General features: G+C 45.7%; 1 protein-coding gene and 1 pseudogene across 1 annotated transcript; one reads left to right on the top strand and one right to left on the bottom strand.

Annotated features, from left to right (window-relative positions):
- Window positions 1-28,369: 28,369 nt before the first annotated feature.
- On the bottom strand, window positions 28,370-68,039 carry LOC126282476 (spidroin-2-like). The gene is made up of 3 exons (XM_049982133.1): window positions 67,860-68,039; window positions 52,634-53,043; window positions 28,370-28,553 (listed from the first exon to the last, which is right to left on the bottom strand). Exons 1-3 carry the CDS (start codon window positions 68,037-68,039, stop codon window positions 28,370-28,372), a joined length of 774 nt encoding a protein of 257 aa, XP_049838090.1.
- Window positions 47,890-48,007, top strand: LOC126282695 (5S ribosomal RNA; annotated as a pseudogene).
- Window positions 68,040-72,089: the final 4,050 nt, after the last annotated feature.

Here is a 72,089-nt window from a genome sequence, read left to right as displayed (position 1 = left end):
AATAATATTATAATGTTACAACGGTGAAAAGTTTTGGAAAATTGGTGCTTATTTCTGTACCATTAAAACAACGTTTACTTTAAATCGATCAGATGACCCACATGTGGATCGTCAGATAGACTAAACTTGGAAATTAACGTAAAAAAACTTTAATAAACTCATCAACTTGTTACATGCCGAGACCCCGTACTTCACAAATTCAGATAGTCAGAATTTTAAAATTGCTTGCAAATTCATAGTATATTTATTTCTACATCTGCAGTTACACGCCGTAGACTAGCTACGGAGGGATGCATGTGCCGTAGGGTACTTTCGGTAACTGCTGCTTTCTGAAAGTCGCGCCGGAAGAAAGACTTATGATAAGCCTCCCTGATCATTTGAGTTGCCTTGGTTTTGCCTTTGTGGTAAACATACGCCGAGATATGGAAATATGAACCGGAATTGTTTTTTGTAACGTAAACTGACTCACTTGGCGAAATACAAGATACACAATTACAAAATACATTTATTGACGACCGGTTTCAATCGTGGACCATGTTTACAGTGGAAGAACGTATATTCTGACAACTTAACACGGCATACATGCTATTTAACCAGGAAAGCATACACCATTGCTGACTTGGAAACCTTAGGAAACTGATACTTAATGCCGTAATACAGGATTAACCAAGCAGAAAACGACATTGAAAACATGGAATCCTGTAAGAGCAGTACGTACATAGGACCACAAGTCACCAGTGGCGTGTACTTGGCAACAAGTCACCAGTGGCGTGTACTTGGCTGGTTAAATAGCATGTATGCCGTGTTGTTACAATAGATCTTTTTCCACTGCGAGGACGGTCCACGATGGAAACAGATAGTGAATAAACGTATTGTAAGACAGCACAGTGTGTATCATGAATTTTTCTAAGTGTATCGGTGCTGTTGACAGTCTCCTGAAAAAATGTTTTGTTGTATTTGATTGGCCAAGACAAAAAACCCATTTTTCTTCATAATATCCTGACTTTTCTATACATTTTTCCCATCAAAATAACTTTTTGATGCTGTCCCCGAAGAAAAAAGAGGTACGTGTGAACAACGGCTTGCGCACCAGTTGTTGTACAGTTGCGTCATCACGAGGCCGGTGTCCTCAAAGTCCAAAGGTGACGAATCTGGGCGGTAAGGAGGATGTTCCAAGAGTTCTCCAAAGACTTTATTTCGGGTTTTGCATCGTCAAAGCGCCAGAGTGCGGCCTTGCATAGTCCAGCATAAGACCCATCATCAGTGATGATCGCTTGAGCAGTTCCATAACTCATTCGTACCGGCAAAGCAATTTCGGAGAGGTTTATGCGCAGATCTTACGCAGTGAGGTCCGGTGCGGCACGAATGTTGCGTGGCGCGATGCTTGTCCGCGGTCGTCTTTCGTGGGCCACTGTTTCCACAGCTACCCGTCCTGACACGAATGCCTTAAGCCATTCATGCATTCGAGTCTTTGGATGGGTTTCTTCACCAAACTGCGCACGGGGCCGCCTCAAAATTTCTGCTGGTTTGGTGCCTTCTTTCGTGGGCAACTCGATTATATGCTGCTCAGCAGACTTCCATACATTTTGCTCGCACGTGGTCACCTGATTCGAGCGGCCGGGACACGCTAACTGCGGCGTCACAAGGCTGTCCCAGACATCCCCACTAAATTTCTACCAAGGTAACGCCCATTTGCGTCGACTACCACACACAACCGCCAGTTTAGATTCCGGTTCATATTCTCTCTCTCTCTCTCTCTCTCTCTCTCTCTCTCTCTCTCTCTCTCTCTCTCTCTCTCTCTCTCTCGTGCGGTCCTACAGCTGTCGCCACAACCCACAGATATCTTATGAACAGTTTCTATCTTTGTACGCTTGCTCGTCCTCTGGTATATTTTCCTGATTGCCTCCTTTATCCCATTTAACAAGGAAACATTCGGTGTTCCTCTTCTCCTTCTTCGTTCATGATGGTACATCAAGATCTGCTTTGGTCATCTGTCATGCCCATACCAGACGAGCTGCCGCTCTTCTAATATCTACATGGTGGTTTCTTGATTCTGAGTAATTTCCATAATACTGTATTTCTTATGTGGCTCCGCCGAGATATTCTATACGATTTCCTGGGACCGCCGATTTCTACATCTGTCGAATTGTTGCCATTTTTTCCAGTAAGCTCACAACGCTAGCATCCGTAGGTCAGTATAGGATCTGCAATACTTCTCTAGAAGTACTTTCCAACTTAGAAGACCACAACAGAAGGGTTGGCTTGTGGATTGCAGCTGCCTCATCGGCTACTCGTTACTGTATTTCCCAATTACTTGTTCCGTTTTCCGATTGGATCCTACCCGAATATTTAAATTTTTCGTATGCTTTGACGTCTTGACCCTCTACTATTAAGTTTCTAAAGTTTTCTCCGCCGCATAGATATTAAGTCCTCTGAAAATTTACTTTCAGTTCGCATTTACCATACATCTGATATGCCTTCGTATTACAGGATGCTGTACTTACAGGCGTTGGTTCTTATTAAGGGTGCCACCTCCCACATAGTTCTCAGGTATCACTTCTGGGCCTAATGAAATCCGATGACGTTACTGGAACCATTCACGACTTTACAATGTAAATAATAGTTGGCTGAAATCTTTCAACGTCGCAACGCAAAACAGGCGTACAATAACGAGAAGAGTAATTACAGACGATGATTTGCGAGGTAGACAGGTGCCTAAGTTGGAACAAGCGGCGGTGTGCTGACTGGAGGTGCACGTCGTGGTTCCCTCTTGTATTTCCTTGAGACGCAGGTCATAGGATTCAAGTGTGGACAGGTAGATGTGGGATCGCAGTTGCTTTTCCTGTCGCAGGTGGTCATGATTATTGAATGTGGCTGTGTTGTGATTATACGGGGTGAATGTTATTAGCAGTAGCTTTGTGCGGGATAAATAGCTAGTGGGAGAAAGGTGAAGGTCAAAAGGTACGGGACAGAAAAATTGTTGTCTGTACGGAAAGTTTCTTGTCACCGTTTCCACTCCTTTACTTTTGAACAGTTATCCCACAACTGCACGTTTCTAATATTCTTATGACGTTGGAAGGAACCTGTGGAAAACCTACGACGCGATTCTTGGGTACTCCATTTTCGGTCCAGTGGTCATAACCTGGGGTTTCTTAGACGGAAATAAGGTGACTACTCAGCATGTATCATTGGTGTTACAGTTACGTCTCTTGAAATTTAACTCGCTGCTTAAAGCGTTGATGGCGACCCATACGTCGTACAAAATTGTACGGATGTAGGAGGTCGATTCGATTCCGCCTGCAAGATAGTTCGTTTACCCGTCGTGACGTAGTTAAGTGCGGAAGTCGGGAATCATTTGGTCCACGTGCCGCGACTTGGCGACGCCACAGATGGCCTGAAACGGTAAGTCTGCTCGCCCCTCTCCCTATTGCAACTCGCAGACGAAGTGGAGAGGGTCGGAAGTCACGAATGTGCCTCCACAGTTCCTTATCGGAGTCCGGCGGCATTGTGTTATCTCGCTGGGTGGCGACGGGGTTGGAGGTCTAAACGAGTTAAGTCGCACCGGCGCCGCGACGCCGCCTCCCGTAGCGCGTAATTCGGGGTCGCCGGCGCGCTTCAATGGCAGAGCAATTAAAACGAACTGCTCGCGGGTCCGGCCGGCGCGCGGCGCGGTGGTGGGGGGTGTGTGGGGGGGGGGGGGGGGGCGCTATCGATTCGCTCTCCTCCCCAGTTCCACCCCACCCGAACCCTCTCCGCGGTCCTCTGCCGGCGTCGGATGCTGTACGACCCTCGATCCTTGTGCTTTCGCTGTATGGAACATTCCACCAGGCCACAGAAGACCGTCTGCTGTTCTGAAACAAAAATAAAATAACTATGATAGCGGGTGCTCCCATACGTGTGGGAAAAATTTAAGTCTGTAGGGAAACCACAGAGGACTGGAAAATGGAGGGGGTGTACTTGTCGCAGTAGACAAGAAACTGAAATCCACCGAGATAGAAGTTAAAGCTGCTTGTGGGAGTGTTCGGGCAAGACTCACTATCAGGGGTCGCCAAAAAAATGGCAATTGGAACGGACTGACCTCCTGATGTAACCGAAAACTTCAGACAAAAGCTCAGTTCGCTTGTACGTAAATTCCCTAAACATACTGTAACTCCTGCAACCCTTGTAGCTGTAGGTGTAGGGAACATGCAACAGCAGTTAGGAGGCGTAGGTCAGCTGCAAAGTCTGACAGATAGGAGTAGGTTCTGCAGGAAGTGTTGGGGAGTGAGTACCAGGTCACCACCATTGTGAAGCCTAGTGCAGGGTTGGCTCAAGTGACTGACAGCATAGGGGAGTTACGTACGAATTGACGAAAGAGGCTCAGGTAGTGATAGTGGGTGGAGCAGGGAACAGTCTTGATAGGGACGGGGAATATGATGTGAGTGGTGACCTTGTAAAGATAGCTACTCAAACTGGTGGCACTAATGTGCATTTCGTGCAGCTGTCTCAGCGTCATGATCGGCCTCACCTTAATGCGGCTGTTAGGCGCGTTAACGTGGGGCTGGGAAGGGCGCAGACCTCAATAGGTATGGGAAGGGGAGGCTGGCAAAGCTTAAAGATGACAGTGTAGTGGGTGGTGGTGGATCGCTCATGGAAAAATTTCTGTAGATCTTTCCAAGTAGTGAAGGAATTAGCATATTTCATCAAAATGTAAGAGGTATAAATAAAGTTAGTGAACTGATTACAGATGTTTACTCTGAAATTATTGGTATTTCACAGCACCACTTAAATAATTTGACATTTCAAAGGCTTCCTTCATCAGGATACAGATGAGCTGGCTGTTTTTCAAGGAGTTCCTTGTGGGGTGTCGGAGTGGCTATATACGTAAAAAAAAAAAAAAAAAAAAACACAGTATTCCATTTAAGTCCATAGACGTATCACGGCACTGCACTGAACAGATTTTGGAAATTCGTGCAGGGGCAGTTGAATTTAGTGAAACTAAACTTCTAATTGTTGTTCTTTATAGGTCCCCTAACTCTGACTTCAGAGCATTTCTGCTCAAGCTAGAGAGGGTTCTTGATTCACTTTGTAGGAAGTACCAAAAATCAGTTATATGAGGCGACTTCAATATAAATTTTGTATATGATGGAGTAAGAAAAAATTAATATGATCTGACGCAGACTGTATTTTTTTTTTTTTCAACTAGGGTGCAGGGGGGCAGTAGCACAGCCGTAGACAATATTTTTTTTTTCATTCTTCGGTTACTTGGTGGGCATTCTGTTATTAAAAGGGAGAAAGGCCTTTCAGACCATGATGCACAAATTTTAACACTAAAAGGCTTTTGTACTCAAGCCAATGTCATATTTAATTGCAAACTATGTAGGAAAGTTAATCCAACACCAATAGAGAGTTTTTTAAACCTTGACAAGGAACAAGAACGGCAGGACGTTTATAGTGCCTATAACGTAGACGATAAATATCATGCTTTCCGTAACACATTTCTCATGCTCGTTCAGAGTTCCTTTCCATTAGAACATTCTAAATGGGGTACTAGCAGTAATGGCCAGCCCGGCTGTCTGACTAGTGGGATAAGGATATGATGTAGAACAAAGCGCGAATTATATAAAAATGTTAGAAGCAGTCACAATCAAGCTTCAGTAGCCCATTACAAACAGCACGAACAGGTGCTTAAAAATGTTATTCAAATGTTCAAATATGTGTTAATTCCTAAGGGACCAAACTGATCAGGTCATCGGTGCCTAGACTTACACACTACTTAAACTAACTTATGCTAAGAACAACACACGCACCCATGCCCGAGGGAGGACTCGAACCTCCGGAAGGAGGGGCCGCGCAGTTCGTGACACGACGCCCCCGACCGCGCGGCCACAAATCTTATTAGGAACGCAAAGAGTTTGTGGTATACAAATAGAACAGCTAATTCACAGGATAAAATTAAAACCATGTGGTCAGTTGTGAAGGAAGTGTCTGGTCAGCAGCACAGGGCCGACGACGTAAAGTCAGTTCGTAGTAATAATTTTTCTGTTACTAATAAATCAAATATATATATATATATATATATATATATATATATATATATATATATATATATATACTATTTAACAATCATTTTCTGAGCATTGCTGCTGAACTAAAAAAAATTTAGTTTCTACAGAAAATCATAGAACTTTCTTGGTAAATGCCTTTCCGAGATTGATATCTGAAATACTATTCTCTCATACAAAGAGGGAAGAGATTGAGTCAATAATTAAATCACTGAAGACTAAAGACTCTCATGGTAATGATGGTGTGCCTAGGAGAATACTAGACCTATTTCTATGCCATCACTGTTTGCTGAAGTTATTGAAAAGGCTGTGTATGTAAGGTAATTGATCAATTCTCTTTTCTCTGTGAAGTACTGGGTGGGTTAAACAAAGGGTTTCGAACGCTAGGTATATTTTTTTTATTTCTGTTGATCAGAAACTACTTCTCCAGAATTTGGACCACGACGGAATACGGGAGTAGCTCACAACTGGTTCACTTCTTACTTTAACAACAGACAGAAAAACGTCATTATTCAGAGTGTCGAGAATGGCTGTGATGAGGGGTTTATTCAGAGTGTCGAGAATGGCTGTGATGAGGGGTCTAAGTGGGGTATGGTCAAGTGGGTGGTGCCCCACGGATTAGTGTTGGGGCCACTCCTGTTCCTGATTTACATAAATGATACGCCCTCTAGTATCACGAGTAACTCAAAAATATTTGTTCGCTGATGACATTAGCTTGGTAGTAAAGGATGTTGTGTGCAACAATGGCTCGGTTTCAAATACTGCAGTTCGTGTCATATGTCCATGGCTTGTAGAAAATAAACTGTCTTCAGTTTCTAACACACGATTCGACAGAACCTGACGTTTTAATTTCACAGAATGGGCATGTGATTAGTGAAACTGAACAGTTCATATATTTAGGTGTTCAGATAGATAGTAAAATGTCGTGGAAAGCTCACGTTCAGGATCTTGTTCAAACACTTAATGCTGCCATTTTTACTATTCGAACGGTATCTGAAGTGAATGATTGTTCGACAATCACTCTACTTTGATTATTTTCATTCGCATATGTCGTATGGTATTATGTTTTGGGGAAACTCTTCCTGTTCTAAAAGGATAATTTTGGTTCAGAAACGAGTCCGTAACTGTTGCGCAGGAAGGTGTGCAGTATACTGCTGCATCCATTTTCAATGAGCTACCACTCGAATTAAAAAATCTTAGCAGTAATCCACGCGCTTTCAAATCGAAACTGAAGAATTTCCTCATTGGTCACTCCTCCTATTCTGCCGAGGAGTTCCTTGAAAAATTAAGCTGATTCTTGTGTTCTTCATTGCGTTTACTTATACTAACGGATTGAGTTTTTTCTGCTTCATAAACATTTTGTTTTTGTCTGTTATTATTTCTAAGTTGTAATTTCATGTGTTGACACGTTCGTGACGTTGGAGATTCGCTCTTCAATTCATCTTACGGAACTTGACGTTTAAATAAAAATAAAATCACTAGCAGAGACGTTTATCATCTAACAATTAGTTGAGATCATCATACCCCTGCTACTGCTGGGCGTGACGAGACATCACCTGAAGCCGGCGGATGTGGCCGAGCGGTTCTAGGCGCTACAGTCTGGAACCACGCGACAGCTACTGTCGCAGGTTCGAATCCTGCCTCCGGCATGGATGTGTGTGATGTCCTTAGGTTAGTTAGGTTTAAATAGTTCCAAGTTGTAGGCGACTGATGACCTCAGAAGTTGTCCCATAGTGCACAGAGCCATTTGAATTTGAAGATCATCTGAAACGTTGATACATGCTTTGTCTGACAACTACGAAGGACTGATGGTTCGGAACCCCACACTTGATAGGAATATATTAGACCTATTGGCAACAAATAGACCTGTCTTCTTTGACGACGTCAATATCACAGCTAGTGTCATTGACCATGGCACGGTAGCAGTAACGATTATCTATAAAGTACAAAGGGGAAATAAAAGAAATAGAAAGATTTTATAGACAAAAAAAGTAGTGAAGAGAATACTTGACCATGCCCTGGATAGATATGAAACCAGTGGAACAATTGATAGTGGGAGGGATTCCTCATTGTATACAGTCACTGTAAACTTTTGATGAAACAGAGGCTACTGCATAACAGATGTAGAACAAAGAGTAGGGCACAGATAGAGCGGTGTTGAGCGAAACGCGTCTGGCTGTCAAGAGAGCAATGCGTGCAGCCTTCAGTAACTACCTAGGAGAACATTGTCGAAAGGTCTTTCACAAAACCCAAAGAAATTCTGGTCGTATGTGAAAGCTGCTGCTGGCACCAAAGTTGGTGTCCAGCTACTCACAGACGAGACAGGGTCTGAAATTAGTGTAGCAAAACTACAGAACTCAGTTTGGAAATGTTCCTTCGCAAAATAAAAACAAAAGTTACACGAATTAAACGAACGCGTGTTGCCCAACTTAATCATCGTAGTATTGAAAAGACTAGTGAAATATACTGAAGGAAAAAAATTGTAACACTACAAAACAATAAATATGGAGTAATGAAGTTTGTCTAGGTAACATGTTTAAGCAATTAACGTTGCAAGGTCACAGGTTAATTTAAGCGCGAGATAAGCCATTGCAAATATGAAATGCTGCTACACAAATAAGCGGTGTAACTGCCAGAATGTTGAAAGCAAGCATGAAAACATGCATAGCATGCATTGTGTTGTACTGACGCCAGATGTGAATTTGTTGGATGAAGTTTCATGTCTGTTGCGCTTGATCCCTCAGTACAGGAGAGTTAATGCGGGTTGTGGATGGCGCCGGAGTGGTCCGATGATGGTCGGACATACCTGGTGATGCAGCAGGCAAGGGAGGTATGTCGACGCTGTAGGGCATGTCGGTACGTGGTCCAGCGTTATCTTGTTGAGAGATCCCCCTGGAAACCTGTTAATGAATGGCTGCACAACAGGTCGAGTCACAATTTTGACGTCGAAATTTGCAGTCAGGGTGCATGGGATGACCACAGTGTGTTCCTGCTGTTACACGAAATCGTACCCCGGACCATAACTGCAGGTGTAGGTGCAGTGTATCTAGCACGCAGACAGGTGTGTTGCACGCCCTCAACTGTCTTCCTTCTGACCAACACACAGCTATCACTGGCACCGAGGCAGAACTAGTTTTCATCAGAAAACACTACAGACCTCCACCGTGCCCCGCAACAAGCTCTCGCATGAAACCACCGAAGTCGCAAGTGGCTGCAGTGTGGTGTCAGTGGTACGCACGATACAGGCGTCTGGCTCGGAGCTATCTTTGTAATAAGTAACAATTTGCTGTGTCACTGTCGTGCAGATGCAGTACGATGCGCCAGAGTCATACCCCGACCACGGTCATCTTCTCTGCTAGGAGTGCCACTTGGCCGTCTCGAGCCCGGTCTTCTTGCAACTGCACATGCCTGCGGCCACCGCTGGCAGCAGTCACGTACAGTGACTGCATTCCTGCCAGGTCTTACTGCAATGTCGCAGAAGGAACATCCAGCTTCTTGTAAGCGTATTACGTGACCTTGTTCGAACTCGGTGAAGTGTTGGTAATGGCTTGCTTCTTCGTGCTCTTAAAGGAATTCTTGACTAATATCAATTGATCACGTCCAGTCTCAACGGTAACTCACCTTCACGACTGTTACAGAATGTATTTAAAGCAAACCTGATTTGCATCCGCTTAGTGCCCGATTAGCTGAACGGTCAGCGGGTTGGAATGCCACACAAGAGGGCCCGGGTTCGATTCCCGGCTGGGGTGGGAGATTTTCCCCCCTCAGGGACTGGGTATTGTGCTGTCCTCATCATCATTTCATTCCCATTGTCGACGCGCAAGTCCCCGAATGTGGCGTCGCACTCAATGAGACTTGCACTCGGCGGCCGAGCTTCCCGCCCGGGAACTCCCGGCCACTGACACCACACGGTCATTTCCATGTCCGTCCGCTAGAAGCGCCACTCGAAAAAAAAAAACTTAGAACTACTTAAACCTAACTAACCTATTGACATCACACACATCCATGCCCGAGGGAGGATTCGAACCTGCGACCGTAGCGGTCGCGCGGTTCCAGACTAAAGCGCCTAGAACCACTCGGCCACAGCGGCCGGCTCGCCACTCCTACGCGACCGGCGCCAAAGTGGAATAGACAACATACTTCAGATGTGGAGACACGCCTACCACCTTTAGTTTACGTCGCACAACTCCATCATGGTGCTGCTTTTTTTTTTTTTTTTTTTTTTTTTTTTTTTTTTTTTTTTTTTTTTTCTTCGTCATTGTAAATATCGTCAGATGCCTTCGGAAACAGTTGAAATCATTAAAATTGAACAAAGATCCAGGGCTCGATGGAATCCCTGTTAGATCCCATTCCGAATTTGCGGTTGTGTTAGGCCCTGTGTTAACTATAATCTGTCGAATAGACAGCCGCGCCCAGTGGTGGGAAGAAAGCACAGGGCAGTAGAAGTGATACCCAAAACTACCATTCAGTATCCTTGATGTGGATTTGTTGTAGAACCTGCGAACGTATTCTGTGCTCAAACATAACGATTTGTCACGAAGAGAACAATCTCCTCCATGCCAACCAGCATGAATTCCGAAAACATAATCATCTGAAGCTCGACTCGCGCCTGGCTGACATGAAATCCTGAAAGCAATGGATCAAGGCAGTAAAGTAGATGCAGTATTTGTCAGTTTCCGAAAAGCATTTGACTCTGAACCATATCTACACTTGTTATCAAAAGTACGATTGTACAGAGTATCAGGCGAAATTTGTGATTGGATTGAGGATTTCTAGGTAGGAAGGAAGCAGCGTGTTACCTTGGCTGGAGAGTCGTCGTAAGATGTACAGGTAACTTGATGTGTGCCCCAAGGAAATGCGTTGGGCTCCTCGCTGTTCACGTTGTGTATTACTGACTTGTGGACAATATTAATAGTAACCTCAGACTCTTAGCGGATGATACAGCTATCTATAATGAAGTATTACGTCAAAAAACTGCGTAAATATCCAGCCAGATCTTGATAAGATATCAAAGTGGTGGAAAAATTGGCATCTTTCTTTGATGCTCAGAAATGTAAAATTATGCACTACACAAAACGAAAAAACTAAGTCTCCTATGCCTATAATATCAGTGAGTTACAGTTGGGATCGACTAGCTCAGTCAAACATCTGGGTGTATTACTTTGTAGGGACTCGAAATACAACGATCACATAGGCTCAGTAATGGGTAAAGCAGGTAGCAGGCTTCGATTGTTAGTAGAACACTAGGTAAATGTGGTCAGTCTGTAAAAGAGGCTAGTTACAAATCGAAATGTCCAGTCAAAACTAGGCCAGCATTCAATGACTGGTATCCTTAGATTTCAGCTTGAGACAGTGATCACTTCAAAAGTCACCTATCGACTATGAGATACTTAGGACAGGCCCCCCTGAAACATATGTAAGACTCATCGAACTTCGTGGTTAACAGGTCTGAGGTCCCCTTTCAAGACGAATGCTGCGATAGTTTCTTGGCAGAGTCCAAGACCGATCTCGTTCTCCACCCTGTCCTGTCTGCGCTTATGCTGTGTCTAACGACCTGGTTGTCAACGGGACGTGAAGCCCGAGTCTTCCTCTTCTCTCTTCCTGTTCCATTAAATACGGGTGGGGAACCGGCGGACCGAGAGCTGGATCCGGCCTGCGATTGGTTTCAGTCCGGCAGAGGAAGAAACCCTCGGGAGGGCGGGAGGGGGTCGGGAGGGAGGGAGGGGGGTGGGATGGGGGGGGGGAGCTGCTCGCGTTCTGCTCCGCCTGGGACGGTAGGCTAGCTGCGGAGCACTGCTTTCTTACTGGCCATGCAGTCTGCAGAAGTTTCAGGGAGCTCTACTGTCAATTCGTCCGCTAATGACCGTCTCGGGGCGAGTAACGGCGTATTCTCACTTTAAGAAATACTGGCGAAGACCACTGATAACGGCTGAAATCTGCCCAGAATCACCACCAAGCACCGAGCGTGTGAGTAAAGAGTATCATCCGTTTGAGAATTCGGCATTCTGTTGTAAGCACTTCTCCAGTTCGGCTCCTGCGTAATACAGACGATGTATGCTAAGTTCAAGAGATTAACATTTCCAAACTTTTTCAAAAGAACATAGAGATTTATTTAATGTCACGGAAACTACCAGCTCCCATGCAATCTGTCATGAAAAATATATTTGAACAAATCACGAAAAAATGTTTGCTAATAGTATCTACGGCTATCAAATGCTAAATTTCAAACACTCAAATGACCTGCCTGTGGCTAAAAAAAATCAAAAATAATCTTAATTGTTTCACAACTGGTATTGCCTGTCTCAGTCTCGTATTTTGTTTTACTATTATATCTCGTATTATCATAAATAAATAACTTTTGTTGTCCGTTCTGGTCGTATTAGAACGCTGCATCCAGTTCATTTTCTAAACTTTTATTTTCCTCTCATGACGTTTCAAGATACCTGGCATCCCATCTCAGGTGTTTACATTTATTTCTATGTTGCCAACATTATTTGTTTACTAACGGCGGTGCAGAATTTTGCGACAACAGTTTTTAAGACGGCTACGTCTTAAGTATAAACGTTTAAATAAAAAAAAATTATCTGTTTGTCATTTTTTTCTTCCACGATGTGGTTCGAGAGTTCATGATCTCATCTTTAGGTGGAAAACGGCGACGTCTTGTTACATGCGTACCAGTTGGATGCAGCTGGTTGTTTAATTTGGTTTCATTTTGATTCAAAAATTATAACAGGCACTTGTTATCGTCATATGGCAATATGACTGTACATTTGAAATGATGTTGGAGTAACTTAAAACCTCTTACGGTGTACAGAACCTTGCAGTTGGTCATAAATGAACATTTTTCGCACGGAAACACGATCCACTAATATAAACAGATTGTAGCGATGTAAAGATACGGTACTTTCCCTCAGTGATCATTCATAGCTACTTTACTTTCTTCATTTATGACGAACTGTAGGGTTCTATACACTGGAACAGATAGTAAGTAACGCCACCGCCATTTCAGATGTATTATCTTAGTGCCATATGACGATAACAAATGCCTGTTATACTTTTTGTAGCAAAATTAAACCAAAACAAACAACTAGTTGCATCCATCTCGTACACATGTAACAAGATATCGCTGTTTTCCACCTGGAGATGAGTGTACAAACTCTGGAAGCACGTCGTGGAATGAAATGAAAAGCAACTGACACAGATAAATTGGTTTTTTGAACTTTTGTTGTCAGAAAAGTCGCAGTTTTCATAAAAAAAATCCAGCATGAACGACACAAGGCATTGTAATTAAACAGTGTCCACGACTCTGAAATGAATGTACTCTGGAAAAATCCCGTGTTTTTGGCGTAGTTTGTAGGTGCGGCGTGTCCGCAAAGGAATGGCATTTATATCGGTTCTGGGCGGCCGCTGTGGCCGAGCAGTTCTAGGCGCTTGGGTCTCGAATCCTGTCTCGGGAATGGATGTGTGTGATGTCCTTAGGTTAGTTAGGTTTAAGTAGTTCTAAGTTCTAGGGGACTGATGACCACAGATGTTAAGTCTCTTAGTGCTCGGAGCCATTTGAACCATGATACAGGTTCGTTAAAGTATAAACATTTAACGTCACGGACGCTATAGTTTTCACTTCATGCGCTAGGGGGCATTTAGCTGTGTAGGCAGCACACCAGCCTAAGTAAGTATGTGAATCAGGCCCGCTGGTCACCAAAGGTTGCCTTTGACTATATTAAATCAGTGAGTCAAGCGTCGCAGGCATGTTGCCCACCTAATGCGCGGTATGATAGGCAAAAGTACTTCAATTATTTCCTCTCGACAGACGGCCGACAATATAAACCTCTTTCGATTGAGAAATACAACGAATGTGCTTCTGTTACGGTTTCCTTGACGAATTTCAAAAAAGTTGTGATTTTTCTTCTTCGTCTTCTTCTTCTGAGGACTTGTGAAGAAAAGCGTTTGCGCCAACGCGTGTTCCAACAGCCAATACTGTGGCACCATTGCTACAAACCAGTAGGTAGCATTGAGACATCTAGGTGCAACTCTGCATCAAGATGTTTCGTTTTGACAGTGACGGGCAGCGTAGCTACTCATAAATTCGTGGCGACAGAAGCGTACTTACTAGGCCTTCATAGCCGTTCACCGGCGAAGGCGTGCTGTAAATCTTCGTATTTTCAATTACTACCTCCTCCGGAGTTCTCTCTCTCTCCCGTCGGAAAGTGATTATGTGGTGACATTTAGTACTCAGCTGAAGGCTCTTAATGTCTGTGCCTTGCAAATGAACTGGCGGGTGTGTCGCGCTGAAGGCTGTTTCAGATCGTAGAGGTGTGGAGGCTGTCTCCGCAGAGCGGGCGCCTAAGACGAGCTGCTGGAGGCAGGGCGGGGGCCACCAGACAGTGAGCGCCCTCGCACCGCACCCCTGCGGCGGCAGACAGCGGGACTCGGCGGCGTCATCTCCCCAGATCTGCCGTCATTTCCGGCTCCGCTCTCTGCCTGCCTAGCGCAGAAAACATTCCTCTCGCCTCGCTTTCTCCGCCGCGGGCTCCCTGTTGGCGAGGCCCGAACAGGAGCCAACGCCATCACCGCCTAACCTCCAGTCTTCACACACTTTCGAGCAGAAGTCCATTTTGCACGAGGGACACTCTTGTATCCAACCCATCGGTGCACTGAACACACATTGGATGCGTGTTGGGACCATTCTGATGAAGCTGTCGTACATCTAGGAAGGCATACTGTCAGCCAGTCTACATCTACGAAGCGTATTGAACGATGAGAAAACGTCTGTCTGATTGCCTTTGCACGTGCCCAAATCTTTCTGACCGTAGATCCCACGCGTCTCGTACCATTGTGGCAGCAGAAAGGTCGTAAGAAAATAGCTTCTGTAAATTTACCCAAGAGGGTTTCACGCGAACTGTGCCGTCGTTGGAACTTCCTGGCAGATTAAAACTGTGTGACGCACTCGAATTCAGGGCCTGGTAGACGTAAAGCTGTGAGGACGAGTCGTGAGTCGTGTTTGGATAGCTCAGTCGATAGGGAACTTGGCAACGAAAGGCAAATATCCCGAGTTCGAGTGTCGGTCCTGTACACTCTGTTAATTTGTCAGCAAATTCCTTATCAGCTCACACTCCGCTGGAGAGTGAAAATTTCATTCTGTGTTTGTCTTTCAAGCATTTCCATTTTCGTTCCCTGAGCATTTGTTGTATACTTTCGAATGGGCTACAACTACCTGTTCCAGTAGGAGCAGCGCATCTCTTAATTCATTCGACATCTGCTGTCATGGGTGCTGGATAAGGGTGGTAAACCCGAGAAGGATACTATAGGTCGCAATAGTGTCTTGTACTATACTTCCAGTTTACATCTTCTGTCAGCTTTAGCAGATGATGATTTTATGTGATCGCCCCATTTCACATCGCTTCTTAGTATTACCCTAAATACTCGCACGTACTACGATAATCAGACAATAAAGGGTTCTCTATCTTTATGGCCATTGTCATACATCTGGCCACAGATGAAGAGAGCTGCCTTTGCTCACACCAGTTGGAAATTGTGTGTGTGTGTGTGTGTGTGTGTGTGTGTGTCTTATCCATAGCGTAAGTTAGAGTGAGTAGAGTGTAGGCTTAGGGACTGATGACCTCAACAGTTGCTCCCATAGGAACTTAATACCACCATTGTCTTTCGGTCACTCTTTTCTCACAGGACCCTCCCAGGTCACGAAAGTTTAATCATAACCACCCTGTGTACAAATTGGGTAGCATCCTTACCCTCTCCTGTCTGCTGTCCAAGTGACTAACTGAATAGTTAGCTTCACTATTTGTGCCAACAACACTGGTAAATTGCCCTACTCCCGCTTCCCCGCACGCAAGGGGTAGGGGGAGGGGTACCATGCTCCTCCAACTCCACCCCAACACTCTCTAAATGTTTCGGCTTATACTAGATACAAGGGAAATTTTCTAATACAAAAATTCTTTCTTGATTATGACTGAAAGTCAAGTGGAAGATGTTCCAGGTGTAAAGAAGCCGATGAAAAACAGCCGAGGAAGATGGGCGAATCTATATGAGGCTTCATCTCGTGGAAATCAGAGTAGATGGTGAAGAGTTTCAAAACATTACTATATCTTCATTTGCGTAAAGATTTCCGTGTAGCCGAAAGTAGCTTCCGTTGTCTCCTACCTCAGTGCCATACTTAACCGCACAAGGAAACATGTAGGTGCAACACGGCTGTGTCAAGGCCATTTCGGAACGGAACAGCATAGACTTAAGGTTACCTTTGTTCGGAAACTTTAGTAAAGAGATGAAAAAATAGCAAGTGTGTGTGTGTGTGTGTGTGTGGGAGGGGGGAGGAGGGGGGTGTTATCAGTGAAGAAGGCAGTTTTGTAAGCGAGAGCAATCAATAATTAATATTATTGCGCCCTTTCTTCAACTGTACTGTGGACAGAAACAGGGTTATTTTGTCAAATGCAAATCATTTAATTCTTTATTTTAAGTTGTTCAAAAGTGAAACTGGATTTAGCATTTTATCCATACTATAAACGTTTCCAAGCAAGAAAAAAATTGTTTAACGATATGTAAAGATACATATCCAAAGCCAGCAACAGACAGTCATTTCTTAATATCGATTCTGAGTGTAAAATGCTTAGCATAGACACGACTTCACCTCGGAACACGCGAACTCAGGTAGAGCTAGCTAGAAATTCTAAACGGTACCGACCAGGTGTTGATGACTGATTCTTCATCGGACAGAATTAGTACTCCCCCATTCAGCATAAGAACCAAATGAGCTTATTTCAGAGCCGTGTTTCCGCTAGGTTAAATTAAATGATACTGCAATGGGAATGTATTGCCTGGGTAATTCATTGAGGAAGAAGGCAAAACTGTTGACGAATTCCACTTGCTGTTTGTGCAGGTTACAGAGCTCCGTGAAGAGCTTGATGTCGACATCGGATTGCCACATGTGATTGCGAGACAACAACACCGTGAGATCACTTCTCAACTTAATACCTGAGGAATACTTCCGTATTAGTCTCTATATCCCGTACATTAAGATGCCACAAAGTGAATTGTCAGAACTTTCGTCCAGACATCAGAATAAGTGTCTTTTGTTGTAGCACCCTATCCTGAAATTCATTACTAATGTCCACTTTTCAGATATACTGTCCACTATTCACCCCTATAGCAGTGGAAGTTCAGAAAGGTTGTGCAGAATGAATTCGAGAGATGGAAGAAGAAAGGGAAATGTTGACTAGAGTGGAAAGCCGAAGAACGCGATCGAAACCTTACGGACATGCTCGGAGACTTTCTTGGCAAACATTCGAACGCTGCTACATGTGTCTACTGTCCTTCCTGTAGCAGCCAGCTGTTGATGAACTTCCTGAAGAGACGGACGCACCTGTCCACTGACCGACGTGCCAATGCGAAGCCCGACGTAAGAACCGATCCCCTCGATGACCTGAATTTGACTCGTGGCCTTCTGTCAGGTAGTTTGACTTTTTCGGCGTATTTCCTACTATCTATTATGGGAGAGTAATAATTCAGTAAGACTGATGTAAATTAAATAAATATTTGTCTAGTAGTTGAGCGGAAATTAGAATCATTTTATGAACCATCTAAGGCGAATGAAAACAGCAGTTCTTGTCCCTGTGTCTGTTCTATTAAAAGGTTTAATTGAATCTGTATACTATAATATAAAAATGCACACTTGGTAAAATTAGACTCCCCCCCCCCCCCCCCAAGCCCCTTGAAAATAATTCCGAGTGCGGGCTTGTACTCCCACACCACCTTTCGTACACCTCACAAGGGAAACAACCTTCACACCCTCTCGGGTTTTGTGGTAAAACGGCCCAGTGGGTAGCCCGTCAAAAACCGAATACACATCAAGCATGAAAACAGGAAGAAGGTGTACTGAACTGTGAGAAAAGAAGCGAAACAGAAACAGTGAACGGTTCAAGATTAAGATGTGCAGCGTCGAACGAATTCGAAGAGCCACAGCCTCGTGGTTATGTGGTCACGGTGTTAGACTGCAAAGATGGAGGTCCCTGTTCAAATCTCCCTCGTACCCCTCTTTTTTTTCCCCGCAAAATTACAAGTTTTCCATCCGATCATAGACATGTCTTTTCGCCGTATTCAGATTTATGTCTGTCTCGTGGTGTACCGTCCATTTCCAACAGCGAGTTACAAGGAAGGGACCTCCAGACGTATGTACCACCTATTTGTCTATACAAGTACAACGGGTTATGGATATTTTGTTCAGTTTTCGACGTTTTGACTCTTGAGTTACTTCGCTGTTACGTAGTTTACATCCGTTTATTTATTGTTTCCATTTGCGTAATAGGTACATGCGGTTTCTCGCCTGATCTCGCTATTCATCACATTTACTTGTTGCGGTAATATATTCTTACCACATGACTGGTATTCTATAACTAATGTATAGTACGACAGTTGCCGAGGTTACAGGAGGAGAAGAGACACGTTAATCACCGAACGGACAGTTCTTAATTTTGTGGAAAAAAAGGGGTGACAAGGTAGATTTGAACACGCAGTTCCTACTTTGCAGTCCAACACCGTGGCCACACAACCATGACGCCGTGGTTCCTGCAAGTCGCTCGTTGTTGCACATCTTGGGGTTGGATCGTTTGCTGTTTCAATTTTGCTTCTTTTTGCACATTTCAGTACACCTTCTTCCTGCTTCCATGCTTGATTTGGACCATCTTACCACTAAATCTGATGAGGTGCAATGGGAAGTTTCCCTTGTCAGCATTTAATTACATTTATTCACACTTGTTGATTTTAGTATTGGAATGGATGGTATAAGTTCCTTTCACATAAGGATCTGGCTAACACCGCAGTCGTCTGTGAACATCGTAGTTTATTTGGAAGGGTCAATGAAATGAAGCACACTCTCATATCCCTAATCAGCGTTCTCGCGAGAACCGTTGGAAACGAAACGGGAAATCTTTCCTGCCAGTTCCTCTCGCACTAGAGAATGCGCCAAGACAGCCGCTTGCAGCCGGTTTGAGACTCAGTGCAAACTCCAGACAGGCATTTTCGATCGCCTACTTCATTAGCGGCTATCAGTACATTCTATTTCCTCACTCTCCATTTATAGCTCGCACGCCATTCCACTGTGTGGCACTTCGCCTGCCGACATTATCTATCCTAACCCTTCTCCACCGGCAATTCTGTTGGCGACCAGTTCGCGATAACAGCCATCATCGGTAAGACTCCGTATAAACACCAAGTATGTCCGATTTTGCCGTTATTGGACGTCGTCAAATATCAGTCTGTGGAACTGATATAGTGGTCCTTTACCTTGGTACGTGCGCGTCGTAATTTTAACCATAAATGTATCACCTGAAACATAACAAGAAACACGCGGCTCTTCTGGATCCTACGTTGCAGCGTCCCCAGTCTTTTGATCAATGCTCAAGAAACACCCGAAACCAGTTCGTGCAATACATGAAATGTATTTCCAGTTGTGAATACGAACAACCACAAGTTGTATAGGGGAATGACGACAATTATAATTTGTGCCGGACCGCGACTGCAACCTGTATTTTCCGCTTATCGCGAGCGGTAGGTTTACTATTTGGCTATCACATCTCACGGCCAGACCCAAACTCGCGTATCACGTCAATCCCCTCTCCTTTGGCAGTGATCCTTAATTGAAAAATACCGTGTGCTCAAAGCAACCGTCAGGTTCATGAGAGCTTCACCTGTTGCGGTCAGCCTCTAAATGGGCTCCTCTTCGTGGCTGGCGTGTTTTGTGCAGCCAATCAGGTCGCAAGTAACTGCAATGTATCCTGTTCTAAACATAGATAGAAGTTTTTTAGTTAAATGTTCTTTGAAGGAGAGTGTAATGACATTGGTTATCCTGCATCCGCCCGTGGACTTGGGTCACTAGGTTTCCTGCTCCAGAAGAGCCGGTATTTGTTGCTCTGAGAAACCCATTTCCTGGAAGCTGAATATTCTACCCCGAGCCTCGTTAAAACTGAATTGTTGTTAGTGCGTCATCTCACGACGATGAACCTTACAGAGATACCATTTCACGTTTTTTTGCTTGGCTTATCGGACACTAATTTTTCCGATTACACGAGAGAGGTCACTGACGGAAATAAATATACGCTGTGTCGCTGAGATGTTATCACTTACTGCTGATGCGCTGTTGTACACTGTTTGGATTCATTCCGGCCAACGTCAAAATTGCTGCATGTCCTAATAATTATGTGACACATTGTTTACTTTTGCTAGCCCCATTCAGGTAATAGATCAGAAACAGTTACATTCAGACTTAATATAATAGATACATAATTACAGCAGCTCAATAAATAATGTACATATAAAGCAAATATGATTTCGATCAGATTCTGACATTAAAATCGTCACTCTAAAAAAATGGCTCTGAGCACTATGGGACTTAACATCTGTGGTCATCAGTCCCCTAGAACTTAGAACTACTTAAACTTAACTAACCTAAGGACATCGCACACATCCATGCCCGAGGCAGGATTCGAACCTGCGACCGTAGCAGTCGCGTGGTTCCGGACTGAGCGCCTAGAACCGCTAGACCACCGCGGCCAGCGTCACTCCATATTTTGTAAGTGTGTATTATGTAATTACTTTCTATTCCAACAAGAAGGCGCATAATGTTTTATATATTGATGTCCTTTGATGCTAATAACTTACATTGGTAGCTGACGTTACAGAAGGCCGGCCAGAGTGGCCGAGCGGTTCTAGGCGCTACAGTCAGGAACCGCGCGACCGCTATGATCGCAGGTTCTAATCCTACCACGGGCATGGGTGTGTGTGATGTCCTTAGGTTAGTTAGGTTTAAGTAGTTCTAAGTTCTAGCGGACTGATGACCTCAGATGTTAAGTCCGATAGTGCTCAGAGCCATTTGAACCATTTGACGTTTCAGTTGGCTAATGTTTCTTAGTGTGGGCGTTGTGTGTTTTTAGGTGTACGTTGTCAAACAAAATATGAGCATACATTGCAATGTGTGACGTGTGGTATGATGACATTAAAGGACTCAGCTTGTGGTAGTCCAGTCATGGAAGCAAAATTAGGGAAAAATTCGTGCAGTCGCAAAAATTGTTGTACAGACGTAGGAGAGACTGCTATTTACAACACAGTATAAACCATAATTCGTGGGGTGTAATGTAGGGATCATAAGGCGTTTAAAGGTCCTTGTATATTTTTTAAGTAGCTTGCAAACCGCTACTTTTAGCAAAAACGTTTCCTAGTACAAAATTGAAATACATTAAATTTACTTGAGGGAAGTCCCGTCAATAGTCTCCACGTTTCAGGGGATCGAAAAATGGCAGATGATTAGAAACAGCGTTTCAATGGTATACAGTAATTTTTCATTGTTAAATGAAGTGCGCTAACAACAAATATAAAATGAGTGTATCACATCTAAGTAGAACCGCTTTAAGGGATTGACTCTGTTCTGGAGATTGTGGGGCGCGAGGGGGGGGGGGGGGGGGGGGAGCGGTGTGTAGAACGCAAGGGGAAGTGGGTCTCCTGATTCCTCCAATCTGAAGAACGCGCAGGTGATTCCCCAGTCTGTCTACCCCACTACATCACAGAGTTACAACTACCCCTCCGTAGGTCGACTTAGCATAGCCTCCCTTGGGAATTGTTTATTTTTCACCAAGTACGTTACCATTATGTGGAACACAGGTTCGTTTTGCTAGCAACACTAATTGAGGAAACGCATATGGGATGTATGTACGTAAATCTCTGCTCACTGTTCTACACTGGTACAGAGGAAAATTGATTCTAAGTCGTCATGTGCGGCAGCTGTAGTGTTCTACCGGGAAAGTCAACTTCAGATGGCTCTGAGCACTATGGGACATAAGTTCTGAGGTCATCAGTCCCCTAGAACTTAGAACTACTTAAACCTAACTAACATAAGGACATCACCCACATCCATGCCCGAGGCAGGATTCGAACCTGCGACCGTAGCGGTCGCGCGGTTCCAGACTGTAGCGCCTAGAGCCACTCGGCCACTCCGACCGACGAAACGCAACTTCCCCCACCACGAATGCTGCTCGCTTTTTAGTTTACACAATAATAACTCCCCAGCATTTAATTTCCACTTCTCTTATGTGAGTGGGCGAAACAATTTCACGAACGTAGTGTTAATTTAAATTTTTAGTATGTTGTTCATGACACTGCATCCTACAACTGTACAAAAACTTATATGTCTACGTGCATTTTTCGCCTGTTCGACCTCTTTTGGTCTTGGTTGGCTGGGCTATAGTATTGCTCATACTAGAAGCGGGTCCACGCGCAGTGTGTGTGTGTGTGTGCGTGCGTGCGTGCGTGTGTGCGCGTGCGTGTGCGTGTGTGCGTGCGTGCGTGTGTGCGGCCCGGCAGCTGACCGCCAGGGACGGGTCTCTCGCCGCTCACGGTGCGCCGATATTTGAGTCACGTGCGCGACTCGGCGTGTTTGCGGGTTCCCGCGCGGAATGCCAACGCAGACTGCCTGCTCTGCTGATACTTCAAATTCTGTCCCGAAAACTAGGAAGAGGCGCTGCAGAAATGTAACAGCACCGAGGAGAAGGTCCACTCCAAATCGTCTCCGGCCTAGGTGCTAAGCATGCGAAAAGAAACCATCGCCCAGTTGTTGTGTGTGCGATAATGTGAACTTCTACGTCAACACGACGTGCCTTCAAAAAGGAATTTCGCTATTTCAGCTATTGTGTTAGTCTGATTCGTTCGATTTTGCCATTCCCGTGGTGGTATATACGAGGGCTATCCACAAAGTACATTACGTTTTGGAATTAAAAATAAATAAGGTATTGGGATTTTTTATTATATACAGATGAAATCCACACTTAAATACTACTTTTCTACATAGTTGCCATTTAAATTAAGGCACTTATCGTAGCGATGGACGAGCTTGGAAATTCCTTCGTAAAATGTGGTCGCCTGCGCCTTCAACCACGTGGTTACCTCTTCTTGAAGCTGTGCGTCGTCATCAAAATGCTGCATAGCCAACCACTTCTTCATTGCTGGGAATAAGTGGAAGTCGCTCGGTGCCAGGTCGGGACTGTACGGCGGACGAGGAAACAACTCCCACTTAAAAGATTCGAGAACTTCACGAGTGGCATTTGCCGTGTGGGCCCGGACGTTGTCGTGAATCAGGAAGATCTTTGAGCCCAACTTTTCCCTGCATTTGTTTTGTATTGTTCTTCTGAGGTTGTGCAGAGTTTGGCAATACCTTTGAGAGTTTATTGTAGTGCCTCTTTCCAGGAAATACACAAAAATCACACCTTTTCTGTCACAAAAGACAGTCGCCATCACCTTCCTTACCGTTATTGTCTGCATGCATTTCTTCTTCGGTTTTTGGGGGGAATTTGTGTGCCCCCACTGCATTGCCTGCAATTGTGTCTTGCAGTTAACACGCTTAACCCATGTTTCGTCACCAGTAACGATGCGATCGAGTAATGAGTCGCCATCTTTCTCGTAAGCATCCAAAAACGTTAACGCTGCAGCCATTCGCTGATTTTTGTGACTCTGTGTCAAGATTTTTGGTATCCATCTTGCACAAAACTTGAGGTAACCAAGCTTTTCGGTAATGATTTCGTTCAACAAACTTCGTGAAATTTGTGGAAAACTCACAGAGTTCCTTTATTGTGAAATTACGGTTTTCATGGAACGCGGCATCGACTTTTTCGACAAGTTCGGCAGTCACTATGCTGGGTCTTCCACTTCTCTCTTCGTCGTGAACGTTAGTTCGGCCATTTTTAAATTTTATGGCCCCTTGACGCACGCCACCTTCAGAGATTATGTTGTCTCCATACACTTCACAAAGCTGCCGATAGATTTCTATCGGTGTACAGTTTTTTGCAGTCAGAAACCTTATTACAGCACGCACTTGACACTTCGCGGCATTTTCAATTAACGCTGACATTTCAAACTGTCACAGTAACTCAACGGAGTACAGCACGAACCTCTCACTAGCACGGCAGGATGCCGACTGAGCGGCGCAATGCCATGACACGAAGATGGCCGCGCTAGCAACGCCCCTAACGAACAGAAACGAAAACGTAATGTACTTTGTGGACAGCTGTCGTACAAGGTGCGTTCCATAAGTAATGCGACCAAATTCATAAAAAATGATTTATTGAATATATTCTTACAAATAATCAAAAATTTTCAAAATAGCACCCTCTTGCGTCGATACACTTGTGGAGGCGGTGTTTCCATGCCTGGAAGGCATCGTGGAATGCCTTTTCCGGAATGCCCTTTAGAGCTGGTGTAATATGCGCCCGGATGCTTTCAATCGTGTCCCAATGGTTTTCTTTCATGACTCCTTTTAACCGAGGGAACAAAAAAAAGTCAGCGGCAGCCAGGTCAGGACTGTAGGCAGGCTGGGGAAGCAGTGGGGTGTTGGTCCTGGCCAGGAAGTCGTTGACAGTGAAGGCGCCGTGACTTGGCGCGTTGTGGTGGTGAACTTTCCACGTGCCCTTGATGGGGCTCCGGCAGCGCCAGACCCTCCCTTTCAGTCTCTTGACCACTTCCAAGTAGAAAGCCGAGTTCACTGTAGTCCCGGTAGGTACGAATTCGTGGGGGACAATGCCTCTGACGTCAAAGTAGACAGTGAGAATGGTTTTGATCCTGGTCTCGTTCATGCGTGCATTCTTGGGACGGGGCGACGATGGGGTGTGCCATTCTGAACTCTGCCTTTTTGCCTCAGGGCCGTACTCAAAAATCCACGACTCTGATATCTGAGTTTAAAAAATGACGATCATTTTCACACATTGCAAACGTTTCTCTGTACCGAAGCACTCGCAGGAGCTCATCACTCTAGGGACGAGTTTGATGTTCAAGTCTTCGGTCACAATGCGGAAAACGGTTGATTTTCGACATTTGTAGAGCTTGTGCTATCAATTGAAGGCTCAGCCGCCTGTCAGAGTTCAAACAATCGCGCACACGCGTCACATTTTCTTCGACTGGTGCGGTTGATGGCCGTCCACTGCGAGGGTCGTCGGTGATCTCCTCTCGGCCCTCCATGAAAGACTTGGTCCATCGGAGAACTTGTGATTTGGACCAGCAATTATCACCAAAGGAATGCTGAAGTAATGGAAACTTTTCGGTGGCGGACTTCCCAAGTTGAACGCAAAATTTGAAAGCGTACCGTTGAACTCCAGAATGATCCATTGTGCCGTGTCACATTAACTCAAAACGGGGTGACGGAAACGCACGTCCTGCCTCTCCGGCAGCTAGTAGCCGAATGAGACAAAGAGCGTTCTGAAGCTAACGCCCCCCTCCACTTAGCCCAGCCGGTTACAATACGCTGTGGTGTACTGTTGCGTCAGAAAAAAATTGGTCGCATTACTTATGGAACGCACTCTGTATATATGAAAAGTGCGTCCACAGTTTTAGCCATATCGGAGACCAAGTTTGTTGGCTGTCTACAAGGTTACATGCCATTTGCTGTTATTACCAGTTACTTATGTTGTATTAAAGGGGATGATAGAATTTGTATTAAATTTTGCTGTAAGGACTGAATAAACTGCAACAAAATGTTGGAAAAGGTAAGTACTGTTTTTGATGTGTCTTCTATGAATAAAAGTAAGGTTTACGAGTAGTGTAGCGTTTCGCAGAAGACGGTGGAGGCGTTGACGATGATGAGCGCCCCGGACGCCCCAGCACATCATCGACATGAAACAAATGATTAGGAACGATTGCTAGATCAAAATCAGAGAAGTCTCTGATGATGCTGACATATTATTAGGCTTTTACCATGAAAATTTCCGGGTGTTTCGGGAATGAAACGCCTGACAGTAAAATTTGTTCCAAAAGTGTTGCATTTCGGACAGAAACAAAACAATTGCAAGTTGTTCAGGAGTTACAGTTAAACTGTACAAGTGCGAGTAGGAATTGTGTACTGAGGGTTCCACATAAACTTAATTTCGATGAGAATACCGATGTTTTATGCAATCCACAGTACGTCTGTACCGGGAACGGTATCCAGACACGCGACACCCACGTAATTGATATAAACTGATGTGACAGAAGTCATGGAATATCATCTAATACCGCCTCGGACTTCCTTCTGCGTGGCGTAGTTTAGCAACGCGACGTGGCATGGACTCACCAAGTCTTTGAAAGTCCTCTGCAGAAATAGTGAGCCATGCTGGCTCTATTGCCGTCCATAATTGCGAAAGTGTTGGCAGTTTTGGATTTTGTGCACGAACTTAATTTTCGATGATGTCCCATAAACGTTCAGTATGTGGCCAGATCATTAGATAGAACTGTCCGGAATGTTGTTGAACAGTTGTGGTATGGTGGCATGGTGTATTGTCATCCACAAAGATTCCATCGTTGTTAGGGAAGATGAGGTACTTGATTGGCTCAGATGGTCTCCAAATAGCTGAACGTAATAATTTCCAGTCGATGATCAGTTAACGTGGACCAGAGGACCCAGTCCATTCCATGTAAACACAATCGACACTATTATGGAGTCACCAACAGCTTCCACTTTGCGTTGGTGACAACCTGCATTCATGGCTTCTTGGGATCAGCGCCACACACGCACCCTGTATACAGCTGTTACCAGCTGAAATCGGTACTCAGCTGACCAGTCCGAGGCTTTCCAGTCGTCTAGGGACCCACCGATCTGGTCACCAGCAAAGGAGAGGCGCTGCGGGCTTTGTCGTGGCACTCGCTTAGGTCTCCTGCTGCCATAGCCAATTAACGCCAGATTTCGCCGCACCTTCTTCGTACGTCCGACATTGATTCCTGCAGTTATTTCACACAGTGTTGCTTATCTGTTAGCACTGACAACTCCACGCAAATGCCGCTGCTCTCGGTCGTTAAGTGACTGCCGTCGGCCACTGCCTTTTCCGTGGTGAGAGGTAATCCATGAAATTTAGTGTTCTCGGCTCACTCTCCACACAGTGGATCTCGGAATACTGAATTCCCTTAAGATTTGCTAAATGGAATGTCGCATGTGTGTAGCTCCAGCTACCATTCTGCACTGTAAGTCTGTTAATATCCGTCGTGCGGCCATAATCACGCCTGAAACCATTTCACATTCATCACCTGAGTACAAATGACTGCTCCGCCATTGCACTGCCCTTTAATAGCTAAAGTACGAGAGACTACCGTTATCTGTACGTGTACACGTCGATATCCCATGACTTTTGTCGCCTCAGTGTACGTTCACTCTCAGAGCTGTAGGCGACTGTCAGCAAACGGAATCATAGTGAAAAAAATACCAGTAAGAAATACCCATGAGTGCACAGTATATTTGGACCATGATGTACCTCGCTTCTATCATACTTAAGCAAGTGTGTGTGTGTGAATTCCTAAGGCACCAAACTGCTGAGGTCATCGGTCCCTAGACTTAGGCACTACTTCAACTCACGCTAAGAACAAAACACACACCCATGTCCGAGGAAGGACTCGAGCCACCGGCGGGGGAGGGGGGGGGGGCGCAGTACGTGACACGGCGCCTCTATCCGCGCGCCCAAGCAAGTGGAGAGTGTTTTTTTTTTGTGTAACTAGCTGTGTAGCCATGAAGGTTTTGGATGTCTCTGTACTTTCTTTTATTTTATGGTGCTTAATACTTTGTAAATTGTTCAGAAATGTTGCCCTATAAAGCGTGTTTCACCATTGGAAACAACCAAGTTAACAAGAGATATCAAAATGGAAAGTGTGTATACAACCCAATGGAAAGATAAATATACAGGTTCATTGAGCTGCCCCTACCGATGGAATTTTATCCAGTCCCTGATGACGGAATAATGTTGTCGGCATAATGAGAATTTCACTCTGCAGCGGAGTGCGCGCTGATATGAAACTTTCTGACAGATTAAAACTGTGTGCCGGACCGAGACTGGAACTCGGGTCCCGAAATTGCACAAATATGCACACAATTAAAACATTCTTCAAAGTCTCGGAAGTCCCGTAACGGATATCTTGCCAGTATCGATATAAATAACAGGCAACAATTGTCGAGTGTCTCTGTTTCCGGGCTGGATGAAGTATCTGTAGAGATTAGTTTGTGCAGAACCCTCGGTGAGCGAGCTCTACTCGCACTTTTGCGGGCTTACAGTAGCAAGCATTGTATTTCTAATGCGTCTCTTATGAAACGGATTATTTCGAGTTAAAATGCCCGCAGCCTAGATGCTACAATCATGGAGCATCTCAGGACGAAATGTGTGTAAGTATCGGCGTGCAGTCATTTACGGTACAACGTGTGCAAGTACAGAAAGAGAGAAATTTTATTGCCCAAATTCTGTAGAAGGAATTTTATTTTTAAGCTGTTGTTCGCCGGTGGGCAGATGAGCGGCCGATGACAGCCCGACGCGGCGCGCGCCCTCTGGCTACAGAGCAGGTAGCCAGCCAGCCAGCCAGCCGCCCCCCATTTGAGCAGGGCCGGCGGCGATTGCCGGCGCTGCGTGGGCGGCGGCGGCGGCCGCGGCGCTTTGATTAGCACCGCCTCCCGCCGCCTCCCGCCGCCCCTTTGATCCGCCCCCACTGCGCGGCGGCGTGCCCGCTGTCTGCCCCCTATTGTCCGGCGCCCGCGTCTGCTTTGAAACTCATCCCAACTAATTAATTCACCTCGCCTGCCTGCCCTCGCACACGGTCGCCGCTATTCGCGGCCCGCTGCATCGGTTTTATAACGTTTCTCTTTATCGCCACCATCCGAAGATTTATTTATACTCCACAGTCACACCATTACGACTCCCGCCATATCGGTGCGATATTTTGATTTGCAAGGCTACCCTCTGCTGCATTTGCTACTTCTTAATTATCATTGATTTTTTTATCCGTCTTAAGTTTACTGCAGTTGAAGTGTGTTTTGCACCGGATGTTCTTCACTTTTATTTGCAAAGCCTTTTTAGTGGTCATTTGTGGATCTCGTCTCTTTTTTACATGTTATGAAGTCTACTGTTTTCCCTCTTGTTGTTACCGGGTGTAGAGTCGGAAAAAACTTGGTTTCTCGATTTTTGATCTGTTACGAATCTGCTTTTTCTGCATTTGATTTTCTTAACATATTCTTAATAATTCACAACACTTACAGTAAGAGAGAGATTAATTCAGATTCACCTGTTTCTCGCTCGGCTCTCAGTTGCACTTCACAAAACTTCTCGTCTCGTATCAAAGTAAAATGACATTCTTGTGACGATAGGTTTTGCAAGTTTTGTAAATATGAAGCCCAAAAAAATCCAAATGCGGAAACAGAAGGTTCATAACAGACCAGAAATGGCGAAAGGTGAAACCAAACTGTTCTCAGTTTCCGGTAACAACGAGTGGACTTAACAACATGTAGAGAAATACACCCCAAGACAAAAAAGAAAAAAAAACAACGCAGCACGAAGGAGTTATCCGAAGATGACAGAATTCGGTAGATGTGATGCACATGTACAAACCAATACAATTTCAGAAAAATTGGATAATTTATTCAAGAGAGAGAGTTTCTTAAATTGAACAAGCCAATAACGTGTTGATCCACCTCTGGCCCTTACGCAAGCAGTTTTTCAAGTAGGAATTGATAGAGTTGTCCTCCTAGGAGATATCATGGCAGATTCTGTGCAACTGCTGCGTTAAATCGTCACAACATCGAGCTGCCCATAATGCTACATACGTTCTCAGTTTGGGACAGATCTGACCACCTTGTTCGCCTGCATAGAGTTTGGCAAACAATAAGATAAGTACGAGTAGTAGAGACTCTTGACGTGTACGGGCGGGCATGATAACACTGAGTGTAAACTCAGGATGGCTTGTCATTAAGGGCAGCAAAACGGAGCGTAGAATATTGTCGGCGTATCACTGTACTGCCAGGATGGCGCAGACGACAACCGAAGGTGTTCTGCTAGGAAATATAATGGCACCCCAAAACCATCACTCCCGGCGCTCGAGCCGTATGGCGGACGACAATCTGGGGCGTCTGCAGACAAGCCTTTACTGGTCTTGGGACTAAGTTCGAAGCGGGACTCGTCACTAAAGACAGTTGTTCGCCAGTCGATGAGATTCCAGGCCGAAAGCGGCCGACACCACTGGAGTGGGGCTTGTATGTGTACAGAGTTCAGTTCCAGTCGGCGCAAGGGGAGCCGTGAGCCCAACCCCATTTCTGTGAGCCGCCTATCAATGGTCCTTTGGCTCACTGAAGCACCGTATCCAAGTAGGATCGATGATAATCGTAAATCCCAGACCCTGAGTGCCCAGATTACTCACTTTTTGTCATCTCTATGTCGACTGCTGTTGTCGACTATGGTTCAGTCACTCCTGCCAACACCATCGAATACTGGCACCGGTCCTGTTGAGACGTCGAAGGACTCGCCGATGCCTCCAGCCGGTTACTTTGAGTCCAGTTTCCTCTGAAATGCTGACATAGCCAAATGCGTACACGGAATGAAATTTGCAAAGACTTTATGCTCTAGTATCGAAGTGTCTTTTCTTTGCTGTCTTTAACAGCTGCGAGATGAAGTTGCACTACCGCGTCACACATGCATCCACCAATCGCCAAAGTTTTCTACGTTTTCCTTCGACACCTGTATGAATATTCATTTGTGGGCAATGTTCTTGATTCCTTCGTGGTACGGCCTTTCCTTTGTGTCTGAGAAACAGGGTGGCATCCACGTCCAAATGTTGCTGCATTTATCACGCCGTAGTCTGCGTTACCTTCTTTGCATTCATAATCGAATTTTTACTGACAGGAAGCTATCGTCATTCCTGTTCGGAAAACTGGAAAGGACAAACATCTCTCCTCTAGCTATCGCCCTATTTCTCTCACGACTAGTGTACATAAGGTTTTGGAGCATATGCTGAATTGCCGTTTAGGCTGGTGGCTGGAGTCCCGAAACCAGTGCCGTTACCGAAAGCATCGTTCTGCTGTTGACGATCGTGTTGCTCTTTCCACTTATATCACGAACAATTTTCTCAGAAGAGGGCATACGATACATGTTGGAGGACATCCTCCGCACGCTGTTCTCTTGGGGTTTTCGAGGTCGGCTACTTCTTATCATTGGTGAATTTATGAGAGAGCGCATATTTAAGGTGCGGGTGAACACTACTCTCCCCCGTACTTTCTCCCAACAAAACGGGGTGCCCCAGGGCTCCGTTCTAAATGTTGTACTATTTGCCATTGCCATAAATCCAATTATGGACTGTCTCCTTCCCGGTGTCTCGCTCTCCCTCTTTGTCGACGATTTTACAATCTACTGCGGGCCAGCCTTCTTGAGCGACGTCTTCAGGTAGGTCACTATCGCCTCCACTCATGTATCATCGAAACCGGCTTCCGATTTTCTCCCAGTAAGACCGTCTGTGTAATTTTTTTGCCGTCGCACAGAGTTTCGTCCGCCTTCCGTACATCTAGGCGCTGTCGACCTTCCGTCGCCAAATTCTTGGGGCGCCTGTTTGACAGAAAACTGTGCTGGACTTCTCACGTTGTATATCTTACGGCTCGTTGTCTGCGATCCCTAAACACCCTCCGCGTCCTGAGTGGTACCTCCTGGGTAGCGGACCGAGTAGTCCTCCTCCGCCTATATTGCGCCTTAGTGCGCTCGAAATTGGACTATGGAAGCATAGTTTACTGCTCTCCACTCCTGTTCGTCGGCGTCTCGTCTGTGTCTACCACCGTGGATTGCGTTTAGCGTCTGGAACTTTTTACACCAGCCACGTGGAGAGCCTTTACGCTGAGACTGCTGACTCTCCACTGTCCAATCGGCGAGCTGTCCTACTGAGTCGTTACGTTAACCATCTGTCTTTCATGCCTGCTCATCCGGCCTATGTCCTTTTTTTCGACACCTCCTTGAATTTAGGGTAGGCAGGCCGCCCTTCGTCTCTGCTACCACCGGGAGTCCGCTTCCGTCAACTGCTCCATTCTCTTTTCTTCCATTTTCCTGAAACTTTCTTGACAAATGGGGGTACGGCGCCACCTTGGCTTCGTCCCCGGACCTGCCTTCTCTGTGACCTTTGTCAGTTTCGCAAGGATAGTACCCCCCCCCCCCCCTCCCCCATAGTTTATCGTCGGACATTTGCTGCTCTATGCGCACAAATTGAGGATGCCACATTTATTTACACTGATGTTTCCAAGACCACCTTTGGTGTCGTGAGTGCCTATATTATTGACGACACCCCTGCTAGATTTCGGCTTCCGGACGAGTTTTTACTGCGGAGCTTTATGCTATTCTCCAGGCTGTCCAATACATCTGTCGCCATCAGCGGACACAATATATTATATGCTCGGTTTCGCTCAGCTCTATTGTCAGTCTCCAAGCTCTTTATCCCGTCCTCCCTCTGGTCCACCGGATTCACTACTGCCTCCACTTAGGGGGGGGGGGGGGGGGGGCGGCTTCCCTGTGGCATTCCTCTAGATCGCAGGGCACGTTGGTGTCCGCGGAAACGAGGCAGCTGATATAGCGGCCAAGGGTGCAGTCTCTCTTCCTCTGCCGGCCGGTGTGGCCAAGCGGTTCTAGGCGCTTCAGTCTGGAACCGCGCGACCGCTACGGTCGCAGGTTAGAATCCTGCTTCGGGCATGGATGGGTGTGATGTCCTTCGCTTGGTTAGGTTTAAGTAGCTCTAAGTTCTAGGGGACTGATGACCTCAGATGTTAAGTCCCATAGTGCTCAGAGCTATTTCCATTTCTCTTCCTCGGCCCGCTGTTCGCATGGTTCCCTTAGCCGATCTGCAGAGTGATTTATGTCGTCGTGTTGCTCTTTTATGGCCCACACATTGGTCTGCACTTCCCGATACTAAATTACGGGACGTAAAACCTCTTCCCTGTGCTTGGACCTCTTCCTCCCGGCCTCGTCGTCGGTAGGAGTTAATTTTAACTACACTCCGTACTGGAGACCGTCTTTTTAGCTATCGACACCTTTTAAGTGGCGATCCTCCCCCGCTTTGTACCCACTGCTCTCAACCGTGGACGGTGAGACACCTTTTACTTAAGTGCCTATATTTTAATCCGCTATGCGCCCGTTCACATCTGTGGCCTGATATGTCTTCCGATTTAGCAGATGACATACGCTCAGCCGATCGCGTCCTTCAGTTTATCAGTGTCGGTGAGATGACATCTGTCTTTGGAAGTTCCTTTTTGGGGAAAACCAACCCCCCTCCCCTTTCAATAGTAATTTCCTACCATTTTTTTACGTTTTTAGTTTCCCTCCTCCTTGAGTTTTGCTCCCATTGCTGCTGATTTAAATCTCGGTTTTTTACCCTTAACTAAGACACAGAATGGGCGCTTACGACCGTAGCAATTTTGCGCCCTAAAACCACAAAAAAAAGAACATTAAAGCCCGTAGCCTGCTGCTCAATATCTGATCGTTACGTCGATCGAGAAGACACCCAACACCACACACAGCGCCCCTGTTAAGGTGGATTAGAATGCTCCTGACAGCTTTGAATTGGTATAATCTTAGTCGTTTGAACACCGCTATGATAGGTCCGTCGCGTTAGCCGATCACTTCGTTCCCGGGCCGCAGGTCCGTTTCCCATGTAATGGCTGTGAGTGCGGCGAGAGTATCGCGTTCTTCAGAATTTGTCACCTACCTGCAGTTCGTCGTTGACAAAATGGATTATTAAAACTATACATGTAAATACGGATAAATAATTGGTGAGGCATTTTTGTGTATCAGCTTCCATTACTTTTCACTGATCTCAGTGCAAGTATTACGTTTCCGAGTTTTATCGTTGATTCGTGATTAAAGCTAACAAGTGACGTACAGTGAAGAGCGCGCGGCTTCAAACATCAATGCGTCGTTGCTATGAAAGTCTATTGATATTACATTCAAGTGATAGCAATTCGAAGCCAGCTCTTGTGACGATTCCTGATAAAATGCTGCTTACAGCAAATTACATGACATCTTACGGAATGATGTCGAACGACCATATCGAAAAGATTTCTGGAAACGACGAGTGCTTATAACTTGCAAATTTGTTGATAGAACTTGAAGTAGCTGGTTATGAATTAATTATGTCAGTTGGAACGCTAGTTACTTACGGGGCCGGTTTGCGTTGATGGGTTGGGCCTACCAATAGCAGGCGGCGCCTTCTGCACGTAGTTACAATGTGGCCGGTGATCTCATACGGGAGCTAACGAAGGAAGAACAGGACATTGGCACTAGTTCCTTTACCTCTGTCTTATTTTTTGTAATGCAGGCTGTGGCAATATACGTATCATGGCGGTGCTATCGAATGTGATGTCATGAGAGTAAACCTATCTCTTGTTACGACGCATATTTTACTCAGATGAGTCGTTCATGTTCAAAATGTTCAAATGTGTCTGAAATCTTATGCGACTTAACTGCTAAGGTCATCAGTCCCTATACTTACACACTACTTAACATATATTATCCTAAGGACAAACAGACACACACATGCACGAGGGAGGACTCGAACCTCCACCGGGATCAGTCGCGCAATCCGTGAATGCAGCGCCCTCGGACCGCTCGGTTAATCCCGCGCGGCATGAGTTGTTCATTCCCGGGAGTTTGTTGACGTAACGTATCAATGCAAACGGATGTTATCGGCTTGTTCAGTATTTCCGCTGACGATGTCGGTATTTCAATGCAAATATACGTAATGCGGTATGTGTCCCCCGTGTAAAGAAAACTTTGCGGAAGACTCCTCGTAGCCGCTGTTTACTGCCCACGACAACACGCAAAGTACCATAACCCGTTTTTTCAGAAACTTCGCTCGGGGGGAAGAGGGCTCAAAATAAGCTATCAAGTGTCTAGGCTTATCCGTAGATACGATATTGCAGTGTCTGTGCTATTCCGAATTACGATGCAAAGCTCCTTCGGACATTCGTGCACTGCGGCGACTACAGCCCTCATCAAATACATAAATGTACTGGCAGTTGCGGATTCGGAGAACCATCTGCTGTATAATGGAATGGCGACAATGCAGATTTGTGCCGCATTTCCAACTCACCGCGAGCGGTCGCCTTGCCATCAGGCTACCTGAGCACGCCTCGTGTGCAGACCCAAATTTCCGCTTGTCGTCAACCATGCGTCTACAAAATTTTCATTGTCGCCATTCCGTGATGCAGCTGATGCGTTGTCCATATTCGCATCTACGAATACATTTCATGTATCCGTAGGGACTCGACCGTTACCGAGAGAAGACGGTCAACGTTTTCAAGGTAGTTTCTGTACCTTTTAGGGAGAAAATAGTTCAACGGAATCCATAACACAGTAGCTAGAGTCGCAGCCCCATTTTCGAAATCCAATTGTTATTTTCATGTTCATTGTTCATTTATCAACCGTTGAAGATTACTACACGAATGTTCTCCAGTGTTTAGTGAAATAACGTTGTCCTTATTCTTGTACTAACTGTATCTCTGGTGAATGAATTAATAAAATAAATAAATCCGTGAGAAAATGATTTCAAGCTGTTTCCGGAGGAATTCTTGTAGTGTATTTTGATTCAAATTACGAGCGCCATATTTCGGTGAAGTGATATATTATGCGTGTTTTGCCGCGAAAATGTTGCCAACGCGTGAAAACTTTAGCAATGTTAACGATGTTTCTCTCCCGCATGTGATCCATACGAAGAAACGTCGTTGCGGCAAACCTGCTTTCGCCTCATGCTCCTGACATTTAAGATTTCTCTGTTTCTAATGTTTCTGCGGTCGATATCATCCAAGGGAATGCACCAATTCTTCCTGAAGGATAAACGTATGAACAAAATATAAGAATTAAATTAAGAACTGATATGAGAATGAAATATCAGAGCATGAGCATTTAAAAAGACTGTGATTGCTCGACAAGACATGCACACATACGTACACGGAACCGCCAAAGAAACAGGTATAGCCATGCTTATTCAAATACAGAGATATGTAAAGAGGATAAATATGACGCTGCGGTCGGCAACGCCTATATAAGCCCAAAATTGTTTGGCTCTGTTAGATCGGTTACAGTTGCTGCAATGGCAGGTTATCAAGATGTAAATGATTTTGAACGTGGAGTTACAGTCGGCGCACGAGCGACGGTAGACAGCATCTCCGAGGTAGCCATGAAGTGGGGATTTTTCCCGTACGACCATTTCACGAGTGTACCGTGAATATCAGGAATACGGTGGGATGTCAAATCTCCGACATCGCTGCGGCGGAAAAAGATGATGCAAGAACGGGACCAACGACGAATAAAGAGAATCGTTCAACGTGACCCAAGTGCAACCATCTCGCAAATTTCTGCAGATTTCAGTGGTGAGCCATCAACAAGTGTCAGCGTGCGGACCATTCAACGAAACATCATCGATATGGACTTTCGGAGCCGAGAGCTCACTCGTTCACCCTTGATGACTGCACGACTCAAAGTTTTACGCTTCGCCTGGGCCCGTCAACACCGACATTGGACTGTTGATGACTGGAAACATGAGGCCTGGTAGGACGAGTCTCGTTTGAAATTATATCAAGCGGATGGACGTGTACGGGTGTGGAGGCATGTAAGCAGGGGACTGATGAAGCTGGTGGAGACTCTGTAATGGTGTGGGGCGTGTGCAGTTCGAGTGATATGGGACCCCTGATACGTCTAGATACGACTCTGACAGTACGTGAGCATCCTGTCTGATCACCTGCATCCATTCATGTCCATTGTGGATTCCGACGGACCAGGCATTTCTGGCAGGAAAATTTGACACTCTAAACGTCCACAATTGCTTCACAGTGGCTTCAAGAGCACTCTTCTGAGTTTAAACACTTTCGCTGGCCACCAGACTCCCCAGACATGAACATTATTGAGCATGTCTGGGATGCCTTGCAACGCGCTGTTCAGAAGATGTCTACATCCCCTTGTACTCTTACGGATCTGGACAACCGTGCAGGATTCATGGTGTCAGTTCCCTCCAGCACAACTTCAGACATTAGCCGAGTCCATGTCACCTCGTGTTGCAGTACTTCTGAGTGCTCCCGGATATTAGGCAGGTGTACCAATTTCTTCGGCTCTCTATTCCATCATGGCACTTACTGTAAAATCCAGCTGTAATTTTACAATCAATATAACGCTAACTTTATAATAAACATTGTTGTAGTAGTCTTCTGTGGACATGGGTAGACAAACGAAAACAATAAAAATAAAATGTAGTAAATAAAAACAATAATCACGTTTCGAACACGGAGCTCAAAATTGAAAAGCTGTGACGCTAACGACTATGCCGCCATTACGCCTGAGGATATGGCGCTGTAAAAGATACACGAAGTATCTCGACAACTGTGATCGTCGGTTTTTTTTCCAAGAAACGTTTGGGTGTCTACGGATAAGCCGAGAGACGTGTTCGATTATTTTCAGTCCTCTTCCGCTGAGCGAAGTTCCTGGAAAAATCGGTTGATTGATTGCACGGGCCGTGTTCCCCTCGCCAGCGGGATAACCTGCTTCCTGTTTTTGCTCAGGCTTCAGTGACGCAAAGCTCTGTTCTGTATGGGTTTGTTTCCCGTATTGTCAGTCGGACGCATGCAGTGATGCGTAATGAATGAGTTTACGAATGCAAGCTGCGTAGTGCGCAACTCGTCTACAGCCCGCGGGACTTTGATATGGAAAAGCTGTGCGGCGACTCTGCCGAGAAGTGTTGCCGCGGCGACATCCAACCTCATCCCAGTACGGTCTGTTTCAGTCTGTGTGTGGGGGCAGTTAACGAGAACCCGTATCAATGTGTGTTAGGCTGGCGGACACAATCGATCTGGAACAGGACGTGACAGAGCCCCCGCACAGGGGAGTCACGTCGCTGGCAGAGCAGTAGTCGCCGGCAACCTACACGTCACCACGCACGAACAGTAATCACGTGAAGTCATTAACACTAAGATGTGGAACCGCCATCGTTTGGCGGTAATTACAACAGAGTTTTACTTTTAGTCGCCTTATTTTCTGTTTTAGTCAGCAGTCTTCTGACTGGTTTGATGCACTCCGCCACGAATTCCTCCCCTGTTTTGTGTTGTAAGTCTCGTCTGTTTTATTCTCACACTTGTGGCATTGTTTTATTAGGAACAAGGGACCGATGGTCTCGTAGTTTGGTACCTTTCACCCTCTTTTAAACAAACCAACCAGCCAGCTAGTACATCCGCAACTGCCTCTGCCTGCCGGAGTCTGTAGCGCTTTATGCCACCAATTCTACTCTTGGAAGCCCTTAGGTATGGCAACTACTGGGCCTCGGTCACTGGTTATGGTTCAGACATTTGCCGATGACCCATGAACGCGTCCTTTTTTGTGCAGTAAACACTGGACAGCTCTGTATGAGGCATGCTTCACAGGCGTGTCGGTCGTCGTTCCGTTTTACTACACTCTCTCCAGGAACTGTCATGGGCTGTGATCGAAGAATGGGAACGGATACATCTACATTTATTCTCCGCAAGCCATCCAACGGTGTGTGGCGGAGGGCACTTTCCGTGTCAGTACCATTACCTCCCTCTCCTGTTCCATTCACGTATGGTTCGCGGGAAGAACGACTGCCGGAAAGCCTCCGTGCGCGCTTGAATCTCACCAACTTCACATTCGTGATCTCCACGGGAGATATAAGTAGGGGGAAGCAATATATTCGATACCTCATCCAGAAACGCACCCTCTCGAAACATGGACAGCAAGCTACACCGCCATGCAGAGCGCCTCTCTTGCAGTCTGCCACTTGAGTTTGCTAAACATCTCCGTAACACTATCACGCTTACCAAATAACCCTGTGACGAAACGCGCCGCTCTTCTTTGGATACCACAGGGTGACCTCCGTAGAACTGTACTCTATATGCCACGTAGGTGTCAGGCTGTGAGTAAACGCTCATCGAGGACATACACGTTATTGAAGCTCTGAAAGTATAATGAAAAGCACCGAGGATAGCGAGGTGAATGATTGTTTCCATTTTGTTTTTGACACCAGTAGGACATTTCAGTTTTTTTTATGTAAAAAATGGATAATGTAATGATGATCTTGCGTGCTTAACTTGTGAAAGATAAAGGTATAATTTGGTAACATATCCAGCCGCCAATTATTGCTCAGTGAAGTATGGCAGACGGGGAGTCATGTTGCTGTAATTCTTTTGAGAGGTGTAGTTGTCAGCGATCGTAACCTACTCCACCAACACTAGCCACATAGTAATGACTGTTAGTTAACGATCTTCGAAAAGCGAGCCGTCGGAAAGAGGTGGTTTCCGATGTGTGAACAGTCTGGTAAAGTTTATTTAGCAGCGAACTGAAATCAAATGACAGCGACGAATCGGGCCGGACCGATATTACATGAGCAGTATTTAAACGGGGATGACGGGTCCGGCGGCCGTAATAGATAGTGACGGATGGCCCGCAAAGTGAAAGCGATCCGCGACGATAGCAGTTTGTGATGGCAGCGCCGGCCAAAGTGTCAGGCGGCACAAAAGCGGGGGTGTTTGCTGGAGGGAGGGAAGGGGCGGCTGTCAGCGCCAGCCGCGGCCGATAGGAGTGCGAGGCGGGCGACACAAAAGGACGCGGGGGGCGGCGGCGTCTCGCCCCACAGTCCAGTCCAGTGGCCGGTCTGCCGTTTATCGCCGGAAAATAACGCCGGCGGATTTACAGACAGCGACACTCGCCCCCAAAATACGACACGCCGCAGGGCTACCCAATTCCGCGCAGGACACGCTGCCGCTTGTTACTGGTTCCGTGTACGCAGGAAATGAAAGAAAAGGAAAAGGAATCGGACCGGAAAGAGAATGTAGTAAGACGACGGCAGGTGCGTGTTGTCGGCACGGCCAGTGCCTGTAGTGGGGAAGTGAGTTGCTGGCGCAAGAGGTGTGAGGGCCGGCGCTGACTGGCACTTGATTGGCGTACAGCAGGCCTGTTCAGTAGGTGACGCGGCGAGCACAGGTGCTCACGTTCCCTCGCCGCCTGAGAGGTGAGCCGTCGCTCACGGTGAAACGTGGCTGCCTGACGTCATTTTGTAGCGCAGGTCAAGTGAATTCTGTCCCCTGTCTCCAGAGGAATAGCAGAACGTTAAGTTGACCGTAGTTTTAAACGCAAGCGTCTGTACATAATGGCGCAGTGCTTGAAGAGGACTGCAGCTCTTTTAAAACCTATGTAAAGCATTATTATGGCCGAGTCAGACACGCGAGTCTCAGTTTATAAAACTTCAGTGCAGGATGCGTAGCCACAATTAGAACTTACACACCTGCAGTGTGACAGGTAGCTTCATTATAAAGTAAGTCTAGTAGACTGTTACAAAAATTTCGTTCAACATAAATTTCCACAACTTTCAAATTTGAAACTAAGATTTTGTCAGTGTTTGGACATATACAGGGTGGTCCATTGATAGTGACAGGGCCAAATATCTCGCGAAATAAGCATCAAACGAAAAAACTACAAGGAACGAAACTCGTCTAGTTGGAAGGGGGAAACCAGATGGCGGTATGGTTGGCCCGCTAGATTGCGCTGCCAATGGGTCAAACGGGTATCAACTGCGTTTTTTTCAATACGAGCCCCCATTTTTTTATTACATATTCGTGTAGTACGTAAAGAAATATGAATGTTTCAGTTGGACCACGTTTTTCCCTTTGTGATAGATGGCGCTGTAATAGTCACAGACATATGGCTCATAGTTCTAGACGAACAGTTGGTAACAGGTAGGTGTTTTAAATTAAAATACGGAACGTAGGAACATTTTATTTCCTGAGGTATTTGGCCCGGTCACGATCAGTGGACCACACCGTGTACGGGATGAGTCAAAAAGGACTTCACAATTTTTGAATGATATAGAAATTTATTGAGGTAACTTACAGAATCGATATTCATTTTGTAGCAAACAACCTCAAGTTTGATTGATTGACTTGATGCGCCAGTACCCCATTCCGCTACTACCAGCGCCAGCGTAGTGCACAGTTAAACTCTCTCTGCTGCGGACCATGCTCACTATGTGTTTTGGTTTCACGATCTCTGCAACAACTGTTTCGTTAAAGACGATGTTGAGTGTCGTGGATGCCCTTACGGCAACTACACTCACACTGTTCTCACCTGAGCCGACACGCGAATGGATTGCCTGTTCTCGCTGTTCTCATTTTGTCCCTGGGTTTCTCAGCGCATCTGAAAAGTTTCTAGTTACGCAGTTGTGGTACTTCTAAATGGAGGCGGGCAGTAAGTTAACAAAGTCTTACGGAGCCCGTATGTCCTGCCTAGGCAGATTGTCCCTGGCTTTTCGTGAGTGTGAAGTTACTGATTCTCGCATTGGAATTCAACGATCTGTGCTCTTGCGCTGCGGGGCAGACACCACTCCTGTGCTGTCAGTTCACTTACCACTACCGTCGAAATTATGGAGAAATGAAAAACATTATGCACTACTGTGCCCACAGTTCCGAGCTGAAGGGCGTTGTTTGAAGTTGCATCGACGCAAGAACAAAACCACTGGATTGTATTCGTTGTACGGCAAGGGACTCGATAAGTAACGCAACTGCATCATTTTGTACGTTCTCAAGTATAATTGCTGTGTCTGCTGCGTTGCAGTTCCACGTTGTCACGTTCCAGTTTGACGTTGGATGTCTTTGTGGAAACTACCAGGTATTTTTTGCAAATACCTGGTGTTCTGTGTTCAAACTAATTTATTTTTGTTTTGACGTATTGATCCATGGTTTATTTACGTTCTATCATGTATTGGAGTCGTACTTGATAGTGTTACATATAATTTCTTATGTTACTTTTCTGTAGTTTGTGCAAAGTAGTTTGTTTATGGTGAAGCTCTTCACATTTTGTGCCCTTTTCTGAATCCTCATTTGCTTTCTTTGCAGGTAAGTTGCTGATATCGAGGCCTGTGACAGTAAGTGACCCGGACCTCCGTTTAATGTGGTTCACGGATTAGATACAACGATCTACATGACGACCTCCCGCCGAGTCATCCGACCCGAGAACGTGCAGATCGCCTGCTTGGGCTGAAAGTAAGTTGCCTGTCACTTGCAGTTGCTCGGGAGACGCATGCGCACGGCTCCCAATCAGCTGCGTCCTGAACCGCTTCTCGTACGGACGGCGTACGACGCCGGTGTGTGGGACAATAGATTCGTTGTTGAAAGGCGTCGTTTTCGGACTCTCTGGTTAAATCAGATGCTGGCTGTCTGGGTGTCAATGTTGCGTAGTAAGTGGCCCCAGTAGTTTCGGATATTTCAACAATGGACAACTGGCAATGTGGCGTTCTGCCAGTGCCTTCCTGTTATCGATTTGATTTTTTCTGGACCACTGCGAGTAACGTTAAGAGATTTAAAGGTGTGATACTCTTCGGTGAACGTGTTGTTAATAATCATCTTGATTATTGTACCTTACTACTGTGGAAATCTCGTAACCTAAATGTCTAACTTTTCAGAAACGTACGTACAGTGCACCGTCATCTTCAAAGCTGATTTCTAAAATGATGAGTGCTTAACATTGTCAGGTAAAACATATATGTAAAATGGTGTATGATTTTGGACAGTGACTCACATGTAGACACTGAACTTACTTAAAGTAACAACATTCAGGATTTCTTCGCTAACAGTGAGACCTACGTTTTAAATCGGGCGCCGGTTAACATAGAAGTGATGTATTCTTTCCAAATACCACACTACGATTGCATGATCCTGAGCTGCAGTTCAGACGCAACGAGACACCTGACCCTACGCAAATAGCGTGCATACCACGGGTGAGCATTCGTCGAGGTTATAAGGAGAGCTGCGAGTTAGGCAAACACAGGAGAATCATACGCCATCATGTTGGTACATCGTTCCGGCTTGTAACGTTCTCTTACGCGTAACCGAGCGAGGTGGCGCAGTGGTTAGCACACTGGACTCGCAGTCGGGAGGACATTTGAAATCCGTGCCCGGTCATCTAGATTCAGGTTTTCGTTGATTTCCCTAAATAGCTTGAGGCAAATGCCGTGGATGGTTCCGTGAAAAAAAAAAGAAAAAAAAGGGCATGCATGGGAACGTCTATCGAAATACGTGAACGGTTATATTCAACAGTCGTCAGATAACGTGCTTTACACTGAGTCACTGTTTTTATCTGTGGTTGCTGTTTTGTGACATTGTCCAGGTGGACTGTCTTCAAGAGAAGAACGATTCGTCTGAATTCAACTGTCTGTGTTTCTTCAGGTGCAGACTCTTCGCCTGGTGACAAAACTACCGAGCGAGGTGGAGTGGTTAGCGCGTTGGACTCGCATTCGGGGGGACGACACTTCAAATCCGTGTCAAGGCACCTAGGTTCGGTTTTCGGTGATTTTCCTGAGTCGCTGCAGCCAAACTGGGATATGGTTGCTTTCAAAGGCACGGCCGAATTCCTTTCCCATCCGTGACATATCCCGAGCTTTTGCTCCGTCCCTAATGGCCTCGGTGTCGAAGAAACATTGAACAATAATCTTCCTTCCTTTTTCCGCGTAATGGTCTCTCCTGTTTGCTAGAAGCAGTAGCTCGACTGTGGAAGTCGTGCTGCAGTTTTCGACTAACAACAAATGGTTCAAACGGCTCTGAGCACGATGGGACTTAACATCTATGGTCATCAGTGCCCTCACACACATCCATGCCCGAGGCACGATTCGAACCTGCGACCGTAGTAGCAGCGCGGTTCCGGGCTGAAGCGGCTAGAACCGCTCCGCCACATCGGCCGGCTGTCGACTTCCATTGTTTTGCCACTTTCTCTGCGCGAAGCATTGTGCCAGCCGATTCTGAAGTAGGAAACTGTTCCATGCGTAATAGTTACGCCTATTTCAAGCACAAAAACGTAACTCCTGGTATAACTGAAATTACGAACAGATTCTTGATATGCTTACAGGCCCAGGAGAGATGTATATGATTAGTAAAATTCAGGGTACAGGCACAGGAATGTTATCATGTAAAGGGAGGTGTGGATCACCAGCTGTTAATGTACACGCACGCTTGAGAGCAGCACGGGTCAAAAATGTATGATGCACGTAGTGTCGTTGGGCTGCGATTGGACGAGTATGGTGTATGGGCTGTTCATCCAGCCTGCAGCGCAGTGTTCTGCCACAGGGTATACCAGGCCAAGACCACATATCCTTATAACCAAACCTCCAGATGTCAAACACTAAGATCGGTACCAAACAGTGTGTGTCGATAGAGTTGTTGTTGTTGTTGTTGTTGTTGTCTTCAGTCCTGAGACTGGTTTGATGCAGCTCTCCATGCTACTCCATCCTGTGCAAGCTGCTTCATCTCCCAGTACCTACTGCAACCTACATCCTTCTGATTCTGTTTATTGTATTCATCTCTTGGTCTCCCTCTACGATTTTTACCCTCCACGCTGCCCTCCAATACGAAATTGGTGATCCCTTGATGCCTCAGAACATGTCCTACCAACCGATCCCTTCTTCTGGTCAAGTTGTGCCACAAACTTCTCTTCTCCCCAATCCTATTCAATACTTCCTCATTTGTTATGTGATCTATCCCTCTAATCTTCAGCATTCTTCTGTAGCACCACATTTCGAAAGCTTCTATTCTCTTCTTGTCCAAACTATTTATCGTCCATGTTTCCCTTCCATACATGGCTACACTCCATACAAATACTTTCAGAAATGACTTCCTGACACTTAAATCTAGACTCGATGTTAACAAATTTCTCTTCTTCAGAAACGCTTTCCTTGCCATTGCCAGTCTACATTTTATATCCTCTCTACTTCGACCATCATCAGTTATTTTGCTCCCCAAGTAGCAAAACTCCTTTACTACTTTAAGTGTCTCATTTCCTAATCTAATTCCCTCAGCATCACCCGATTTAATTTGACTACATCCCATTATCCTCGTTTTGCTTTTGTTGATGTTCATCTTATATACTCCTTTCAAGACACTATCCATTCCATTCAACTGCTTTTCTAAGTCCTTTGCTGTCTCTGACAGAATTACGATGTCATCGGAGAATCTCAAAGTTTTTATTCCTTCTCCATGGATTTTAATACCTACTCCGAATTTTTCTTTTGTCTCCTTTACTGCTTGCTCAATATACAGATTGAATAACATTGTGGAGAGGCTGCAACCCTGTCTTACTCCCTTCCCAACAACTGCTTCTCTTTCATGTCCCTCGACTCTTACAACTGTCATCTGGTTTTTGTACAAATTGTAAATAGCCTTTCGCTCCCTGTATTTTACCCCTGCCATCTTTAGAATTTGAAAGAGAGTATTCCAGTCAACATTGTCAAAAGCTTTCTCTAAGTCTACGAATGCTCGAAATTTAGGTTTGCCTTTCCTTAATATTTCTTCTAAGGTAAGTCGTAAGGTCAGTATTGCCTCACGTGTTCCAGTATTTCTACGGAATCCAAACTGATTTTCCCCGAGGTCGGCTTCTACCAGTTTTTCCATTCGTCGGTAAAGAATTCGTGTTAGTATTTTGCAGCTGTGGCTTATTAAACTGATTGTTCGGTAATTTTCACATCTGTCAGCACCTGCTTTCTTTGGGATTGGAATTATTATATTATCCTTGAAGTCTGAGGGTACTTCGCTTGTTTCATACATCTTGCTCACCAGATGGTAGAGTTTTGTCAGGATTGGCTCTCCCAAGGCCGTCAGTAGTTCCAATGGAATGTTGTCTACTCCGGGGCCTTGTCGATAAGAGAATTAACCAAAACATCGTGCTGTGTGCTGTTGTCCAGTAGAACATGCGTAAATGGTAATTGAAAGTAACAACATAACCACGGAATATAGGAAAAGCATATCTGTGAGACGTGAAGGCGAACGTGTCTGGTTGGTGAATTGGTAGAGCGTCAGTTTGTCGTACCAAAGGTCACGAGTTCGAAATTCAATGTGGCGAATTTTGTTTTAACAGTTTACGCCTGAAATTCTTCTGTGGGAGAACATTTATGACATATAAATGGGCGTTTCAGGGTTTGTAGTAATGTTCTTTTTGTAGTCGGCTTTCACTTAGTTGAAAGTAGCATACCCATAGAGTGCATTTGTGTACACAGGTGTGGTGTTATCTATACAAATTTCCGCTATTGGTTTGATACTTTCAGCTAACGAAGCGAAAGCAGACTACCATACGAACATTGCTAGAAACTCCGAAACGTCCTTTTACATGTCAGGAAAGTTTTCTCCCATATAAGAATCTCACCCGTAAACTGTTAAAAATATTCACCATCATTGGCATACGAACTCAGGACCTTTTGGTACAGCGATCTGACGCTCTACCAACTCACCTCCCAGACATCGTCGCATGTTCGTCTTAGATACATGCTTTTGCTATACTCCATAGTTCTGGTGTTACTTTGAATTACCATTTACGCATGTTCTACTGGACGACAGCACACAGCACAAACTAAATACGTGTGTTGGTTGATACTCTATCGACACACAGTGTTTGGTAGCGATCTGAGTGTCTGACATCCGGAGGTTTGGGGATTAGTGTTGGAAACGATAATTTCCATGTCGTGCCACAAGGTTTCTGCAAGGCAGTCACAGTGATCTGACATACGTCACGTCACCCCGAGTCATTTCTTGCAATAAAATCAGTGGCATGTCTGTGGCCGGTTTCTCTAAGCATATACTACGAAAAGACGCAGCCAGGGTTGCTGGAGACGGTAGCACAGTCGCTGCAGGAAAAAACATCGGTTAAAAGCTGGAAAAATACTACTATTTGATCTTGTCCTCACGACCTATTGCTTTACACACTGAAATTAAACCTTTCCACCACACATAATTGGAATCGGTGATTTACCATCATTAATAATATCGTTGTTTGTGATAGAGTTGTCCGTAATAATCTGTGCTGTTAGTGCTTTCTGTAACAAATTCCATATCTCTCTCTGTGTGTGTGTGTGTGTGTGTGTGTGTGTGTGTCGTCGTCTCTATTACACGGACGAAAACCGGTTACACTAATGCGGCGCAGTGTTAATTGGTGCCATGAATGGCGGAGTTAATCTTGAGAGGGGTGGCGGGCGTCAGCGTACACGGTGTGAACACGTGCTGAATAACCCTCGCGGGGGTCATCTCCAGGAGCTGGACAACCACTGGCGGAGGCGGGCTCCAGGGAGACGACCTTGTCCAGGGACGGGCAGCTCCGGTTTGCAAGATGAGTAGCGTTTCTCAGATTCCGTTCTGCGGGGAGTAACTTTAGCGAAGTGAGGTCATTATCTCGATTCATGCATATACGTTACACGTGTGAAGTAATCTCTCCCTAGCGGTTAGAAAGGCATCCTGCTCAAAACGTTGGTTTCAAAGAGGTTCTGGTAAAAAAGAGGTGAACAATATCCCATTGACAGGCACGCTTATGTTCCTACTTTGTTCACACGTGGGCTTGTGATGTGACATATAAATTTGTTTTACATATTCACAGTTGAAGGTCGCGCACGTTAAACAGTCTTTACCGTAGTCCACAATCATATTGTTGATTCCGTGGCGGTCTCCTTCCATGCAAAAGTAGTGGTTTGATGTTATGCAGTCGCACATCTCGATTTTATTAAAAATCACAACGAAATCTTGTGTTATCTCCTAATCCAAAAGGAATAGTCGTATCCACAAACTGTTGAAATATTCCAGGCAGCTCTACCATTAGAACATCTATTTTGACGTCAACTAATTCCACTTTATGTAGTACAGCCACAAGATTTTTCATGTTTCTTCGAAATGGTTTGCAGTGTTTCCTTGCCAATTATATCCACATTCCTCTTATTGTCACACTGTCGTTTCCGTATAGGAGAAGTGGTAGCTTCGCCTTGACACCAAGTTTCACAGTGACGAACATAATTTTTCGATCTAAAAAGCAAATCAAATTGCAAATAACTTAATTACAGACCACTGATGATGCTTTACCTCAATAAAATGAAACGCGGCTTGTAAAAAAATCACACATATTTGAAGACCAAAAATACCCTCAAGAATTTACTACGCAGAAATCAGCCACACATATCTTTCACATTACAGATCATCCCTTCTCTAAATGGTCCTTACAGTCCACTTCACGACTGATTTTAACTACCTTAATCTCATTGTAAGGCCAACGGCCTTGCCGCAGTGATAACACCGGATCCCGTCAGATCACCGAAGTTAAGCGCTGTCGGGCTGGGTTGGCACTTGGCTGGGTGACCATCCGGTCTGCCCAGTGCTGTTGGCAAGCGGGGTGCACTCAGCCCTTGTGAGGCAAACTGAAGAACTAATTGATTGAGAAGTAACGGCTCCGGTGTCGGAAACATGTTCGGGAGGAGTTCAGTTTTTTTAAAATCTTATCGTAAAACAGTTCTGTATAGGAGTAAGCCCATTTAAATTATTTTTGCTAAGGAGCGTACCATTTATGGTTTAATTTATGTTGCCAGTGTCAGGAAAAAGATTGTCCAGGTTCTCCAGTAGTAACCCTAAACCAGAGCATTCGTCAGATGGTCTCATCCTCCTTACTCACAGCTGAGACATGTTAAGCACTTCGGAGGAATCCATGTTAACAGAAGATCGATCGGTTTGCAACTGTCAAGCCCCCTTTTATCCTCTAAAAATCCAAGATGGCTGCACTTCTGATCACATGGTCTTCCGGATTGCACATTATAAATTTGGTTGTACTAGCAATCCAGTGTTCAACTCCTAGCTCTGTTGGGCTACTTTGTGTGTAAAGTGTCCATGGTAGGGAGACCGACCCTCGCGAGTACCCATGTATTGGATAGAACCAACGTATTAGTTGGGATGTACAGTACAGTGCAATATCCACGCAGTACATACTTGCTGTACCTGAGCGCAGTTTCGGACGACGGGGTTGTACAGCGCAGTATTCGCACAGTAGTGTGTTGCTCTGTACTCGGACACGGTTTCGGGCGGGGGTGGTACAGTGCCATAGCTGGAAGGAATAGTGCAGCAGCGTGGTAGCGGGGTTGTGCGGCGCGGGGTGGGGTGGTACTCTGGTTCTCGCGAGGGGCAGTCTGTCTCTCTCTCCCACGGAGTTCTGGCCGGAGAGGATGGATTGGAGCACGTTCACTACAGTAAAGGGCAGACGAAAAACGTATTTATAAAGCTCCATTGTCACCTGGGTCTCCTTTAAAAGGATGTATGTATGTTGTGCATTAACAACAAATGGTTCAAATCGCTCTAAGCACTGTGGGATTTAACATCTGAGGTCATCAGTCCCCTGCGGCCGTAGCAGCAGCGTGATTACGGACTGAAGCGCCTAGAACCGCTCGGCCAAAGCGGCCGGCCATTAACAACAGAACAACGGCTTGCAGAGCTTAAAAACGACGGTATAACAACATTTAAAGACTACTAGTTTGCAGAAGTTCTGAACATTAAGTTATATATTGAAATTGTGCCAGAATGTGCGGCAGAAGTGACGGTAGCGTACACCCTGCAAGATGTGGAGTGTTATAACAGTAATATAATGCAGAAAATGAGGCAAGATTAAGATAATAAGTGCTCTCGTCTAAAAGAAATGCTGGAAGTAACAGAGCTAATAGTGAAAGCCATGGAAGATACAGTTTACAGGGAAAAAAGTCAAATATGTTTTGGAATTCGAGAACATAACGTCTTTGTACCTGTCAAATTACTGGATGGAGAAAGAATTGCCGGCCGCTGTGGCCGAGCGGTTCTAGACGCATGCTGCTACGGCCGCAGGTTCGAATCCCGCCTCGGGCACGGATGTGTGGGATGTCCTTAGGTTGGTTAGGTTTAATTAGTTCTAAGTCTAGGGTCTTTTCACCACAGATGTTAAGTCCCATAGTGATTAGAGGCATTTGAACAATTTGAGAAATAATTAGAAGAGTCCAGTATAAATTTAAATTATAAGATAAAAGTTAAGACAGATGGTATTAAAACAACACCAACCAAAAATGGACAGAGGTGTTTTCTGTGAGTAAATGTACATTTAGTAATAAAGATTTTAACGAAAATATTTGCTTGTCTTATTCTCTAACCTAATAAAAATCCCAAGAATATCCCTTTTTATGATGATCTATGTGCATGTGTTTCGGATGTGTGTAGTGAGTAGTTGGATAACTTTGAAAAGTAGTTTAAGCTAGCTAGTTGAAGGCAGGACAGCCCTCGTTTCGTACCTACGTAATATTAGTTAAGTGTACATTGGGGTGCATGAAAATCATTACATTCCATTCCTCTCTCCGTTGTGGTGGCTCTGAGTAACGAAAGTGCACCAAGGATTTCAGACAGCGTGATGCACGTCAGTACTGGACTGCAACATACACAACATCCATTGAACCGTGGATAATTCCAGCGATACGCAAAGGGCAGAGTGTGGATGGAAATATACCAGTAGCCAGTATCTATCACATCAGTGTATGATGACGCAGCACTCGTGATGAAATCTGGAGATCGATGCTTTATTTACATCGATTGAGCAGAGTACCTACAAGTTGAAATGTTTGCTTTACCACTCGCCTTCTGTTCTGTACAAGACTTCCTGACAGTCGTTGAGAACTCTTAAGATTTTTTATTTTTTTGTTTTACTTGAACTTTTTGTTTGTTTGTGGATTCTCTAATCATCTCTCAAGTATGTCCTGATTCGTTCCATAACGAAGTACCTTCACCTATTTTAGGCTCACAGAACTTTAGAAATAAATAAATAGTTTTACCACAGAAAAGAATGCTACCAACGAAATCATTGAAAGAGGGTACGATACAGCGAGCGAGATGGCGCACTGAACTCCAACTCAGGAGCACGGCAGTTCGCATCCCCTTTGTTGTATGCAGATTCTCTTAAGGCTAATGTAGTGACGGTTCCAGTGAGCATGATGCGGTCTGTTTCCTTGCCCGTCTCTCCAGATGCCAACTTGTCCTCTCTGTCTCAGATGGCCTCGTTGGCGACGAAAAGTTATACCACAAACTTTTCAAGACGGCTGCTGCTTATAGTTATCTGAGAATGATGGTTTCTTCTACCTTCTAAACACATACAGCCTATTTTGTCCCGTGTGTGCTACCTGTTGTAAGGAAACGGAAACATATTGCGGCAGTCATACCAGATTTGCAGCTGTTAGTTGTGCCACTAAGTGCGCCAATCCCGAAGATTTCTGTGTTTGCAGAGTGTGATTGAAGTTGACCACTGATACTGTAAGATGGCAATAACTATGCCCCTTACATGAAGTCATTAAAGATCACCAAACTCAAACTGAGCGAACAGTAGGGCTGAACAAAAATGACTGACAAGGCACAATGCATCTTGTAGAGGGTATAGTATGGACGTATTGGAATAATTAATGTCGGGTGATGTAAAGTAATTCACACGACGTGAAAACTTTGTGGAAACGTGTCGATTTACTGGAGGCTAATTTATCTCAGTTGACCGAGGCCGGCTGGGAGCGGCGAAGAGAAGCGACAATAGGCAGCTTAGGGCGGCTCAAGCTCTGAGAAAGCGGTAACGGGGCGCGGCCTCCAGCTGCCTTAAGATGAGTGACAGTGGGTGGGCGGTTGACCCCTTGCTGGTGTACCGGGAGGCAGACGGAGAACTTGTACGACTGTTGGTAAATGTCCGTCGTCGCGTTTTCAATGAAACCTGCGACAAAGCCGCGCAAAGCTATGGTGGAACAGTCAACAGAGGCCAAAATAGGTGCGTTCGTGACTATAGCAACTTCACACTGAATTCACGGTCCGCAGAGTGTGAAGTAAATCAGGTGAAGAGCGACAGAATGAAATACGCCGACCTCTGATGGGAACGTAGGACCGAGGAATTTGAAGTACACTCCTGGGAATGAGAATTTCGGAAAAATTGGTGTTTTGTGCAGACGCTAACCTTGATGTCTGGCCTGGGAGGACCTAAATAACAGAAGTTGAGATAAAGGGAAATTTTGTGGGAATTTGTTCACTTCCCAGAGCAGGCATTGGATGGCGCTGGGAAGCGACGCATAATTAACGCGACTTGCGCTGCAATTGGCGTAAGTGATTTTGCTGGAGGGGAAACCGAGGCAAAGAGCGGACTGGGAGAAGTCTCCGTAGTGGTCTTCTGTTCCCAGCTTGCCTAGAGTGCGGACGTGGCGTTCTTTACTCTAGGACTTAGCAAAAGGAACCATTGAGCTTGGAGATAGGAATTTTTGGTTTAGCTATGTACTGAGCAAGATAGCTAGGAGTGAATAGACGAGCGCAGCCTTGCAGCACCACGAGGTCGGCCGACGTCCACACGACGCCGCTCCGCCACGCAGAATTCGGTGATATTGCTCCCGCTCCGGCCACTGATTAATTTGTTGGATCACGTCGGCAAAGTTTCCTCGAGGGTTTCATGGACCGTGTATTGTAGAATTCTTCTCGCACTTCGCATTACGCATGGGTCAGTCGATAGGAATTATTTTTGATTAATCGCGCTTTACTCCACGTAAACGCAATTTATTACCACATCCTGTTAGGAGAGTCATGTAATGTGACGATTGAAAGTCGTGAGTTAAAATAAATCTGTGATAATCGACTGCATCTGTTTTCAATCAAGTAGTTGAAATCCCAAGTCATTTTCTTAATGAATTTTATGTGCAACATTTGCAGCTGGTGTTCAATAGCTGAATATAACATCAATGTGCACCCCTTTTTAATTAAAAGTGGTCAATTCTGAATCAATTAATGTCAACACTGTCACTTCAGTTCAATCAGGAGTCACAGGGCCTTATTACTTTCTTTGCGTTATCGGATATTGCGGCAGTTTTGCACTCTCTGTTGATCTGTTAGTCAATTACCTGGGGTGAACACCCACCAAAACTAGATAAGTGACGGGTGGGGTGTTACAAGACAGCTGACAGGAGGTGAGTTTGCGGTCGGCTTTTCTTACGTTTACTTGGCGGCGGAACGGAATTGTAGTGGCCTCCGTGACTTCCGGCCGGGAAGGATGCCGAGGAACTGGCCCTCGAAGCGGGTCGATCCGGCATCGGGCGGACGCGGCCCGTAATGGCCGAGATTGCCTCGGCGGGCCTTTGTTCCCCGCGAGGGATGACGTCGCGCGGCCGCGAAGACGGCAGCGGCGCGGAAGGAGCAGCGGCTAATCTGATAGGCATCCGTAGGGGGGAGGGAGCCTGCCCTGCCCTGGCCTGGACGGGACGTGCCGCCGGCCGGCCCAGCCGCCGCCGTTCGATTTCCGATGCGGCCGTAATCAGCGTACCTGGTCGAGTGGCCCCTCTTCTGCCGAGACCGCAGGCCCGGCCCGACCCAGAGCAGAGCAGAGACCTGGAAGCGCTCCGCAGGCGGTGACTGCGCGGTGGGGCTACAGTCACAGCCTACACAGCTATTCCTCGTGTGCAACCAAGTCAGTGCTACAACTGTTCATTAAGGCATAAGTCCTGTCGTGTAGTATCCTCGTCGCCACTGTAGAGTCTTGTACTGCAAGGAAGCAGGCAGAGGACATCATTACGGGTGGCCGGTATTCCCTTTCTACAACACAAATGCACACGTGGGTTAATACTGTTCTTCATTTACATGAACATTTACTTACTTTGAATAGAGTCCGTGTCTTGCGGTACAAGCTCGTCAGTAATACTCCTCTTCCAAACAGCATCGATAATCTTGCCATTAGAGACTTCAGTCTCGCAAGTAGCGCCGCTATAGGCACTAATCTGGTCGCTACGTACCGTCATAACCTGCGATGAATTGTTGTACCTGCTCTGCAAGTAGACTGACAGACGCCAAACTGGGAGAGTGAGTCAATGCGACCCTCCGAATCAGCGGCTGTGGCGACCTACATACGTGCTGTCGAGAGGGCGTTGGCGGCGTGTTGCTTGTCGGTAAGTCACTGGCCTCTCTTGTGATCTTCTTCCAGTGTATACTATCGATCCACGCGCTGCATCTTTGCCGACCTGTGTGCTTACACTAGCACATTCTCAGGCCACAGCACATGTCTGGCGGCTTCAACATCCAAACAACTTAAATCAATGCTGCTTGGTGACGTCTTCGACAACTGCCAGTTTCCTACTTCATACGCGAACATCCCCCTCATTTTCAAGGCACAAATACCCAACGAGAGAGCACTGTTCAAGGAAGTTGGAAACCTCTATAGGCTTAGCTTAGAGAACCTACGTCTACACTCCATAAACAATCTAACAGTGCATGACAGAGGATACTTCTGGTACCAGTAACTGACCCCCCCTTTCTCCATCTACATCTTTATATGCAGTTTGCAAGCCACAGTGAGGTGCGTGGCGGAAGGTACCGTTTGCCACTATTAGTCCTTTCCTGTTCCACTCGCAAATAGAGCCAGGAAAAAAACGACTGTCAATATGCCTCCGCATGAGCCCTAATTTGTCTTCATATTCGTGGTCATTGCGCGAAATGTACTTCGGCAACAGTAGAATCGTTTTCCCGTGAGCCTCAGATGCTGGTTCTCTAAATTTTCTCAATAATGATCCTCGAAAAGAAAGTCGCTTTTCCTCCAGAGATTCCCATTTCAGTTCCTGAGTCATCTTCATAATACTTGAATGTTATTCGAACCTACCACTTTTTTTTCAGGTGGTCCACACTTTCCTGACATTGTCCTAATAAACTGAAGTCGACCATTCGCCTTCCCTATCACAATCCTCACGTGCTTTTCCCATTTCTTATCGATTCCCAACGCTATGCCCAGATATTTAAACGACGTGTCTGTGTCAAGCAGCACTCTACTACTGCTGCATTCGAACATTATGGGATTGTTTTTCCTATCCTTGTCTATTAGCTTATATTTTATATATTTAGAGTTAGTTACCATTCGTCACACCAAATAGAAAATTTGCCTAAGTCCTCTTGTATCCTCTGCAGTCACTCAACGATGATACCTTACTGTACACCACAGCATCATCAGCAAATAACCGCAGATTGCTGCCCACCAAATCATTTATGTACTAGAGAGCAGCAGCGGTCCTATCGCACATCTCTGGGGGCACTCCTGACGAAAGCCTCGTCTCTGGTGAACACTCGCCGTCGAAGACAACGTACAGGGCTCTGTTACTTCAGAAGTCTTCGAACTACTGACATACCTGCGTACCTGTCCCGTGTGCTTGTGCCTTCGTTAATAGCCTGCAGTGGGGCACCGTGTCAAATGAATTACGGAAATGTAGGAATGTTCCTTGTTCCCCTCCCGCATGGCGCGTGGGAAGGATAATTGTCGGTAAACCTCCGAATTAGTTTTGATTTACTAGTCATTATTATTTTTCGAGACATATCAAGGGCGAAATAATATGTGTATCAACTCTTCTCGCAGTGTACTCCTTCGGAATTTCAACAGCAAACCTCTGCGTGATGTACAGTGCTTCTGTTCTAGCGTGTGCTACTGGAATTTCTTGAGCATCTCTACAATGCTATCGCGCCAACTAAACGATCCCCTTACGAAGCGCGGCGCTCTTCATTCGATCTTCTTTACCTCTTCTGTTAATAAAATGTGATAAAGCTCCCAAGCTGATCTGCAGTAGTGCAGAATCGATCGAACAAGTGTTTTGTGAGTAGCTTCTTTCGTACACGAATTACATTTCCGTAAAATTATTCCAATGAATTTCAGGGTGACGTCTGCTTTTCCTAGTACTGGTTTTATGTAGTTATTACTCCTTACGTCGTTCCGGCCTCATTGTTATTTTACGGTAGTGACGGTTTCCAGCGACTTGTCACCAATAGTGTAACTGTCCAGTACTGAGTTTTATGGCCTGTTTATGTCCGGTATGTTGCATTTACGTACGCTCAGGGTCATCTGCCAGACCCCGCTCCGACCACTGATTCTCTACTGATTCTCTGCAAGTATTCCTGCAGTTGTTTACACTCACCTGGCGTTGCTACCTTCATATGCGGACAGTGCCATCGGTTTTCTTGCAGACCCTTCAAATGTATTGTAAACAGTAACAGTCGTATCCACACTTTACATCTGTCGATTTTGTTCCTTTAACAGCAACGTGTCTTAGTGTATCTGCAAGGAAGTCTTGAATCCAGCCGCAGACTGGATCGGATGCAAGGTACGCTTGCATTTTTAAATTATTTTTTTTTTTACTGAAAAGCAGTGTCCGTTCATGTCAAATGCCTTCTCGAAGTCTAGGAACACGGCAATAACCTGAGTGCCGATGGATACAGCGCTGTGAATCTCACGGAGTAACGGAGTGAGCTGGATTTCGCAACACCTTTGCGGAATCCGTGTTCGGTATTATAACAGACATTTTCATTCTCCAGCGAGGTCACACCACGTCAGCACAGAACGTGTTCCGTAATTTTGTAACAAATTGACATCAGCGATAGAGAAATAAAAGTGCGTCTGTCTTGCGGTCCTTCGTGAAAACAAGAATGACCTGCGCTGTTTTCGAGTACCTTGGTAGCCTTCGTTGCTCCAGCGACTACCAACACGTGGCCGCTAGAAGGGAAGCACGTTCTTCCGCATAGTCTCTGCAGAATGTTGCAGATATCTCGTATGATTCAGATGGTGTTTTTATATTAAGTGGGTGTAATTTCTTTTCGATTCTGCGATCACTTACCTCAATATCCGCCATTTGCGATGACTGAGAGGAGGGATAGTATTACTGTTTTGAAGGTGATACAGTTCCACTTGATGGCATATGCAGAAAACACACACACACACACACACACACACACACACACACACACACACACAAAAACCGTAATCGAGTAGAGCCATCGCATAACCAAATATAAGCAATGTCAGAAGTCGTCGACATCGACGATTAATTACCAGCGGGTGAACAAATAGCATTTTCTATGGCCCTCTGTTACGTTACCAGGGAGAGACAGAATGAATGCAAGCAGAACTCAAAGGGAAACATTCGTTTCGGCACATAAGGTCACTTACTAATTTAATATCAGTTGCTTGCGTAAAAACGCTATCCCAATAACTGTAAGTACACTCTAGAAGCCCTGTGCTGTTAGACTCCATACGATGACTGGCATCAGCAGCGGATTTGCTTGGCTGGTGCAATCACGAGTGACACTTTTTCTAGATTGTGTCTCCACTGTCTTAATGGTGTCACCAATGTATGACATGGCACAGCAGCGTGCGTTATTTTGGGCATACGCATTACGCAAACCAAGACCATTCTTTACAGTAGCAAGAAAAGCGTCTATCAAAATGGCAAAGTTGCTAGCATGTAAAGTAAATTCCACAGCTTGGCAATATTTCAGACAATCTACCAAGAAAGTCAAGTTTCGCAACTACAGACCTGCATTTTACAATACCAATAACATAGCAAAATTTTTATTCAATAATAAAGATAAAATGCAACCCTTGACACAGATTGGGGTATATAAAATCACTGGCAAGCAATGTGACAATGTATATACCGATCAGTCAGGTGGTACTGTGGCAGTTACGACACGTGAATATGAGAGAACATCACGATTAATGAAGGAAAATTCCACGTTTGCTGATCATCTTGTAGCAGAAAACCATTCATATTATGTAGAATTTAAAGTTTTACATTCTTTTTTTTTTTTTAAAAAAAAAAGGAGTTGCAGAAAGATGATCCTACTGGAAATAATGGAAATCAAGAAACACATGACACTGAAGATATTAAATGATGAGGCTCAGTTTCCACCTTTTCCCTTGTTAAATTAGGTTTTCGTTAGAAATATTAGATTCAAATTGTAAATTCGTTTTATTTCTCTTCTTTTGATATATGTATGTCCACATAAAAACTTTCTTTACCTCTGTTTTTTTAGTTGATGTAATTGTACTAATTTCTTATGTAAAAACTCGGTGATTTTTGTATCTTCTGTACAAAAAATATCTGTGTAAGTCGCACATCATATCTATCTGTGTTTGAGAATTTCAGTTTACACATGAAGATCGCCTGAGAACACGAAAGCCGGTTCGTGACCAAATAATTATATTTTGCAGAACGTTAGGAAGTGTTTTTCTTTTTAATGTAAATAGAAGGGTTTGAAAGTATACTTTGAGCGTGTTTTTATGGAGTAAAGGCTTATATGGAAGCAAAGCGTGGACGATAAGCAGATCAGAAAGGAGGAGAATAGATACTTTTGAAAAGGGGTGCCGCAGAAGCATGACGGGCGTACTCAACCGAATTGGGGAGAAAAAAAATTGTCACAAGATCATTAAAAGTAGGGAGCAGTTGATAGGGCACTTCTCGAGACATCAAGGAATTGAAGATTTGGGAACGGATGGGAGGGAGGGATGGTGAAAATTGTAATTTGAGACGAAGGGATCAGTACAACCATTGCGGTAAGCATCAAATCAAGTATAGTTTGAGAAAGAGCTGTTAAATAAAATTTTAATGACATTAATTACTAATATGTGCCAGTTATTCGTGGATCATGTCGAAAAGACAGACTATAAGCACTTAAGAACGTGTAAAAGCATATGTCTAAAATACGAAGGCAAGCAATTTAAGATTGTCGAGCGTGTTACATCCTTTTGAATAACAAAGTTTGAAGAGCATATTACATAACTGCTTAACTTTTGAACGAATGCAGGTAACACCGTTCTGTACAATTTAGGGTTTAAAATTCGTAACCTATTTGTTTATATCGTTGTGACGGCGTAGTACGAAAGCCTCTTTATTCCAATAACACCGTGCTCTCTATCTAACATTGTTCTCAGCTTACTCAAGTCGATATTGAATCCCTGAGATACAACGTAAAAACTGTCTCAGCTGGACAAATATAGGTCGCCATCTTCTTGTAAGAATCTTAGCACCACTCGGCTGAACTCATTCATAGGAACCGCTAAAAGCTCAAATCCAGATGCTCTGACATGTCATCTGCCAAGCACGAGGCGAGTGCGTCTCCCACTAGCACACGTCGCTCTTCCGATCCCATCGGAGACCCCACTGCCAGCTGGAAAACACTTGCCCTCTTTGTGCGTCGTAAAGCGCCCTAAGAGTTAAGTGCTCACCCAGCCACTCAGGACGCCTTCCAGTAGCTCACCCTTCAAATATTGCTGCCGTTACGTACTCCGCTTCTATTTCCGTGCGGTGTATTGCATTTTAGCGATTCTTGTGTGCATCAGTATTCAGGCAGCAAGCATTCAGTGTTGCACCCATGTCTGCGGTGAGCCAGGCACTGCAGGTGAAGCAACAGCCAGTGACGTGGGTGGCGAGCAGTCAGTGACTCGTTAACCAGGCGCTGGCGTTAGCGGCGACGGAGCGACGGAAGCGTGCAGGTCGCCGGAGCGGGCGCGCCTGCCTCCTTGTCCACGCGCGGGGCGCGAGCGTTGCTGTTCTGTGCGACTTTCGTTAGATGCTGCATAAACCAGCACAGAAAATGTAAAACTCTCTGAACGAGAAGTGGGGTTCCAGCATCTTTTAAAAACTGTCCCAAAACTTTTGGCGTACGAACGTGTTCACCCTTTCTTTAACATGCAATTTACCATAAACTCCCACAAACTCCTCTGACTGACTCAGACTCACTAGTCCATCGCTGTAAGTCGGTCACACCCATCTACTCCCAGTTGCCCTTTCTCACTCACTCACTCACTCACTCAGACCAACTCATTGTGATTACCACTTTGTGTCTTTCTTTCGCTGTCTTGTGTCTCACAGCCACAGTCTCCTTTGTCCTGTTACTTCAGTCTTCCACTGCCACTGCCCTCTTGTTCTATCTCTGACTGCTGCTATTTCATTCATTCATTCATTCCTAATGTCGCTGCCTCCCTCCCTCCCTCCCTCCCTCCTCTTTGTCATTGTCATAGACTATCTCTTTCAGTATCACTAGCTCCCACACACTTCCACCATCTCTTTCTTCCCACCCCCTGGCACTTTCTCCCTAGCTCTTTTCCTAGCATTATTTTGCTGTTGTCAACTGTATTCCATTGCCATTTCCCCCCCTCTCCCTCCGCCTTCCCCCCCTCTCCCTCTCCCTCTCTCTCTCCCCCTCCCTCTCCCCCTCTCCCCTCATATTTAATGAATGGACTGATGGCCTTGCTGTTTGGTCTCTTCAGCCAACCATCTCTCCCTCCCTCTCCCTCCCTCTCCCTCCCTCTCCCTCCCTCTCCCTCCCTCTCCCTCCCTCTCCCTCCCTCTCCCTCCCTCTCCCTCCCTCTCCCTCCCTCTCCCTCCCTCCCTCTCCCTCCCTCTCCCTCCCTCTCCCTCCCTCTCCCTCCCTCTCCCTCCCTCTCCCTCCCTCTCCCTCCCTCTCCCTCCCTCTCCCTCCCTCTCCCTCCCTCTCCCTCCCTCTCCCTCCCTCTCCCTCCCTCTCCCTCCCTCTCCCTCCCTCTCCCTCCCTCTCCCTCCCTCTCCCTCCCTCTCCCTCCCTCTCCCTCCCTCTCCCTCCCTCTCCCTCCCTCTCCCTCCCTCTCCCTCCCTCTCCCTCCCTCTCCCTCCCTCTCCCTCCCTCTCCCTCCCTCTCCCTCCCTCTCCCTCCCTCTCCCTCCCTCCCTCTCCCTCCCTCTCCCTCCCTCTCCCTCTCTCTCCCTCCCTCTCTCTCCCTCCCTCTCCCTCTCCCTCTCCCTCTCCCTCCCTCCCTCCCTCTCCCTCCCTCTCCCTCTCCCTCCCTCCCTCCCTCTCCCTCCCTCTCCCTCCCTCTCTCTCCCTCTCTCTCCCTCCCTCTCCCTCTCCCTCTCCCTCTCCCTCCCTCCCTCTCCCTCCCTCTCCCTCCCTCTCCCTCTCTCTCCCTCTCTCTCTCCCTCTCTCTCTCCCTCCCTCTCTCCCTCCCTCTCCCTCTCTCTCCCTCTCTCTCCCTCTCTCTCCCTCTCTCTCTCCCTCTCTCTCTCCCTCCCTCTCCCTCTCTCTCTCCCTCTCTCTCTCCCTCCCTCTCTCCCTCCCTCTCTCCCTCCCTCCCCGTTCCCCACCACCAACACCACACACAGCCATTGTCTCGTTCGCGCATTCAGTAATAATCTCTTTGCCACTGCCATTGTCTTCTTCTCTCTCAGCATAAAAAGCATGAATATGTTCGCATTCCAAAATTCCTATAAAATTATGTAAAGGTACTGAGGAAGGTAGAGTGAGACAGCTGGTACCTCACCTCTCAGTCAATCGTTTAAATGAACAAGAACATATTCGCATTTTTTGGCTCCTACAGGAGCATTTTTCCATTGGTTCCTTGATTCTCCCCGCTCGAGCAAGGAACGTAGCTCATATGAAAGAAATGTGTTGGTCAGTAAAATTTAGATAATTTACTTATGTGGAATTGAAGTAACGCGAAACTAATTGTACCACTCAGACCGGATTTTATCGGCTAAAAACTTTTGCATGTGCTTCACTACTACCAACATACACTCTTGGAAATGGAAAAAAGAACACATTGACACCGGTGTGTCAGACCCACCATACTTGCTCCGGACACTGCGAGAGGGCTGTACAAGCAATGATCACACGCACGGCACAGCGGACACACCAGGAACCGCGGTGTTGGCCGTCGAATGGCGCTAGCTGCGCAGCATTTGTGCACCGCCGCCGTCAGTGTCAGCCAGTTTGCCGTGGCATACGGAGCTCCATCGCAGTCTTTAACACTGGTAGCATGCCGCGACAGCGTGGACGTGAACCGTATGTGCAGTTGACGGACTTTGAGCGAGGGCGTATAGTGGGCATGCGGGAGGCCGGGTGCGCGTACAGCCGAATTGCTCCACACGTGGGGCGTGAGGTCTCCACAGTACATCGATGTTGTCGCCAGTGGTCGGCGGAAGGTGCACGTGCCCGTCGACCTGGAACCGGACCGCACGGATGCACGCCAAGACCGTAGGATCTTACGCAGTGCCGTAGGGAACCGCACCGCCACTTCCCAGCAAATTAGGGACACTGTAGCTCCTGGGGTATCGGCGAGGACCATTCGCAACCGTCTCCATGAAGCTGGGCTACGGTCCCACACACCGTTAGGCCGTCTTCCGCTCACGCCCCAACATCGTGCAGCCCGCCTCCAGTGGTGTCGCGACAGGCGTGAATGGAGGGACGAATGGAGACGTGTCGTCTTCAGCGATGAGACTCGCTTCTGCCTTGGTGCCAATGATGGTCGTATGCGTGTTTGGCGCCGTGCAGGTGAGCGCCACAATCAGGACTGCATACGACCGAGGCACACAGGGCCAACACCCGGCATCATGGTGTGGGGAGCGATCTCCTACACTGGCCGTACACCTCTGGTGATCGTCGAGGGGACACAATAGTGCACGGTACATCCAAACCGTCATCGAACCCATCGTTCTACCATTCCTAGACGGGCAAGGGAACTTGCTGTTCCAACAGGACAATGCACGTCCGCATGTATCCCGTGCCACCCAACGTGCTCTAGAAGGTGTAAGTCAACTACCCTGGCCAGCAAGATCTCCGGATCTGTCCCCCATTGAGCATGTTTGGGACTGGATGAAGCGTCGTCTCACGCGGTCTGCACGTCCAGCACGAACGCCGGTCCAACTGAGGCGCCAGGTGGAAATGGCATGGCAAGCCGTTCCACAGGACTACGTCCAGCATCTCTACGATCGTCTCCATGGGAGAATAGCAGCCTGCATTGCTGCGAAAGGTGGATATACACTGTACTAGTGCCGACATTGTGCATGCTCTGTTGCCTGTGTCTATGTGCCTGTGGTTCTGTCAGTGTGATCATGTGATGTATCTGACCCCAGGAATGTGTCAATAAAGTTTCCCCTTCCTGGGACAATGAATTCACGTGATCTTATTTCAGTTTCCAGGAGTGTAGTATTCAGATATGATAACGGAAACTCTTTACAGCATATTTTTTCCGTACTACTTCACTTCATAAATTGCTTTTTCGCTTCACATCGGATTTTACGTGCTTACTTTTCGTGTATAGTTAGGGTAACTTTGAAACTCTGTATCTCCGAAACTGATAAAGATACGAAGAAAATTTTCAAGGTTGTTAGAGATCTTGATCTTAAGAACACATGGCAAAAATTACAGCGATTTGCTGTGTATATCCATCTTGGAATCCTCGGCTGCTTTTTGATCCGCTGGTGACGGCAAGGATATAGTAAAGAAACACTTTCTTGGGATTTGCCGGGGAGCCATTCGTGAACTAACGGTGCTTCCATAGGTCCTATCAATCAAATGCAAAAGGAATCAATCGATATGCTCCATTTGCCTAAGCAGTAGGAAGTGTGTAATATTCACACTTTTACCCTTAGACAGTCATTCTGTTGGGTACACAAATGGTCTTTTACCCAAGGGCTATCTAGAACATATGACCCTCCTGCTTATCAGGAATAGAACCCGAAGTATGTGCGTCAGAAAATTCCGTTTTTATGCGCGGTATTTTGAAAGCTAATTAGTTCGAATGCTGTCGCATACATACCGATTAAACCCCTCTCCCCATCTTCAGTGGCTTTGATCATTCTTGTTTTCTTTTTATTTTTATTCTCTCCATTCGGAAGACGGTTGTGGTGCAGCTTTCCATGCCATTCTGTACTGCACAGAGCCTCTTAATTTCTGCGTCACTACTGCAGCGTACATCCAGTGGAACGTGTGCAAACAAAGCAGGCTTATCCACTGGTTGTGTTGCTGACTAACGGTCATTAATAGAGGCAAGAGAAAGTAAAGACTCGGAGAATGAGTGACTCAACTATTGAGGACTTCTGCTAAGTGTTTACAGAGATACAACTTCAACCACTTTTTATAATCGAACTCTTTTGATAGATCGTAGAATATACCAGTAGCTTGTAATTGCTTCAAGTACACTCATACTGTATGTGTCAACAGGCTTCCCAATGTCGGTATCCTGTAGGAACCCGAACAGTGACTTTCAGAATGCATTATTTGTACTCAGAAGCCGTTTGCATCTTACTTTTTATAAAGTTTTCGATAATATTTGCAATAATGAAAGTGGACGGAAATTTGGTATGTTTTATTTGTATGTAGTTTTTTTATATACATCTCTTCCAATCGAGGGCCTGTTTTAGGAATAAACGTGTAGTTACACAACTGTTATTCAACTCAGCACACTCTTTAATCAATTGTGTTGACATTTTATTATAGCCAGTAGCATTTTTTCCATTTCGTTGTACACAATAATTCTCCTTAGGCGGTGAGCGCCATATTCATATTGCTGATTTCTAAATGCTGGTCCACCGTTACTGAACATGGCATTATGGAATGCCTGTTAAAAAGTTTTGCATCAGGACAGACATCTTGCGATGTATCATTTACACTTACTGATTCTGCACGTACTCGTCTTTGGCTCTACCATTCTCCTTCTTTGGTGTACCCCGTAGTATCTTAATTTTGTTACGTGATGCGCGTTCTTTTTGTCGTCATGCGTTTACTTCGGTATCTGGGTCATTTGTTCAGTATTTTACGATACGCCTTTTCGTGAGTTATTGTATGGATATCACGCCGTTTCTTAACACATGAAGATCCTTTTTGTCCTGTGAAATACGACTAGGCTTCAAAAAGTAAGTTACACGTTTTTAGGGCACGCCAAGTAACATTTGTTTAATGCTGCTCTAAATTTAATACCGACACAGATACATCAAATTCGTTTAACGTTGATCAGTTGTCGCGCCACAATTCGAGAACAGCTGTGTGAACGTCCTCATCGTTAGAAGACGAGCCCTTGAGGAAACAGTAGGCAATCATCTGAATGGTTCAAATGGCTCTGAGCACTGTGGGACTTGACATCAGAGGTCATCAGTTCCCTAGCACTTAGAACTACTTAAACCTAACTAACCTAAGGACATCACACACATCCAAGCGCGAGGCAGGATTCGAACCTGCGACCGTAGCAGTCGTGCGGTTCCAGATCGAAGCTCCTAGAACCGCTCGGCCACAAAGGCGGCTGCAGTCGTTAATGATGTCAGTGAAAGGACAATTCCTAAAAGACTAAAAACCCAATAAAGAGACGTGGCAGCAATTAAATACATTCACGTTGAATGACAGAATTTCGGAAAGCACTCGGAAGCTCACCCTTAGACACCACCCTACAGAAGAAAAGATGCTGGTCGACACGGGTAGAGCAAGTGAGGGTGGCTCACCTACCGTCGTTAGCATCGACAGAAGTATGTTCTCTCCAGCAAGACTCTAACTGTCGTCGTTAAGCTCCACGCCACGGACAGAGGGACCACCCGATGTGACTCCGGTCTTCCCTGGGAGCGGTTAAGCCCGGTCCTTTTATGCCTGCCTGCAAGTGGCAATACCGCCGCGAATTGCTATAGAGTTACTTGAAAGTGGAAATGACTTGCACTGCACTTGCCTACTTGAAAAAGTTATTCAGCCCTTAAAATGGCGTGGGTAGAAACAGTTTCAACTTAAAAAGAAAAATTGCGTAAATTTAAACTTATAATTAGATTTGGGACCTAGCATATATATATATATCTTGGTGTTTCCATTCACTCGGCATTGAGGGGTGAATAGAAACCGCATCGTTAATCTTATTACTTTTTCTGTTTATTCGTCATTGTTTTTGATGAACAGGGATATGTCAGAATCTGTTTTAAGCCAGGAAAAATAAGTAACTAAATTTATCTGGTTAAAAAAGGTTTTATTCGATGCAAAGACAAATAATGCATGAATTGTGGTTTTCTGTTCTGTTCTCCAGATAAAGATAATTACATCTTCGAATAATTTATTGTAACGTTAAACTGATGTACTGGGTTTGTTCGATAATACAGTAAGTGACTGACATTATATTTAAAATCAATGTCTTTGAATCTGCAAGTTGCGCCCCCAGAAATAAGGAAGAGCTTCGAACATTATTTCCGTGACTGAAACATTCTTCCTCAACTGTTGAAATAAACGTGTTTAATCGGCCTTCTTTTCTAAAAAAAAAAAAAAAAAAAAAAACGACATAACCTTTTTGACCAGTAGATAACAAATTTTACATGCATACATTCCAAATGACGGCTTATTTTTTTCCATACGCTTTAAGAAAAGCATAACCTCCTGTGTTGGGAACAGTGCTCGGTTATGCTTCGTTTCTGTAAAATTCCTAAAGAAAAAGTGACGATTGCTGTTTCTGTCCACCCACAAATTCCGAACAAACAACCCTACGTTGTCAGTTAGCCGACAACCAAGTCAGACTAAATTATACTTAAAAACTGAACTTGATGAAACGGGATTGCAAATTTGCTTGCCATGTACTTGAATTGATGATGATGATGATGATGATGATGATGATGATGATGATGATGATGATGATGTGTCATACTCCTTGGCAGAGCGTAGGGGACGATGCGAGACACCCGCACAGCTGTACTAGTCAAGGTCCTTTCGGAGGTGGATTGCCATTGCCTTCCCCCGACGTACTTAAATTAAAGCACGGCAATTTAGATCCGTACTTACAGATAATGTTCGAAGTCAGCAAATTCAGCACCACATGTCTACCATAGGGTGAACAAAACACCACTTCACAGTGTTGCCAATTGTGAAATTCATAATTTCCCTGTTGCATTGGTTGACTAGCAGCCTAGACAAACAAATGTATGAGTGAATGAATGAATGATACTACCAATTTCCTTCTCACACGACAGCATAAAACCTCTTTTGTAAGTTTCGTTTCTATTCACTGTATTGTTCTGTCCATCCAATTTTACGATGATGAAATCTTTCACTAATACGATACACTGTGAATGACGGTAGTGATTCTTTATGTAATTAATTACTTTGCACACAACACTTTGCCCAATATGACGATTCGTTGCGCCGTAGTGCACAACATTATGTTACGATTACATGAGCATACTATGCAGTGTTAAAATCGTGTGTGAATTACTAAGGGACCGCCGCGCGGGATTAGCCGAGCGGTCTATGGCGCTGCAGTCACGGACTGTGCAGCTGGTCCCGGCGGAGGTTCGAGTCCTCCCTCAGGTGTGTGTGTGTGTGTGTGTGTGTGTGTGTGTGTGTGTGTGTGTGTGTTTGTTTGTCCTTATGTTAATTTAGGTTAAGCAGTGTGTAAGCTTAGGGACTGACACACACACACACACACACACACACACACACACACACACACGTCCGAGGGAGGAGTCGAACATCCGGTGGGAGGGCCACAATCCGTGACTTAGCGCCTCTAACCGCGCGGCTGTGTAGTGCTGTGCCATGCTGCATGCTTGTGATTACGAACACAAGTGTAGAGTTTCTGTAATTTATAAATATTATAAAAATAAATGTATGTATGTGTGTTCGTTCATGTCCTAAACCACTTGATCGATTTCATCCACACGTGGTACACGTACCGTTGCTGACAGGCAGCAGTCGTTGTGGGGGGTAGAAGCCACCTAACTATAGTGGTTCAGGAGATGTGACGTCACAAACTATGAGATGCGTGAAAAGCTCCCGCATCATACACGACGTAAATTTATTTTCTGTGCTACCGACTGTATTTGTAATATTGCAGACAACATCCGCATATGCGGCTGAATACGCCTACAAAATTGTCACTGTACCTGACACAGTTGAGGAGATACAACGTAATAAGCAATGGGGTGACCAAACAATTGTCGCATTGTGTATGACGTTTAAATGTATTACTTCTTTGCTACCAACTCTGTTAGCAATATATTCCGCAGACAGTGTCCAGATACGCCGCTGAATGTATCTACACAAATATGTAATTACACGACACAGAGCTCCAGAGAAATGACGTCATAAACAGAGAGGCTCGGGAGTAAAGTCCGCATTATGCATGAAGCTTTAGTACGTGCATCTATACTACTAAGCCACGGCCAAGGTCGATTCAACTGTCGGAAATCGACGACACCTGGAAGCGCTTTCGACAGCTGTCAACTGCGAAGCGCAAACGGCTCATGGCAAAACTGTAGCCGTTTGTAGAGCTGTGAAGAGGCGTTGCCATAGAGACTCCTACAGAATGGCGTTGTAAGCACACTGAGAAACTGCGCATCGTGTACAGAAATAAACATTACGGAGAACTTGTGTTTTGTATACTGTATTCTTTAATTTTGATACTGTACTTATGAAACAGTCATGCAAAGAAATACGCAAGTAGTGTAAGGTGCTTCCTCGAGTACCGGTACATGGAAAGGAAATTTTATCGTGTTGCTGTACAAACGAAGTTAACTTTTTTTTTTCGTTTCTGATAGCAAAATGGCAAATTGAACACATGGCAATGCCGGGTCTGTCGGCTAGTAACTGAACAAAGCCTTGAATGGTGCGAGGGCAATTCTGGACACTGCGGGGCGACAGCGGCTACTGTACTGCGGCAGAGCTGGCGCCAGGGGAGAGGCGCGCGGCGGCCGCCCCCGCCGCCCCCGCCCCCGCTATGGATCGACAGCCGCCTCCCGGTCGCCGTCCCCCACTGGAGCCTTTCCGCTGCTGCGAGACCACGCCGTCGGCGGCGTCGCCTCTTTGTGTGTGCCGCTCTGCGTAACGACGCATTCCCACATGGCGCCTAACCAGTGTAGCGGCGTTAGCCCAGCCAGTTGAACGGACACTCAAAGAGTTGATGCCATGGCGTTTAGCGAAGTTATACTAGCACCCACGGCCAGGATCCGCACTCTCTTAGCAAGACAAATTATACCACGTAGTGCTCCATTTATTAACAAGGAAATTGTTTATCTTGAAAGAATTAAGTTTGCTACATTGACTGTGTTTACTTTCCATTGTATTTTTACCTTCTGCACTACGGCGGCTCGGCTGTGTAGCTATTCTCTAGCACTGCACAAATATCGCCGAGCGAGGTGGCACAGTGGTTAGCGCACTGGACTCTCATTCGGGACGACGATGATTTAAACCCGCGTCCGGCAGTCCTGATTTAGGTTATCCGTGTTTTCCCTAAATCGCTTCAGGCAGATGACGGGATGGTTCCTTTGAAAGGGCACAGACTTCCTTCCCTAATACGAGCTTGTGCTCCGTCTCTATTGCCATCGTTGTCGACGGGCCGTTAAACACTAATCTTCCGTCCCTCCTCCGCCGCCTCTTTCCTGCATACACTATCGGAAGAAAATATGATTAGCATATGACTTAGAAAGCAGCCATTGGTTATAGTTACCAGAACAAAATCTGACTGGAAACAGAATAAAGAAGCAGTTGTTACAATGTTTAACCAGTTAACTACATATGTCTTGAGTCCTGCAATTCGACAAGCAGTCCGTGACTGACTTGATAAACAATAAGGTAAAAAAAACACAGTAAGTATAGGTGAAGGTAGTGTCTAGGCAGTAGTTGAAAACGTATAATAAAACGGTCCGCCACATTACCAGGCTTTAGAGCTGTAGCTGTGACGGTCGTTACGGCGCAAACAAGAGCAGAGAGCGAAGCCATTCACTGTTATCGGGCATCACTGAATTGTGTGCAGCGACACATCGTGGCAAGCAAGTCAAGATGAGCCTGTGTGGACGGGTACGCTCTGTCTGTGGTCTGTGACATCGATATTAACGTGAATTTAGAAAGGGAGGGAAAGGAGGGAGTATTTTTTTCATTTCATTCAGAGTACAAAGATGGTAACTGATAGTATCGAAATGTAAGTTGTTCTGACAGTATCAATTTTGCAACAGTTGTTATACACAGTTTGGAAAAATATAATGAAATATTTCGATAGTATTACTTAAATCCTTAAAATTCTACAGAACAAAGGGACAATAATCTTTTTTTTTTTTCTTTCCCTTCGCCGGCCGTGGTGGCCGAGCGGTTCTAGGCGCTTCAGTCTGGAACCGCGCGACCGCTACTATCGCAGGTTCGAATCCTGCCTGGGGCATGGATGTGTGTGATGTCTTTAGTTTAGTTCGGTTTAAGTAGTTCTAAGGTCTAGAGGAGTGATGACCTCAGAAGTTCAGTCCCATCGTGCTCAGAGCCATTTGAACCATTTTTCTTTCCCTTCCCTTCCCTTCCCTTCCCTTCCCTTCCCTTCCCTTCCCTTCCCTTCCCTTCCCTTCCCTTCAAGATTCAAGTTGATATCTAACATAACATAGACCATACCTGTCCATACGGGTTGTCCTTCGACTTGTCCTTCGACTTGTCCTTCGACTTGTTTGTCACGAGGTGTCGCTGCATACATTCCGGTGGTCCCTCAAAACAGAATATGGCTCGGCGGTGTGCTAGTATTCCTACTGAACCGAATACCGTGGCTACAGCTCACAAGGCCAGTAAGGCGGTAAATCTTTTTATTCAAGAGTTTTTCCACTCTTGCCTGTTTCAAACACACGCACTGTGAATGTGCATGTAGTATCATACAGCGTGCTGTCCGTGTGTAGACTAGAGAAGGCGGCGCGCCATCTGTCTGAGTTTGATCGGGGGCAGACGGTGATGGCCCCAATGTTCTTCACGAGCATTTCGGAAACTGCAGACTTCATCAGACTTAAATGCTGGGCAGAGTACAAGTTTGTCTGAACACACAGTGCAATGAACACGCCTAACGATGGGCCTCCGCAGCGACGACCCACGCATGTGCCATTGTTGACGCCACGACATCGGCAGCTACGACTGAAATCATCGGCAATGGACACTGGCGCAGCGGCAGTGTTTTGCGTGTGTGATGAATCCCAATACCTTCTTGACCACGCCGATGGGAGGGTGCTCCTTGATACCTGTACTGTGGGACGGAGACAAGCTGGCAGCGCTGGGGGACGTTGACGTGGGCATCCATGGCGGCCAAGGAGTAACATACACTAGATGCGGATCACGTGCGCCCCTCCATGACGATCATGTCTCCCGACGGGAGTGGCATATTTCAATAAGATATTGCGCCGTGTCAGAAGGCCAGGATTGTGATGGTGGGCTTCGAGGGGCACAGTGGCGAGTTTCAATTGATGTTTTTTGCCCACCCCCCATCTCGCCAAATCTGAATCCGATCGAACACACGTGGGATAGGACTGTACTCAGAGTTCATCGCCCCCCCTCCCTGGAAATTGCGCACAGATGCGGTGTCAACTGCCTCCAGCAAACAACCTCCAGCCTCACTGCTTCCAAGCCACGGCGGCATCGACACTGTTTTCCATTCCAGAGGTGCACATAACGACTATAGGGTAGGTGGTCATAATGTTCTGGCTGATGCAGAGAATTTAACCGTATTGTGTAACAGGCCAGTCTTTCATGTTCTGTCGCAGATAGCAAGAAACCGCTACTGCTCTCACTGCCCGACCAGACTGTCGCGGAGGTTTTTTCCTTTGGCCCTAGCGTCGGCACTTCTTTTCCTCTGCTCTTGGAACAGCTTCCCTTCGTTCGCTTTCCGTCCACTATCTATCTCCTCTGTGCGACCGTTTTAGTGGAGAATACCACCCAGACGCACGGATAACGTCACGACCCAAGATCACGTGAAGTCCTCAATTAGTAACTAACAAAATGACAGTAGATCTTTTGAGACGATCACCATGTCGGTGTTGGCGAAAAAAAAAGTTTTTTCGCGTTGTCTTCTGTTGCAATTTGTCCAGGAGGTTAGGATAGTATTCGTCAGTAATTGTTTGCTCAGGGAAACAAGCTACAAACAGAATCACCTTCGCACCCCAGAACACTGATGCCATGTCCTTCGCACCCCAGAACACTGATGCCATGACCTTACCCGCGGAGGGAATTGTCTTCGCTTTCTTTGGTGGCGGAGAATCAGCATGTTTCCACTGTTTTGATGGTTGTTTTGTCTCTGGGTTGTAGTAGTGCACCCAAGTTTCATCTGTGATCACAAACTGGCGAAAAAAATCTTGTTCTTTCTCCTAAAACGGGCCAAACATCGTTCGTATGTGGGACGTCACTAGCATGTATGTCGGACCACTAGCGAGCGTAGTGTGAGTGGAGTGGAATAGTGGGACACGATCCTCTTACGTTTTATCCAGTCCTACAGTCAACGTTTCGAAGGTAAGGTCGTCTCTCGGGACGGTAATTCAAGAGCGCATGGCGCCCGGCCCGTGAATCCTGCGATCTCTCAGGTTTACTCGGTGTCATTGATTAATGGCGTGGCTTCTGCATGCAGGACTGGCGTATTGTCTCTAGTGGTACGGACTGGTCTGGGCGTGGGTGGGACCATTGAAGCTTGTGTTGCATCATCACAGGAACGTACCTCACACGCCGGATGACGTCACTAGGGCCGCCCCGAGGCCTACGAGAAAGACACGCCGCGGCTCGTACGTCACGAAGGTAGTCCTTCCTGCCCTGACTCGTTCGCTCAAATCAGGAGACAAACTGTGTTTCTACACCTGTTAAGTCGTAACTAGGCGTGTCTGTACAAACGGAAACTAAATCTTCTACTGGAATCCGCTATCATGGAATCTTAGTGTTGTTAGTCCTATAATGATGGGATGTCCATGGGCCTACTTATAATTTGTTACGGCTGTACTGGCGTACAATAAAATAAAATCATGCTAGAATGATTATCAGTTGCATAAGGTACCACTTCCGGCTGTTAAGCAGAAGAGACTAAATGCTATAAACAAGCCGTTATACCATTTAGGTCGAGTATTGATCTTAAATTAAATTTTGCTGTAGTACTGTTAATCAGTG

Source organism: Schistocerca gregaria, chromosome 7 (assembly GCF_023897955.1).
Source record: "Schistocerca gregaria isolate iqSchGreg1 chromosome 7, iqSchGreg1.2, whole genome shotgun sequence".
Lineage (NCBI taxonomy): Eukaryota > Metazoa > Arthropoda > Insecta > Orthoptera > Acrididae > Schistocerca > Schistocerca gregaria.
The sequence above is the reverse complement of the archived record's forward strand: the minus strand, read 5'-3'. Positions and strand labels throughout refer to the sequence as shown.

Bases quoted from the DNA above. Each gene is read 5' to 3' on its own strand.
- LOC126282476 (XM_049982133.1), bottom strand. From the start codon at position 68,039: ATGCGTCGTTACGCAGAGCGGCACACACAAAGAGGCGACGCCGCCGAC. The intron at 53,044-67,859 runs GTACAGTAGCCG...CCCACCGCGCAG, and splicing joins CTGGCGCCAGCTCTGCCGCA to TCACCGCCTGCGGAGCGCTT. The intron at 28,554-52,633 runs GTAAACGTAAGA...GCCGGACAATAG, and splicing joins CAATTCCGTTCCGCCGCCAA to GGGGCAGACAGCGGGCACGC.